The 57,863-nt window shown below is 37.1% G+C and overlaps 2 protein-coding genes and 1 pseudogene across 2 annotated transcripts; all 3 read left to right on the top strand.

Moving 5' to 3' along the window:
* Positions 1-13,301: 13,301 nt before the first annotated feature.
* On the top strand, positions 13,302-18,675 carry LOC121266262 (annotated as a pseudogene).
* Positions 18,676-39,196: 20,521 nt separating this feature from the next.
* LOC121250495 lies at positions 39,197-39,820 on the top strand. Its single transcript, XM_041149630.1, has one exon. The coding sequence runs from the start codon at positions 39,197-39,199 to the stop codon at positions 39,755-39,757; it is 561 nt and encodes a 186-aa protein (XP_041005564.1). The 3' UTR covers positions 39,758-39,820.
* A 2,102-nt stretch (positions 39,821-41,922) lies between these two features.
* On the top strand, positions 41,923-57,013 carry LOC121266177 (protein ACCELERATED CELL DEATH 6-like). Its single transcript, XM_041169961.1, has 5 exons — positions 41,923-42,704; positions 42,826-43,117; positions 44,855-44,861; positions 55,239-55,475; positions 56,378-57,013. Exons 1-5 carry the CDS (start codon positions 41,981-41,983, stop codon positions 57,011-57,013), a joined length of 1,896 nt encoding a protein of 631 aa, XP_041025895.1. The 5' UTR covers positions 41,923-41,980.
* Positions 57,014-57,863: the final 850 nt, after the last annotated feature.

Raw genomic sequence — 57,863 nt, 5'->3', positions numbered from 1 at the left:
CAGGGATTTGATCAAGTAAGCATTGGAGATGGCAGTTCGCTCCCGATTCAGCATCATGGTTCCGCTATTCTCAACTCCAACTCTAGCAAATTTCTCTTACATAATTTACTTCATGTTCCTTTAATTTGCGCAATTTACTTTTAGTTCGTCAATTCTGTGAAGATAATGATGTTTTCTTTGAATTTCACTACCATTATTTTTTTGTAAAGGATTCTCGTTCCAGGGTAGTGCTACTTCAGGGAACCGTTGAGAATAGCCTCTATGTCCTTCACCCAGCCAACAATCCATCATCGTCTTCCTCACCTCCTCAAGCTTGTGTTGGTACTCAGACTACACCTTCTCTTTGGCATCTTCGATTGGGTCATCCCTCCTCTCGCACCACTGTATTCACTCTGCACCATTTTCGTCTTCCTACATTGGGTACTAGTTTCTTTGCGTGTTCAGCGTGTCCTCTGGCTAAGGCCCATGTGCTTCCACATCCCAACTCTATGACCCAGTCCAATAAGCCTTTTAGTTTACTTTTTCATGATGTATGGGGTCCGGCCCCTTTACTTTCCACCAATGGATGTCGTTACTATCTCTCTATTATATATGATTTTTTCAAGTATATTTGGCTTTTTCCCATGCAAACTAAATCTAATGTTTCGGCCTTAGTTCTTGCATTCTTATGCTTTGTTCAAAATTTCTTTTCCACCACAATAAAATCAATCCAATCTGATTGGGGTGGAGAATTTCGCCCCTTACGTTCAATTTTTCAAACTCATGGTATCCAACATCGTATCACTTGTCCATATTCTCATCCCCAAAATGGAAGTGTTGAGCGCCGTCATCAACATATTGTCGAGACGGGCCTTCCTCTTCTAGTCATGCATCCATGCCTCATCACTATTGGGCTGAGGCTTTTCAAACGGCTGTCTACCTTATTAATCGCATGCCTACACCTCTACTCAAAAATAAATCTCCTTATGAAATTCTCATGGGTCATGTTCCAGATTATGGATTTCTTAAAGTCTTTGGGTGCACCTGCTGGCCTAATCTCCGGCCTTATAACAAAAATAAATTGGTCCTCAGATCTCCTCCCTGTGTCTTCATGGGCTACAGCCCAGACCATAAAGGATATCTCTGCCTCCACATTCCTACAGGTTGTACATACACCTCACGTGATGTCATGTTTCATGAGTCTAATTTTCCGTTCGCATCTGGGTCGGGTCCTACTCCTCCTGTTTTGCCTCCCACATCTCCAACTCACGGGTCTTTCTTTCTTCCGCATATTACGGTGTCACCTTCTGAGCCCACTACACAATCTCCACCCAACCCAAATACCCAGCCCGTCCCTTCAACTCCAACTTTTTCTAGGGCTTCATCGCATTCCCAATCTCTCCACTAGTCCTCTTCTTCCTCTCCTATACTGGACTCTGATGTGCCTTCCACCATATCTCTCCCTGATCAGCCTCCTTCCACTACTACTCATCAAATGGTCACCCGATCTAAGTCTCATCTTCACTGTCCTTTGATTCATACTGATGGTACCGTGTCCTGGCCTTGCCCGAAACCCTCGGCATCTTACTCTCATACCTCACCTTCTCCTCTACCCCGAGAAGAACTTACCATCCCAGAAGAACCCACATCGGTTTCTGAAGCTTCCAAATACCCCGCATGGCGTCTTGCCATGCAACATGAATTTCAAGCCCTTCTTACTAACCACACTTGGGATTTAGTTCCACCATCACCTCAGTTCAACATTCTTGGCTCAAAATGGGTTCTTGAAACCAAGAGACGAGTTGAAGGGTCTCTTGAGTGTCGCAAGGCCCGCCTTGTTGCCAAGGGATTTCATCAGTAACCGGGCTTGGACTACTTAGTTGCGCTTGGAGAGATTGTGTTCGCCTTATATTCGTTGGTAATTTGTGGAGGGCTATATTTATTCTTTTATTTTGTCGGGTTTGGCAGTTTGTGGTTTTTTTTTTTTTTTTTGTTTATTAGTTGTTTCGTTTTTCCACAATATTCCTTTGCTATAGGTAAGGGTTTTATTTTAATAAAGTTTGGAGGTATCGTCCTCCTTTACTAAAAAAAAAATGTTTTTGCTTGACTCGTATTCAAATTAAAATTAAATGGAAAAAGTTTAACTACAAACATCTCACTTGCCACTAGTAAATATTAAACATATTTGTAATATTAAACTTTGGTATGTTTTCATTAGAAAGTTGGGTAGGTTGGATATAAATTACAGAAATGCTTTGGGCCCCGAATTCGGGACCCAAATAGTGTCCCGAGTGAGTTTTTTTTTTTTTTTAAATACATGAAAAAAAGAAAAGAAAAATGGAAAACTCAAATACACTTTCGGTGACCCTATTCGGGACAAATTCGGTGACTGTAGCACCGCTCTATAAAATATGCAAGGACATTTAAGGACCCATGTTGTTTTAAGGGAAATGCTAAGTGCATCGAAAGGGTGCACCGATAAGGCAGGCTTATTGAGAAAGTCCTCGTTTGGAAGTGAGGTTTCTCTCTAGAATAGAGTGAGTCTTTCGGCTAGCTTGTGCTGGTCTGAGAGAGGAGGTATGGAGGAGGAGTTGTCAAAGCAGTGGGAAAGGCTATGCCTAACAGAGGAAGAGAAGGAGGAGGTGGCACTAAAACATTATCCATCAGTGAATACTAAGAAGCTGAACCACTTCTGTTTGCTGATTATGGTCGTGGCGGAAAAAACTATTAATAGGGAAGCTTTTAAGAATACCATGTCAAAAGTTTGGAAGTGTGAAAGCTGGCTACAATTCTCAGAAGTTGGAACAAATAAGTTCCTGGTTGAGTTCAATAGCCAAAAGGATATGGATAGAGTGATCAATGGTAGGCCGTGGTCTTTTGATAGATGGCTCTTATTTATTCAGACTTTCAATGGCTCCATGTCCATTAATGAAGTTCAGTTTAACAAAGAGGAGTTCTGGGTCCAAGCTTACAACTTGCCTTTTGACTGTATGAATCAAGATGTTGGTTACCAGAGTGGAAATAGCTTAGGAAGGGCCATCAAAGTTTATGTAGATGAAAGAGGCATAGGATGGGGCAAGTTTCTAAGAATAAAGGTGGAGCTTGATATAACCAAAGCTCTCTTAAGGGGTATGTTCATCACAGTGGGGGGTAAGAAAACATGGGTGTATTTCAAGTATGAGAGGCTGCCCTCCCTCTATTTCAAATGCGGAATCATCAAACACTCGTACAATTCCTGCTCAAATGGTAGGGGTGGTGATGGGCAGGCACAATATGGGGCTTGGTTAAGAGCTCCTATAGTAAGGGAGAGCGAACTGCAGTACAAAAGATATGGTGAGAGTGCTGCTCAGGCTTCTCAGCCTGATTCATGCTCATAGAGGGAGAGAGGGGAGGTCAGGGATGAGGATATTATTGGGAAAGCAGATTTCAGGGAGTTGTGTCAGATGCCTACTGAGGTAACTGATATTCTCGAGGAAAAAGGTGCTAGCAGGGGAAAAGGGCAGGTACTAGGGGATATGCTAAAGTCAAAACCAAAGCTAGAAGAGGGAAGTATGAGAAAACTGAAAAAGACAGCTAATGTACCTTTAGACCAAGTTGAGGAGACATGTGACATGCTAGGAGTGGTGGATCCAGGTCTTAGTACTGGTAATACTGTTGCAAAAGAAACTAGATTTGACCTCAGATTTGACAAAAAACCACAAAAGGGTTCTGAAACCTTGAATGATCTAGTGAACCAGATTTAGGAATTTGACCAGTTTTTTTCCAACCAAGTAAAGGTGCTTGAACAGGCCAAGAAAACTGCCAGCTGGAAGAGGAGGGCTCGAGACATATGCCTAGAGAGGTGCTCCTTGGGTGTGGGGGCAAGCTCAGGCTCACATACAGGTAACAAGAGAGATAGAAAAGCACTTGTTGACTAATGAGAGTCAGATCTCAACAAAGAAAATCAAAGTTGAGGAAGATGACAACTTTGTTTCCTCTCATTTTGTTTTCCTAATGGAAACAAAGTGTAAGAGAGCTAAAATTGAAAGCCTTAAAAAACGTTTGAAATTATTAGAGAATAGTTTTGTCATTGATTGTAAAGGACGGAGTGGTGGGCTTGCCATCCTTTGGAAAGAAGACATGGAAGCTGTAGTGCACACATACACTCAATACCACATTTCTCTTATGGTGAAGGGCACTAAGGAGGGTAAGGAGTGGCTGATAACTGGGTTCTATGGAAATCCAATTACCACAAAAAGGAAGGAAAGTTGGCAACTCCTTCAAGCTATTAAACCTGGAAGTACCAAAGGGTGGGTGTGTGTTGGTGACTTTAATGAGATACTCAACTATGAAGAGAAATGGGGAGGGGCCTTGAGACCAAGTATTCAGATTGAGGCCTTTAGAGATGCCGTTGAGGCTTGTGAACTTTGTGACATGGGCTCTATAGGCAACAAATTTACTTGGACAAATGGAAGATATGGGGAAGCTTTTACCAAAGGAAGGTTGGACAGAGCATTTTGTAATGCTACTTAGGCTGAGGCCTTCCCTAACTCAAAAGTTTTTACCTTCCCAACCTTGAGCTCAGACCACTGCCCTTTGCTGATTACCATTGAGGGGAGTCAGGCTTATAGGAATAGGAAGGACAAGCCTTTTAGATTTGAAGCAAACTGGGCTTTAAGGGAGGATTATCAAAAATTGGTGGAGGAAGCATGGTTGAGCCATAAGGAGTCTGAGATTAAACTGCAAGCTATTAATGAAGGCCTTAACCAGTGCAAACAGAAGCTCTTGCAATGGAATAAACGAAGGTGGGGCAATTCTAAACAACAGATGTCAGAGAATATGGCTCTATTGACTAAACTTCAGAAAGAGAACCAAGGCCACCTTAATGATCAAATCAAGCAGGTCCAGAGGGCTATAAAAAGAGCTAAGCAGAGGTGGCTGAGAGAGGGTGATAGAAACACCAAGTTTTTTCACCAATGTGCTTCCCTCAGAAAGAAAAAACAACATGATCAAGAAACTGGTGGATGATGATGGGCAGGAAGTGCAGTCCAAAGAGAAGATTAGTTCTCTTTTCCAAGGTTATTATAAAGAACTTTTTTCCACCTCCTCACCAGAAAACAACTCGACATGTTTGGAATCTATGGAGCCTCAAGTTATAGAAGAAATGAATGCCACTCTCACAAGAATCTACACTCAACAAGAGATTGAAGAGGCTCTTTTTCAAATGGAGGGCCTCAGCTCTCCTGGACCAGATGGCTTCCCTGCTGCCTTTTATCAGAAACAATGGCCCTTCATTGGTAAACAGGTCTGTGAAGCTATCCTGCAGGTGCTGAATTCAAATGGTAATATCTCTGCTGTTAATAACACATTCATTTCCTTAATCCCCAAGAAAAAGAATCCCACTAAAGTTACATAATTCAGACCCATATCCCTGCGTAATGTTATGTACAAGCTCATTTCTAAAGTAGTAGCTAACAAACTTAAGTCTGTCCTGCCTCTCATCATATCTAATGCTCAGTCTGCTTTTGTGCCTAATAGACTCATTTCTGACAATGTGATAGTGGCCTTTGAAGCCTTGCATACGATGAAGTCTAAAATGACAGGCAAAGAAGGTTACATGGCACTAAAACTAGACATGAGCAAGGCATACGACAGACTAGAGTGGAACTTCATCAGAGTTGTGCTATGCAAAATGGGCTTCTCTAATCAGTGGATTGAAATGGTGATGAAATGTATTGAGACAGTATCATATGCTCTTCTACTTAATGGAATCCCTCAAGAACCCTTTCATCCAACTAGAGGCATAAGACAAAGTGATCCCTTCTCACCTTATCTGTTTATTATCTATGCTGAGGCCCTTAGCTGCCTTCTCAGTAAAGCTGAAGGAAAAGGATTAATCCATAGGGTTCCTATTGCAAAAGGCCAGATCAAAATATCCCACCTATTTTTTGTTGATAATTGCCTCCTTTTTTGTAAGGCTAATGCCATTGAAGGGGGCAGACTTTTTGGATTATTGAGAACTTATGAATTAGCATCGGGTCAAAGGCTTAATCTGGAGAAAACATCCATCATTTTTAGTAAGAATACAGCAAGGGTCACACAACAATATATCTTATCCATTGCGGGGGTAAGACATGGCATGTCATATGAGAAATATTTGGGTTTGCCCTCAGTGGTTGGAAGGTTCAAATGCAAGACTTTTAAAGGTATCTTGGAAAATATCAGATCAAAAATAGGTAATCACAGAGTTAAATTGCTGTCTCAAGCTGGGAAGGTGGTCTTCATTAAAGCTGTACTTCAAGCACTACCAACCTACACAATGTCTATTTTCAAACTTCCTAAATCCCTGCTTAAAGAAATCAATAGTGTCATCAGCAGCTTTTGGTGGGGGCAGCAAAGCAATGAACACAGAATCCATTGGATTTCATGGGATAAATTGGGAAAAGTCAAATCTGAAGGGGGGATGGGATTTAGAGATCTTGAGGCTTTCAACAAAGCTATGTTGGCCAAGCAATGTTGGAGGCTGATCCAACATCCAGATTCTCTGGCTGCTCAAGTGATGAAGGCTAAGTGTTACCCAAGTTCCACCTTTCAAGAAGCAAAACTAGGATCGAAACCATCTTATGTCTGGAGAAGTTTCCTAGCAGCTAGACCTTTGGTTGAGGCAGGTTCATATTGGAGAATAGGAAATGGGAGTCAAGTGCAGATTTGGAAGGATAAATGGATTATCCATCCAAATCCTAGTAGGGTCCAAAGTAATGTTAGTGTGCTGGAGAATAATGCAACAGTGTCCAATTTAATTGACTCTTTTACCAAGCAATGGGATAGTGCCCTGGTGCAGCAGATTTTTAATCCCAGAGAAGTTGATATCATATTCGAAACTCCCATAAGCTCACTCAACAGTAGAGACAGACTAATTTGGCAAGGCATAAAAGAAGGTGATTTTTCAGTAGGAAGTGCCTACCACAAGGAACTAGAGAGAAGTCTACATGCCTCAAGTCAAGCTTCAAGCAGTTCTTCCTTCAAAGCATTTTGGTAGCAGTTATGGCAGTTAAAAGGGCAGCCTGGAGATAAAGTGTTCCTTTGGAGATCTTGCCTAAAGGCCCTTCCAACACAATCAAATCTCTTTAAGAAGAGAATAGTCAAAGATCCCCTCTGTCCTATCTGCAACCAGGAGGAAGAAGACTCAGTTCATGCTATATGGAGGTGTGAATCAGCTAAAGATGTTTGGAGTCAGTATTCAAAAAGATTACAGAAATGCCACCTCCCATACATATCCATGCTCCAACTACTTGAAGCCTTATTTCAGACCATGGATTGCCAACTCATTCAAGAGTTTGTTGTGGTTGCGAGGAAGATATGGTGGAGAATGAACATCTTTATTTTTAAAGGTTCTTTTGCTCATCCGAATGTTGTTGTGAAGGAAGCAAGAGGTCTCTTGGAGATCCTAAATGAGGAGAGTTCTAGCCAGGACAGTGTGCAGACTTGCATCTCAGCTGAGGATTGGTAGGCTCCTCCATCAAACTGGCTCAAGATGAATTGGGATAGTGCAACAGACAAGGCCAAATGAGTAATTGGAGTGGGAGTAGCAGTTAGGGACAATTCTGGTCAAATCATTGCTACCATGAGGACCAAAAAACATCTCTTCCCTGATCCATTACTAGCAGAGGCATTTGGAGCTCTTAAGACAGTACAGTTTGGTATGGAGCTTGGTCTATCTCAAGTGATTATTGAAGGGGATTCTCTGCAAGTCATCAATGCTCTTAAAAGGGAGAAAGAGGATTGTAATAGGGAGAAAGAGGGAGACAAGGCCAAGTGGGAGGTTTCTCATGTTAGGAGAAATGTCAATACTATGGCTCACTTGTTAGCAAAAGATGCTCTTTCCATATATGATCATATTGTAATGTTAGGGGATCTCCCTCCTTGTATCCCTTTGGTTTTATAGAATGGAATTGGTTTTTCAAAAAAAAAAAAAAAAAAAAGGAAAGGGTGCACCGATAATGTGGAATATTATGCATTTTATTTGTGTGTTTTTTCTAAATATTAAAAATAAATAACAAAATGCGTGCACATTATCGATGCACCCTTTTAATTCCCTCAGAGGCACCTTGTATTAAAAGACCACCAGGATGGAAGGGAAAAAAAAGTACAAAAAGAGAGATAAAAATGTCAAGAAAGAGGGAACAAATATTGCATTCATTTTAAAGAAAGGATACAACTCACACAAGATGTGACGTAAAGCAAGCCATTGGTCTTGATTTTGAACATGGAATTTAAACAATAGAGAGCAATGATGAAGGGATTTCAAATTTGAGAGAAATAACGCTTATTTGAATATAAAAATTTTTTCATTTCATCTTATTTTATCATTACAATTTTCTTAAATGTTTAAGCAAAATATAAAAGAGCTTTTCGTCCTTCCAACCTTTGCAAGAATGATGGTAGCCAGGGCAAAGCTAGGACAGGCGAAGCATAATTTTATAAAACCAAGGCGCACCTTAGCATTTGCCTTTTAAGAGTATACTTTGTCCCGTTGTGTTTGGTTTTAGACAAATTTAAGAATCGAAATTATATATACTGATTTTAAAAAATTAAGAATAGATATAGATCGATTCATCATTAAAATCAAAACTTTTAGTTTTGCTGATTTTGATCCGATCTGATTTTTGATTTGTCGTTTACACATGTTGTACTATTTAAGTTAAGTATTATGATTTTTTCAATACTAAACCTAATTGTTCGAATTTAGTATTTTTTGTTAACTGTTATTAATTCATTAGTGTTCAATTATACAAGTATAACATAAGTAATGCCTAACCTATTAGTGAGATTAATAAGCTTGAATAATAAAATTAAAACAGCGTTTGATTATACTAGTATAAGTAGTGCCTAACTTACATCAAATGTTATATTAACATTATGTTCTAAGATTAATAGACTTGATTAATAATATTAGAATTTCATGTAATATCAATTAACAATTTAGTATATAATATATATATAAAAAAAATTAATATATATATATATATACCGGTGTTGTTCGGTTTAAATCAGTTTTCAAAATATGAAAATGGGTACCTCACCGGTTTAAAACCGGCTTCAATTCTTAAGAACTAGTATTACACCGGATCGATTACAAACCAGATTGAACCCATCGGTTCTATCCGGTCCAATCTGGTTCAACCATTTGTTGATTTTTTTTTTACATCCCTAGTTCTTCTGAAATACAAATATTTTAATTTTAATCTTAGTCAAAATACCCTTGTTGTGTATTTAAATTCTACATTAGAAAAAACCAAACTTTAGTACTTCAAATTAGTGAAAAAATAATTTCTCTAGTAAAATACACGTGACAATCTTATGGAGTGTTGTAAATGTCAGTCACGAGTTTCAATTAATGTCCATGAAAAAAATTGAAAAAATTCTATTAATCATCTTTATATCACATACCACGCATAATGTTTTATCTTTTTCTCTTAACAAGTATGTAGTGTAGGAATAATGAGTAGAATAACTCAATTAGTTTAACAAGAATAAAACTTGGAGGGACCTTTATCTCCCCAGTGAGCCCAAGCCCAAGGAGGAGGCCCAAAGAATATTAGATTAAGATCATAGAGGATTGTTTGCAATATGGAGTAACCCAATAACCTTCGACCCGACAAGATAGGATAACTAACCCAGGAAAACAACAGGCAGCTTGCCATATCTTTGTATAATTCCCTATTGGTATTAATGTTAATCACTTAAACCGATAAGGGAAACAGGAGATTGAATTGATATCTTGTACTTATCGCTAACGTTCACGCCTATAGATCATATAGGAGATGATAATCTTAGGTAACTCTATCATCTAATACTTTCGTGTCAACCCAGTTTACGGATTACTAACTTAGGCATTAGAGGTGTAGTGGGCAAATAGTGCCGCCCTCAATTGTTGTTGCAGATTGAACGTCTTGGTAAACGGTGGGTGGAACACGTCCCTAACAGTGGTGTTGTCTGTGGGATCTCTGGAGTTTCTGGATCCCTGAAAATCAATGTGATTTCCACATGCCAACCACCACGCGTTCTCAAACAATCAGAGACCAAGAAACAATTCCCATAGACATGGAAGCATGACTTGCAGAAACAGAATAAAAGTTTAAGAGAATACAGCGGCAATAGCGGACTTCAAATCGGAGAATGACTACTTGAAGCGCTACAATGCCGACCCTAGCGAAATCGTGGTGCCAAGCAAGAGTGAGCAACCTGAAGGGGAGGCACAAAGTGCCTGAGGAATGAACGGAGAGGAACAAGAGAAAAAGAGATTACACGGCGAGTTGTGCGGCCTCGTTGATAAGTATAAAGAGATGGCCAAGAAGATGGGGGGTCATCCTCTGTCGAGCAGCTGCTCAACCACCTGACCTGCCCTATAGAGCGGAGGTAATGGCCGTTTCACTCCCCTTAAAATTCAAAGTGTCATAGGTAGAGATGTACGACGAATCCTGGGACCCAGTTGACCACATGGAAAATAAAGCACACATGATCCTCCATAGCTTCCCTAAAGAAATAATCTATCGGGCCTTCCCATTGACGTTGAAGAGTATGACATGAGGCTGGTTTGGAGCACTATGACCAGGGTGAATTGACAGCTTTCATGAATTAGCCAAGCAATTCATGGCCAGTAAAAGGCGGAGACGACCAATAGCGTACCTGTTGACCATCAAGTAGAAAGAGAAGGAAATTTTAAAGGCATACCTTACCTGATTCAACAAAGAAAGGTTAACTACTGACGACCAGGAAGAAAAGATAACGTTGGCCACCCTTCTGGGAGGCGTTTGGCCCAGGAGCCCATTCATGGCAAAGTTGGCGCGGAAGACTCCATCAAATCTAAGGGAATTCATGGATAGAGTCAACGATTTTTTTAATGCAGAGGATACCTTGTAGGTCCTAATAGAACCAAGAAAATGCGAGATGAAGATAGAGAACAAAAGTTCCATTAGAATGGGAGAGCGGAGACCAGCTCCCAATTCCCGAGAAAGAAGGCAGGAAAGACAAGCATTACCGCACAAACGTAGCTCCAGATTAATCCACAACAACCTCAATGTACAGTCAAAGCAAGAGTTTGCAGGAAAGGAGGATTTAGGGCAGGCAAGAAGAGGTCAGCGATGTTGCAAATATCACTAGTTAGACACCCACTGGACAGAAGATTGCTACATAATGAAGAACAGGGTGTATAAGCTAACAGGGAGCGGCGAGTTAGTTCGAATGCTAGCCGAACGTGTAAAACAAAGGCGGGGGAGGAGCAAGAACGTAATACACAGCAAAGCAGCAGTCCAAAACTGTGATAGCCAACAAGAGAATATGGTCGTAATGCTACTCTTCAAAACCCTAACCTCAAAGAAGTGCCCTTAGGAGAGATCTATATGATAGTTGGGGGATTTGTAGGAGGCGACATGTCCACCTCTAGTAGGAAATCACATGCTCGCAGGGCAAGGTATGAAGAAGTTTACATGGCAAATAGGCCTTCCAAAGACCCACAATGTAGAGTTATGGCGACCTTTTCCTTTGGCAAAGAGGATTGCGAGGTGGTCTTGTATCCATACCACCATGCAGTAGTAGTGACACTCTTGGTCACCAACTACATTGACAGATGAATTTTGGTCAACAATGGAAGCTCAGCAGACATCCTATTCTGGGAGGCCTTTATCAAGATGGGTTTCAACCCCATTAGACTATGAACTGCACCCACCCCCCTGAGGGGATTCTCTAGTGACGCAATACAACATGTGGTTGCCATAACTTTACCTGTTACCGCAGCAAAATGAACCTCAATAGCCACCACAATGATCGACTTTTTTGTGGTCAAAGCCCCCTGTCCTATAATGCTTTATTGGGATGGCCGACCCTGAACAATGAGGGCTGTCACATCTACCTATCACTTCAAGATGATATTCCCCACAGAAGCCGGAATGAGGGAATTACAAGGCGAGGAAGCTTTGACTACAGAATGCTACGTCCAATAACTCAAGGTTGGCAGGCCTGATGTTTGCATAGCTGAAGAGTGTGCCCAGAAGGAGTGGCCACCTCCACCACCTATTTTAGTTGATTGCAACGTCGAGACAAGATAGGAAGAGAATTTACGTCAGGCTGAGGCTAATGAACCATTAGAGCTAGTGAACTTACATGTAGGGTGGCCAGATGCCACAACTCGAGCCTGCACAAGACTCCCCTCCGAAATCAGGAGGCCTTAAAACAACTCTTAATTCAACATAAGGATGTGTTTGCATGGAACCATGAAGAAATGCCCATTATCAACATCATAGTCATTGAACATAGGCTTTGTGTCGACCCAACTTAAGACGATTCGCCAGAAGAGATGGTCATTCAGCACGGAGAAATAAGAAGCCATAGCCGAGGAAGTGGACCATCTCGTCACCGCTAGATTCATTAGAGAGGCCCAATACCCCGAGTGGCTTTCCAATGCTGTCTTAGTCAAAAAAACCAATGGCAAGTGGAGAATGTGCATAGATTTCACCTCCCTAAACAAAGCGTACCAAAAGACAGTTTCCCATTACCGCGAATCAATGTCATCGTCGACTCAACTGCGGGTCACCGAATGTTAAGCTTTATGGATGCCTACTAGGGCTATAATCAGATCCGCATGAATCAAGCACATGAACAAAAGACGTCATACATCACGAATTAGGGGCAATACTGCTATCAAGTCATGCCCGTTGGCTTGAAGAACGCTGGAGCAACCTATCAAAGGCTCGTAAATCGAATTTTCAAGAAACAAATAGGGCAGACCATGGAAGTCTATGTTGATGACTTATAGGTGGAAAGCAAGGAGCATACCCAACATCTGACATACTTCAGAGAATCTTTTGCAATTCTACTCCAATACAAGATGAAGTTAAATCCAACAAAATGTGCTTTTGGAATAGACTCAGGAAACCTTTTAGGCTTCCTAGTCTCGAAAAGAGGAATTGAGGCCAACACGGACAAGATTAACGTAATCATGAATTGGAACCCTCCACGGAACATAAGCAAGACCCAGCAGTTGGTTAAATGGGTGGCAGCCTTAAATAGGCTCATCTCCAGATCCACGGACAAGTGCCTGCCATTCTTTAGGGTCTTGCATAAAGTGCACCCTTGGAACAACGAATGTGATCGAGTGTTCCAAGAGTTGAAGCAATGATTGTCCAGTGCGCCTCTACTAAAGTAGCCAAAGTAGGGAGACACCCTCTATGTATATTTGGTGGTGTCACCCCACTCTGTGTTAGCGGTCCTAGTTAAAGAAGAGGAAGTTGCCCAAATGCTAGTATATTACACAAGCCACACCCTGCAAGTTGAGGTACCCCTGCATGAAGATGCTGGCATTCGCCCTATTAACGACTGTCAAGCAACTACAACCATACTTTCAAGCTCATCTTATTAGAGTAGTGACTGAGAATCCTCTAAAAAAGATGCTGCAGAAACCAAATACCTCTGGATGGCTAGAGGGTTGGGCAATCGAGCTCAGTGAATTCAACATAGACTACCTATTAAGAGGCCTAGTAAAGGGGCAAGCCCTAGTAGATTTCATCGTTGAGTTTATTGGCTTCCCCCATGAAATAACAACCGTCCTAGTCGGAAAAACTTGGCAGATTTTTGTCAACGGCTCCTCTTGCCATACCAGCAAGGGAGTAAGAATATCAATCTTCCTTTATGTTTGGTCCGAATCAATGGTATCATAGCACAGTAATTTTAATGAGATCAGTTGGGTTCCCATTGAAGGTCATGTAGCGCTGTACATTTACGTTGGGTACACATTATTGAATTATATAAATTTTTTTTATCTCCTTCTATTTTATACCATTTATTTATATTAAACAAGTCATAGAGATTGACTACCAAATACTACTGTGTAAAGAAAAGGGTTCATCAAACCATACAATAGCCATTATATTAGAAATAGATCTCATCTCAAAATTTTCATCTCGTCTCATCTTATCCTATTTCCTTTCCAAATGTAATTGAAATAGAAATATTTTCAAAATAATTATTACAACTTTTTCAAACTAATTATTACAACTTTCTCAAACTTTCAAACAAAAAATAAAAATAAAAATCAATTTTTTCAAATTCCATATAAAAATAATATTATAAAACTATATTCTAATAATATTTTTTATTCAATTTTTTCTCTCTCATTTCTCAAAATTCAAAAATTACTCAATCCAAATCATCTCACTATAATTTACAAATTATTTTATTATTATTCACAAAATTATAATCTCATCTCCCTCCCAGACGAGTGTATGTTTGGATAGTGAGATAAAAATTTTTAATTTTAGATGAAAGTTTAAAATATTATTTTTTAATATTATTATTATTTTAAAAATTAAAAATTTTGAATTAAGATTTGAAAAAATTAAATTGTTTATTATATTTAATATGAAGATTTAAAAAAATTATAATAATAAGATGACATGACATGACATGATATGATATGAAAATTTTATATCTCATTGCCAAACCTATCTGACATGTACGGTTACTTTTATGGCACAAATTACCTACTTCAATAATTTGGCACTGGTCTCGCAAGGGACAATCAGTTCGAACCCCACTCCTTGTAAATCCTGAGGCACCCAAGATGCTGGACCGCATCCTCAGGATGCTAACTAGCCATTCTGTGCTGAGTTGCTTTGCTGGTGTTGATGATGTTGGGTCTTTTCAGAGGCTCTACGCCCTTTCACCTGTGTCTAAACACTTCGTTCCTGACCAAGACGGGGTCTCCTTCCGCCCTGTGATGGCCCTCCTTCAAGACAAGGTCTTCTTATCTAGCTGGTCTGTACCTATTTTCCCTTCCTATATTTATTTATTTCTTCTACTTCTATTTATATATGCATAGTTTAGTTAGCTTTGTCTTGATCCATAATGTATACTTAAAAATAAGTGAAATGGTTTGGTTACAAAAAAATGTCGTAAAATATAATTTGTAAACTAACTGTAAAATTATTTTTATTATAAAATAAATCTAACCTTATAATAATCTAGATATTTATTTTTATAAAATTCTTTACAGTAATAACACTTTCTCTGAAATACAAGAATATCAAAGAAGATAAAATCGCCCCTTCTGAATTGAAGTGGGCCACGTGCTCCCAAATCTAGAATCACCCTTATCCAAGACGGGCCCATTGCAGAAGGTATGGAGTGCTTTCAAGTTTGGGCTGTCTTCAATTTTTCAATTTGTTGTTTTTTAATCAACCATCCATTTAATTAAAAGTATATCCAAATACACGAGAAGGGGTGAAATTTTTCAATAAACACTTCATTACAACAAATATACTCTACAAGTGAAATACATATCGAATTTTGGGTCCAAAAATTTGATCTTCACTCATTCTCTGCTAAGATGCTTCTGTTTTAAATGTCAATTTTTTAATGGACCGCACAATTGTGCAAACTATGTTGCCACCATTGAAGGTGGTGGTTGTTGGTGATGCACTGTAGCCAGTTTGTTGGCCTGAGATATTCGCAAAAAAGGCTGACATCCTCAACTTCAAGATCTTTATTAGAGAATGCGGAAACATAATAGGTTACTGGCATCGATTGGCCCAGACTGCAACTAGCCGAGTTTCTTCCCACCCACTAGTGATGGCTTGTGGAGTCCACATACCGGTGATAGTGAGATGTTGTGGGTTAGATCTAATAGATCTTAGGGTAAATAAGCTATTGGTACGGTACGTGTAGCCGTCGGATGGTGTCCATGCCTAGGACGGATTAAGTGTTGAGATTTTCACCACGATTCCGCACTGTACAAGTAGATTAGCGGTTGGAGAGTTTCGTGATGGGTGTGTGTAGACAATCGGTTGCCGAAATGCGATAAATCGGGTATAGGCTAAAATGGCGGAAACGAAAAGTTAAAAAAATTAGGAGAAAAGCATAAACAGGGTGGTGCCGGAAATGGAATGGAGAGGACGTGAGACTTCTACCGGACTTTCTCTTTCTAGAGAGAGAGAGAGAGCATCGCCCTTCAACTATTCTGGAAAATAATGGCTGGGATGCTTTAACGTTAGTAGTTAACTTAATTAAATGAACCCCATTAAAAAAATTATAAACAATAGGGAAGGAAATGAAAGTAAATTTTTTTTTTTTTCATAGGTAGGATATGAAAGTAAATTGAAAGAGAACATTTCTCGCGTCATGATTTTCTTTCTTTATTTGTAATAGAAACTATATTAAAAGTAGATTGTAGATTTACATAATTTCAAGATCAAGACGATCTTTTTCGAAATCATCTTTTACGGTTTTATATTCGTTTCTTTAGGGATATGCCAAAACCTAGTTTATTATTATACTCTCTCATAACATCCAAATTTCTTTTCGCCATGTATCTGGCCTTCTTTGACCTTCTATTTACTTTGATTTTTCAAACTTACAACAATAGTAGTAAAAATAAATAAAAAGCACAAGTATTTAGTAAAAGGCACGTGCCCAGTTCCCATGCATTGGATCGCATCAATTCGAATTAAAAATAAAAGATAAAAATCTAGCCTAAAATGTAATGTCGTTTAATTAAGTGACTAATACAAATTATCGACTTTCTTTCACTTTATTTTTTAATTTTACATTGTTTGAGCCAAACATAACATTAACATAAAGTCATGAAGCATTCTTTGTGGGGGGCCTACTAGGTAGGACACTAGCTATGTCCCCCCCCCCCTCTTCCAAGAATTAGGTCCCGTTTGGATATTGAGATTGTCTCAATCCATCTCCTCTGATCTTAACATTTAAATACCATTTAAATACAAACAGTTTTTAATTTTCACTTTTCAATATTTCCATCTAATAATTACTTAATCATTACATGTTTTCTAAACTTTCCAATAAAACCAAAAAATCATTCAAGTTTCATATTTTTTTTATTCAATTTTTTTCTTCTTTTTCAAAATTTCATAAAATATCTCAATTCAAACAATTTCACTAGTATTTACAAACTATTTCATTATTATTCATAAATATTTTATTTCATATCATCTCATTAATATCCAAATGACACCTTATTCTCGCCATCTGCCACTTGCTACTAAGATTGTGCATCCTTTGTTTTTTTTTTTTTTCGCGCGTCCCTGATATAAAATTAATATGGTTACAAGATGGATCATGGTATATTTTAACCCTGATCTATTCATAGGTTCCAGCTAAAAGATGCAAATCTTGAGGGAGGAATTCCATTCGATAGGGTTCATGGCACGAGTGCCTTCAAGTATCTTGGCATGGACCCTATGCAGGTTTAATAAGGTTTTTAACACAGCTATGCTCAATCACACTACAATGCTTTTTAAGAAGACCCTTGAGTCTTACAAGGGCTTCAAGCCACTCAAGCATTAGGTCGATGTTGGTGGTGGTCTAGGTGGCGCGCTTAACTTAATTATTTCTAAGTATCCCCACATCAAGGGCATTAATTTCGACTTGCCTCATGTCGTACAACAAGCCCCATCTTATCCAGGTATGATTTCAATTCATAAATCTCCACCTAGTTTCCAATGTTGTTTACCTATCTTCTTAAACAGCTATGCAGTTAAATGAATTGCAAGTTTGAGGGTTGGGGTGCAATTAATTAACTTTTTTATTAATCACGTCTAATTGAGTCAACCCGCCGTTTGACCCGAACCTGGCAACACTGGATCGTACTTCTCGGATTCACACAGGTCGTATCAAATATCGCTAGCATTAGATATAACTCTGTACCGATTGTAGAATAATAATTCTGGATCTTAAGTTCAAATGCTAGATAACATTATGGTTTGGAAAAATAAGAGCCATGTAGATAAAAGCTTATTAACAAGCTCAAGTTGCAGGTGTCGAACATGTAGGAGGAGATGTGTTCAAAAGCATTCCTAAAGGAGATGCAATCTTCATGAAGGTGAGTGAAATATTTAACTTGCAGGGATTCTATCTTGTATGACCCATACGTATTGACTTGGCCATCCAAATACAATGCAAATTTATTGCCAATGGCACAATCCATCAGTACAAAACACTCATCATGTTGCTACGACTATATATAGCATTATTTTAAAAATTAAGAGCACTGTTGACATCTCTTTCAAATTTTTGGAGATCGTATTGTCGTTTAGCATAAAACTTTCACAAAAATGCATGACGGAGTTCAAGGTGAGAAATCCTATTCTTCAACATATAGATTTTATCATCCATCTTCACTTGAAGTGGTTGGCTTATGAAACAACTTGAAAGACTGTCAAATCAGTGAGTATAACTGAAATTTATAAATACATGATGAACATAACATTCCAGCTTTGTTCAAGAAGATATCTGTGATCCCATCTATGGATAATTTTATAGGGGATACTTCATGATTGGGGTGATGAACAGTGCTTGAAGCTTCTGAAAAGCTACTATACAGCTATTCCAAATGATGGGAAGGGAATCGTTGTGGAGGCATTTCTTCCAATGATGCCCAAGGTTAGCACTTGTATGAAGCCCAACTGTCAACTTGATGTGCTTATGATGGCTCAACACCTAGGAGGGAAGGAAAGGACGCGGCACGAATTTAAGGCCTTGGCAACCAAAGCTGGATTTAAAGGCATTAGATACGAATGCCTTGTTTATAGTTTCCAGGTCATGGAGTTTTTTAAATAGATTGCTTGCTTGTAAAATTTATAATTGTATCTATTGTGGACATGTTTTGTACTCCTGCAATGGTCTCTGATGACCTGTATCAAGTAAATAAGAGCGACTTGGTATGGTATAGGACACCGCAAATGCCTATAAGTTAGAATAAAACATATTAAGTATTTAAATTCTCAAATTGTTTAGAAGTTACATCTGGCGTGTGCTTTGACCCCTATTTATATGGATCAAGTGTTTAATTGGTACGACTTGCGTAATTGTTTGATCATCTCCAATCATGGTTAGACTACGGGTTGTTAGTACTTTTATTCGCTATCGTGCCAGGCGGGATTGATATCTTGTGAGTATTTCGGGTGATTATCAAGCTTGAGATCGTTCATACTATTCCTTATCGATACATCATTAAATTGCTATTAATTATGGCTAGACGTGTATCAGTGCATTTGGGAGTCACGACCTTGGTTTTTTGCTAGGCGGGCCTTTGATTCTGGATTCATGAGCCTTTTATAAGAAAAACTGCACTTAATGTGAATAATGTTCTTCTTCGATTCTCTTCAAAAAAATACAGTCTGTAGTGCTTTACAGATATATACATGTGTTGACTTATAAACAAGGAAAGTAATTTACAAGGAAAGAAATAAAAATAAGGAAACAGAGGATGGCAAACTGGAGGCACGGATATGAGGATGCTGGAATCATGCAGAGGATGTGGACGTGAATGTGCAAAACTTATGCAGATCATGATACGCTCCTGTGCTGGAATTGTGTAGATTGTGATACACTCCTCTCAGCTATGAAGGTGGCTTGATTGGTGGGATCTCTCTTACACACCCCCGCAAGATCAACTCACCATCGGTGATGCCGATCTTGGATTGCAAGAAACCAAAATGAGAACGAGGATGAGCTTTGGTCATCCAGTCAGCAAGCTGATCATGCAAGGATACGTGACTGACATGCAACAACCCCTATGCAACGTAATCTCGAATAAAATATAAATCTATTGCAATGTGCTTCATGCGTGAATGATGGACAAGATTTAAAATTAACTGAGTGGCCCCAACATTGTCACAAAGTATTCTGGGCGATTGAGGAAGGGACAAATGGAGTTCACAAAACAGAGAAGATAACCATCCAAGCTCCGAAGTAGTGGCTGCCAGTGCACAATACTCTGCTTCGGTGGAGGAACGAGCAACAGCCCGCTGTTTGCGGGTACTCCAAGAGATGTGATTAGTGCCCAAGAACACAAAATAAGCAGTGGTGGAGGTCCGATCATCCACATTATCGGACCAATCCACATCTGAGTAAGTAGTAACCACCAAAGATGCAAGTTGTGGTATAGAGTTCCTTTAAGGTACAGGAGGAGTCATTTTACTGCGGTCCAATGAGTTTTAGTGGGCTTGTGCATGAATTGAGCCAAGCGATTCACAGGAAAAGAGATGTCCAATCTGGTGAGAGACAAATATTGCAGGGCACGATGACACTACAGTAGAGGGTGGAATCCATAGCAGCAAAACCATCATGAAGTTGAATAAGTTTGGTGGTAGAGAGGGGAGTCTAAATTGGTTTTTCACCCTCGATTTTATAGCACGATAATATATCACGTATGTAGCAATGTTGACTTAAGAAAAGGCCAGTCTTGGTAAAGACAACATCAACTCCCAGAAAGTAGTGTAATTGACCCAAGTCCTTGAGGCTAAATTGTTGTCCCAGGGACCGAACAATGCAATCCAGTAGCAAGGAGTTGTTACCTGTGACAATTAATCATCATCCACATACGCCAAACAGTAAGCAATGTGAGCATCTTGATGATAAAGAAAAAGTGAGGGATTCGCTTGAGACTGAGTGAAACCCAAAGAAAGGAGGTTGCGGCTCAGGGCCTGGTACCAGGCACCTGGGGCCTATTTGAGACCATATAACGATTGTCTCAATTTGCAAAGATAAGTGGGCCGATCAGCATCAATAAAACCTGCTAGTTGTTGCATGTAAACATCTTCACTAAGTGTGCCATGTAAAAAGACATTATTAACATCAAGTTGGCGAAGAGGCCAATTATAAGAAATAGCCAGTGGCAAGATAGTCTGAATAGTAGTGGGTTTAATGACAGGAGAAAATGTCTCGATATAATCAAGACCAGGCTGTTGATAAAACCCCTTAGCCACAAGCTGGGCTTTCTATTTATCAATAGTGCCATTAGCCTGCCTTTTAATTCGGAAGACCCATTTGCATCCCACAGGTTGAATATGTGCAGTGGGAAGCACCAATTCCTAGGTGCCATGTTTTACCAAGGCATCAAACTCATTGCTCATAGCTTTCCTCCAATTAGCACTTTTATGGGCCTCACGAACCCTGTTATGCTCAAGAGAAACTGGCATAGTATGTCTAGTAACATAAAACAATTTTTTTGGTTCAAAAATTTTGTTCATACCTCGAGTCATCATAGGATGTGTGTGCTCAACAACTGAAGCAGGAGCCGTGAAGCCCGATGAAGAAGGGCCAATGGAAGAGACCGGCTTATGGGCGTCATCCTGCAAGGAAGAGGGAGGAATAGATGAATCCATAGGGGACTGGGTCGTGGGTGATGGGTTGGCAATAGAGTGGGCCACATCAGGGCTAGACGAGCTATTTGGATGGGGGGAGGTCCTAGCAGGACAAGGAGGGGAGGCAACAAGGCTGGGATGGAGGAGTAGCCAAGCACTTTGGGAGGTGGAGTAGCCAACAAATATGCAAGGTTAGGATTTTGGGTCAAATTTATGTTAATTAAAAGGTTTGAGCCACGAAAAGCAAAGGCACCCAAAAACCCATAATTTTTTATAATTTGGAGTTTGACCAAAGAGACATGCGAAAGGGGATTTATTTTGGAGGATGGGAGTAGGAAGTCGATTAATAAGGTACACAACTGTTTGAAAAGCAAGGCGCCAAAATTTTGGAGGGAGATTAGATTAGGAGGGTCATACCGGTTTTCACAATTTGATGGTGACAACGTGTGATACTCCATATGATATGGATAAGGGCAGGTGGTGTATGGGATCCCACATTGCTTGAGAAGGAAAAGTTCTTGCTCTTTATAAGGTTCCAATGGGGCTCCAACTGTATCATTGACTAGTCATTTTGGAGTATAGGCCATGTGGTTTGGGCCTTCCATTGGGGTGTTACAAATGGTATCAGAGCCTCTTCCAACTAGAAATGTGGGACTTGAGCCGTGCCACCTATAACGGACAGGCCCGACGAGGACGTCGGGAATTTAAGGGGGGTAGATTGTGATACCCCATATGATATGGATAATGGTAGGTGGTGTATGAGATCCCACATTGCTTGGGAAGGAGAAATTCTTGCTCTTTATATGGTTCCAATGGGGCTCCAACTGTATCATTGATTAGTCCTTTTGGAGTATAGGTCATGTGGTTTGGGCCTTCCGTTGGGGCGTTACACGACGTTCAGACAAGCCATTGTGTTGGGGGGTGTGAGGAGATGTGGTGAGGTGACTTATGCCATTTTTGCTCAGATAGGATTTGAGTTTAACATATTCACCACCATTGTTAGTGTATAGATTTTTAATAGGAAAACCAAATTTTTTTTCAAGAAGTGCATGGAGTTGAGGAAAAATGATACTGACATTAGATTTTGAGTGCATCGGAAAGAACCAACAATAGTGAGTGTAATGATCAATAAAAATCAAATAATACCGAAAACCTTTGTAAGAATGAGGTGGACCCCACACATCAGAATAAATATACTCAAGTGGTTTGGTACTGACTATGCTATTTGTGTCAAAAGGAAGTTGTTGGCTCTTATTAATGTGACAGGAATTACAAACATGATTAAGAGATGAAGACGAAACTGACAACTTATTGAATTTAACAACTTGGGAAACAATTCTTTTGGAGGGGTGGCCCAAACAGCGATGCCACAAAGTACCGGTGGTGCGTTCGCCATTATAGGCTGCAATTTGGCGTGGAGTGGTAAGGGTAGAAAGCGGCTACATGCCATTCTCAAAGCTTCCTTGCAGCATAGTCGCCTCCGTGATCCGATCTTTCACAAGAAAATAATCAGGGTGAAATTCAATGAGCACATTATTAGTCTTAGTAAAATGATGCACAAAAATAAGATTCTTGTAAATAGCTGGTACATAAAGAGTATCACGTACTTGAAAATTTTGACCAGCAGGCTGTAAAACAAGATGTAAGAAATGGGCACCCATAGTGGGCACCCCTTCACCTTCTCTTGGGGGTTATGAAGTGACTTAAGAGCCACTTCATGAGACTTGATGGCTAGCCCTTAATGGCCAGCCAAGGGGTTACACTAGAAGGGCACATAGCCCCTCCCCTCTTTGGATGATACACTTGGATCAACAAGCTCTCTCTCTCACAATTTGTTCTCTCTAGTCCCGGCATCTAGGCTGTGGAATATGTGGATGTTGCTCTGGAATATTACCACGTAACACACTCCACCATCAATACAAGAGATTTCGGATGAACAACGACGACGACGGAGAATCCGTAGAACAACCACACTAGATCTACTATTTATCGACGAGATAACATCGCTTCCACTGTATACTTTGATCTAGTATTTCTAACATTAGTATCATAGCATAAATTGGTTGTTTCCGATTTGTGTTTGACGGCCATGTTGTAATTAGTGATTTTTGTTGCACGATGAGATTTTTTTTTTTCTCTCGGTAACCATGGCTGGTTGAGAGGTGATGGTGCACATCGGTGTTAAGCCACACAAGACAGCATCACTGCCATGACAGAGGAGCTTCACTGCTCCAGAGTGTCGTATGAAGCAGTGCAAGGTGGCTTGCACTGCTGCGGCAGCTGGTGTCATAGCTGAACTTGGTTGCGTGCTCCGATCGTGTGCAGCATAGCCCACGGTGTTTCGTTGCCCAAGGTGCTGCGGCGGTTAAAAACCGTTGGTAAAGCGCACCTGGACGGTGCAGCATGCACCTGCACCGTGGTGCGACGAAAGAGTGATCTCGCACCCATGAGAGTGCAGCGTGCAGTGCAACTTGGGCTCACCAGCTGGGTGCTACGACGCCCATGCACATCTACGCGCAGAGCAATGCGCACCATGGTGGTGCTGCAGGCGCTGCCGTGCACAGAGCATGAAACCTCTATTGTTTTCTATGTGGTGCCACAAGCAACGCCGGATGGATGTTGCGTGCAGGTGTGCGGTGCAGTGCAACAGTGCAGGTGCAACGGTGCACCATTGGTTGCGCACACCAGGTGGGTAGTAGCCCATGGTGCTGCACAGACGACAGAAGTATCAGTGCTGCACATTGCACCGAGTGAGGCTGCGCTACTGTGATCTTATGTTGCCACTAGTGGTAGCGGTTACAAGCAGCTGAAAATTTATTTTTTCTTCCGTTACATTGAACAACAACTGTAACGTGAGGAAAAAGATGAATAGTTTCTCTGGTTTATGATGGAGTTTGGGCTGGATTTAAAGGGAGTTGGGCCTATTTCTTTTAAATCAAGTTTTTGGTCTGGCCCATGTTTTTTGTTTTAGCAAAACCCATCTATTTTAATTAAAGGAAAACAATTTGGTTTAAATTATTTATGGGTTGTGGGCTGCAAATCTATTGGTTTTATTTCGGTTGAAACACTTCGGCAATTTTTTTAAAAAAAGCCAATATTTGTTCTTGTTTTGTTGAAAAAGAAAAGCCCAACTATTTGTTTTTTTATTTTTTATTTTTACAAAATGCAGCCTAGCTCATTTTTTTTTTTAGAAAAGGTCATTGGGAGATTTGGGCAGTGAGCCCAGCAGGCCTGTGCCTGCTTTATAGTTGGGCGCCCAAGAAGGTGCGGCCCATTGGCTGTCTAAGAACAGTGACATAAATTGTCTTTTGACAAAATGCTTGACATGGGGTTCAAGACCTCACACACAAGGGTTATAAGCTCAAACATTGGGCTAGAGCTAATTGTTAGTGTGCATGCTGATTTTATTTAGTAATTCAGCATGTAATTGTGGCATAAAATATTTACTTTTTCTGAAATATTTTTGCATATGGTTATTGAATATATGCATGCCATGAGATTGTGAAATTTTTTATCGCATTTGTTAGGCATTTTATCGCCTAGATTATTATTTTTTTGGTGAATAATAATTATTTAGATCAAATATGATGAATTTTTTGTACATGTATTATGTTTACATGTCATATTGTGAGCTTATTTTATCACTTGTATTTCTTAGGCTAATTTTAGAAATTAGTCTATATATTTTTCTTTTAGAGTGTGATAAAATGAAGGATTAAGTGGCCCGAGTTTTGATTAGTCCATGTTTATGATTGGTTCATATTGATTTCCTCGATCTAGGAAGAAATTATTTTTACATGTGATTGACTAGGTAGATACTTATCCTAGTGGGAGTATGGGTGAGATTGATTTGGAATTAATCTCCAATACGATATAAATTTGCACGAAAATTAAGTTAGAAATTAATAATTAGGCACTGAGGGGCAAGAGATGATTAGGAAGCTTAGCGAATTTTTGATCTTGCGATGTGTATTAATTATTTTTATTCTGACTTAGATTAACGCAACAAATTTCTTAGATGTGTGTGCAATTAGATGTACATAGTTTAGTAACTTTGAGATAACCATGAAGAAAACCTAGAGATTATTTATACGACTTAATCGTTGCATTAATCTCCTCTATGAGCAGTAGTTGGAAACAAATAAAGATTATTGTGAGTGTCAGATAGTCTTAAACCATCATTATTGTGAAACCTCGAAAAGGTCTAGAGTAAAATTGTAAGTACGCTTGGGACGCATGCACTATAATTTTTATAGAAGTTGATGGGATCAAATGTCATATAGAACTAAACAACTATTTTGCTTTTGAATCTTGTGGGTAATAACAGAAGTTGCATGTTATTTTGTAACGTAAAGATTAATTGCTCCTATATTTGAGGTTGAGCATTATAATCTTGAAGCAACTTAGATTAACTCACGTGGGAGTAATTCAACAACTAGTGGAAGTATACTTTTGACTTAAGGTGTACCATTAGTAATAGTGACTCCCAAAAGTTGTAGAATATAAGGATCCTCATAAATAGCGTGGTAGCTTTATATCAGTATTCTCTCGTCATTTAGAGACTAGAAGAGAATATTTGTAATATGGCTCCGCTAAATGTATTGAATTTATATAGTAGGAATCCCAATATAGAATCTTAGATTCACTTCACTTATATGATCCAACCTGGGGTTGTTGATCTAATTGATAGAGGAAAAATGGAGTTGATAGAAGTATAGATCCATCTCTTGGCACTAATTGAGTTGCATTTAGATAGCTGTTGATCGCATATTTATTGAAACTTTTCTTGACGGTGTTAAATAGCTGATTCTCATAAGAAAATTAGATGGTTAGTTTTTGTAATGTTTAGGCATGAAGTACTTTGAGTGCATGATTGTTGATAGTACTATTTTGGTATAAAAAGCAAATGAATGATGCTGGTGCTGTTTACATACGGCCTAAACAAACCATCTATTTAAAGACACCCAATGTACCTAGTCATTTTGTTTTGTTAAACGACCTATTGAATAAAATGGGATTCTTTGAACGTTGTTAACAATCTTAGAAAAATGTCATCCTAAGAGATATTGCGAACTGGTTGTCTTAAATAATTACTTGTCGCCTAATAAGAGGTGTTCCATGCTATGAGATGATGGACATGGATTTGTGAAAAGTAGCTCAGGCCTCATGTCTTGTGAGACTGTTTACAAGAAAAATAGTTTCTAGGAGCTCTTGTTCAAAATCCATAGACAATTAATGAGATGAACAATACCAAAGAATCTAGTTTTGCCTATACTATTTGGTATTTCCATTATAGTTTGCTCATGTGAGTTAGAGGTCAAGATTTTGTTAGAGGGTAAATATGGCTTACTTGATTAAGTGAGTTTGTGGTGCGATTGTCGTTAAAAGTAATGACTAGATTATTATGACTGTTTTTGGGGGGCAAAGGCCCTAATCGCTTTACCCTTAATGAAAAATAAATTATAGTTATCTCACAAGCTTTTGTTGAGTACAAAAGATTTATATGAAACCTTGAAGTCGCAAATTAAATTTGTTGAATGACATTTGTGGTCACTTTATAGATTCTTAAAAATCGCAGTTGGACTTGTTGACTAGAATCTAAGATTTATATTGTGAGTTTGACCTAAATGAGATTCACGATAAGTCATCGTTGACTTCATGGTTATGCAAAGGACTTTTATATGTAAATGCAGAGTCTCTTGATAGGAGCATGTTTTGGAAAGTTACTACACATTAGAATGCGCATGGAGAGAAATGGTCAATAAACACCACTTGAGAGTTGTGGTTTAATAACTTGTTGTTGACCATGTGATTTTTTTGTACCTCATGGTATTCTCTATACCTCATGGTTTAAGAGTTATGGTGAAAAATGTATATTGACAGACTTAGATCGGCTCACTCACACGAGAGATCGCCTTTGGCGCTACAAAGAGGTAGGGAGCAAAGATGAGACAATGTGTCACTCGGTATTTATCTAGAGAGGGATAAGTTGGAAGACACAAAAGATATGTCGCCTTAGTGGGAGCTAAGATGAGGTCTAAGGACCGTGCATGGTTACCCACAATCCATGTAGCCTGTGGTTTAGCTAGATGCGAGACCTTCTTTAGCGCTTTAGATAGCGAGCAAATGGAGGAACTCGAGTTAGGCGCTGAGATAGCGACTAGACTAAGATTTGTACGATGTATTGAGATTAGATATACGCTCTTTCTTCGAAAAGAGAACTCCACCGTAACATGTATTTCATACTACATGTGCTTTTGCGACCAACAATAGAGGTGAGTGAATGGATCCCTACTTTTTCACTGTGTGAGTCCTATAGGTCATAATTGATAACCTTAATTTATTTATGCCCTTAGGAGACTTTTAACTATGTCACGAGATTGATGTTTTAGTGTCTGCTACTTTGGCATGTTATCTATGACCATCAATGATGCCGTCTAAAGAGACATTAATGGGAAAAGCGACTGAACTAAAACTAAATGACATGAGGGCAAAGGGAAGACTATTTGGTAACACATTGATATTGGTTTGTGCTCACTGCCGGCAAGTTATGTTGCTTCTTAGATGTTGCGATATAGCTATGAGTACATCATGTTTTATGGAGATTGAGCATTGCTCTGAGTCATTTTGGACTCGAGAGGGATTAGGGATGCTTAGTTTGATGTGACCAAATGAGTCGGAGCATAACGAGACATTTTTAGGAATGTTGCTATGATGGTCTTTTCTCGGAGAGATTTAGTATAGTGCTGCCATTTTTCTTTTACAGCTGTGCTCGATGGTCGCACGGCCTATTTGTCATTATGAACAAGATTGAGAACATATTGAGAGATGCAAACCTGGGGTCTTGCCTACTATGTGTGAGTGGGAGATGTAAGAAATGGGCACCCACAATGGGCACCCCTTCATCTTCTCTTTGTTTAATGGATTGTTTTGGTCTGATGACAACTTGACGAGTTTCTTGACTCTTGAGATGGTCTATTCATTTTGTGTTAGTTTTCCACTGAAACTCGGCTAGCTTACCGTCGCTTTCTATCCCACGGAGATTTCACTCTTACGACCTTTGAAGAATATATAAGCTAAACAAAATGTCGTTCTGTAATTTTATTTCTGTAAAAAATTATTTTGATAAAAAAAATAAAACGGTCTTTTTTTTTTTTGGTTTCCTTCAATCTTTGTAGAAAGAAAATAAATAGTACTTTGTCATTTGTAATAAATATTAATCAAATTATAAAATATATACTATAAAATATATTATAGAATTTGCTTTGAAGCTTTTTGAAACATATGCATGCACTTTGTTATGTTGCAATATCATATTTAGTCGTATAATTGCATAATTAACCGATTTCGTGTAAACTTCTTGTCTCATGCTGTGACACAGCTTAATATGGTGCACAAATAATTAATATTTAGAGGAGACCCCTATACAAGCTAGCTAGGACTCAATGAAAACTAGAAATTATCGTTCTTTTGTTCTGAAAAGGAAAGAAGTGTATTATCAGAAGGGAATTAATATAAACAGGAGGACTACACTGAACAAAGTGGCTATAATAATTGGCATTCATTTTTCCATGCTCTGTTTAAGGAGACGATTGAAACGTTTAGTACTACTACTTTACTCCTATATATGTCGTGTATATATATATATATATATATAGATATATATGCATCCCATGTACGTACTTAAAACTATAGCGGTAAAGATGCAAGATTTGCAATTCCAGTGCTATATATATATATATACATATATATATATATATATTCAAATAGCTTGAAAACTTCTTTTGAAAAATTCCATGGAAATATAGAATTGACTGGCCTTAAGGTATCCACCAGTACCGCCATCTTTTTATTCTTTGGCTAGGGGAAGCTAGCTAGCTAGGGAATGTTGGCGAGAAATGATCTGCTTATGATTTACAGGCCCACTAACTGATTATCTGCATGCTCAAGATTTAATCATACTGATAAATAAGACCCAACTTAAAGAAGAAATTGATCACCCTAGAGTATTTTACATGTTTATAGAGTTGAACTAATTGGTGACAGCTAGTTAGCCAAATTGGAAACTTCAATCCTGTATACGCAACTTTTCTTTCCTAGCTAGGGCAAAGATGGAATCCTAGATTCATTCGAGTGAAATTCTGGCCGAGTCCTGAGGGCTTATTAATAGATCTAGATAGGTCCTATATTTTCAAGAGAGATTGCGAAAATTGTACACTAAATATGCTAGCTAGGCTCTCTAAGTGCATAATTAATAGGCACCAAAATATCTTAATTTGTTCATTAAACAGAATTCATGTCCTGATTGATCTGATGGTGATATGAGATTACAAATTGTTGTTTAGATTTGTAATGAACTTTCTATAGTATTCTAAGTACGTAATAGATAAGGTGATAACTTATGTCTTAAGTTGTTGTTCCAAGGTATACTTTGTGAACTGATTGAGTCGTGAGGCTATTCCGATCTGCTGGCTAGCTAGGTGCTCGTAACTGCATGCCCATATTCAACCATGCATGCATGTTGATCATTATCTATAATTATCTGGTAGAACAGTACTACTGTACATAAGTACTTGAACTGCAACCCTCAACAAAAATAATATCTTAACACCTATCTCTGCACTGATGTCTTAGGAACAATATTCTAATAATCTCAGAAATATATTATACGCGATGACTTGAAACTTGATCTTCAGGATTTCTCTCCTAGCTAGAATGTCCTCTCTGATCCCCACCTCCCTTTCCAGTTTTCTTGTTATTTTTATTTATAAGTAAACCAGCTTTATTGATCAAAGAATGGGGATAGCCCAGTATAATTTTCAAAAGAAAACAAAAAAACAACCCTAACTAAGAGGGCGTTATAGAGACAAGAAAATCATGTAGGTCCAGTTTTCTTGTTATTTTTCCTCTCCTTTTTATCATTTTCGTTAAATTTTCAGGTGAATAAAACATGTTTTCAGTCTATAATTACATGTCCTGTTGAAAGCCATGAAAGAAGAAAAACACCGAATACATACATACATACATATATATCTATATATATGTATATGTACACACACAACCATACACTAACAGCCTACATGCTCTTCTTTTTAATTATTCTCACCCTACGTGTTGATGAAAAGATCAAATGCTTGCAGATTTGTTTTGTTGTTGCATGTTGTCATGTGTGTGTATCTCCTTAAATCATGTTTCTTTCCTTTTTCTTTTTAAAATTATTTAGCTTGCCAGTTTTATATAATTGTCCAATTAATGATACATAACCTCATGACTCAACTATGATCTGTTCACTGTTTTTAAAAAAAAAAAAAAAAACAGAGATCTGTTAATTACTCATGAATGTTGTAAGTATACAGTAGTACTGTACTTGAAATAAACTTATAACAATAAGATTTTATAACTTTTCCAATATCACTATATATGATCATCAATGAGAGAAAGACTGCAAATATATATATCTACATATATGCCTAGTAATAGTACAACTCACAACCTGGAAATGAATCTATTGTACGTCAATCCCTACCATAATTTCAGTAAAAGGTTAAATAATCATTTGATCCCTGGATTTCAAACGACAAAAATGTAGCATAAACTGTATATATATTCCTTATTAGAATTTATTTATTTTAATGATAACCTGTTACATCATATAAAACCTCATGCATTTAGTATTATTCATTTGTTGAGGTGAAAGTTGGAACACTTGCTCTAATATTCACATCGAATCTTAATTTTATTCATGAGATTGTTTATTTATGTATTGATGAACAAATAAACATATACTATGTGCATGGTTACATTTGTCTAATGGGAATTATTGACCTGCATGGGGTGCTGGTTTTTTGGGCTTTTGACATGTCATGGGGTGGGTGTCGATGCCTTGAACTTCATGTTTTGCCTTCCTAGGACGCAATTGTGTTAATTTGTTAATAGGGACCGGGGAACTCAAGGTTCAACAAAATGAAGCAGTACTATTGGTAAGAGAAGCATGCAAGTATCTACATTTAATATTTAATGCACTCATTACAAAGCCTATTGGCATGCACACTAACTTTACGTGTTGTTATACATGTTAGGCAAATGGAGATGAAAGGAGGATCTAGCAGCTTTATAGAGATTCATGTATTTACTTTGGCCTGGTCGTCTTGAAAATGGGTAACTGGTGTTTTATTTCAAAGTTTGAATTAAATTTGAGTACAATAATTCCCAAAGAGGGATGAATAGTTGTCTATATCATGTTTTCCCATGGCAATATTCTCGTATAGGTTCTTTTAGCATAAATATTGATGTAGGAAAATGGAGTAAGGAGTGTTTCCAACATAGACTGTTGTATTGAACTTGTTATGACAGTTTTGTTGAACTCCATTTCACATGGATTCCAATGCATGTATTGGAATGGCATGAATATTATGAGATCTATTTCAAAGAGAAGACAGTATATTTTGTCATCTACCTGGCATTCATGCACCCCAAATGCCTGGGTACCTACGAGTGGTACACACGTTTATTTCATATAATCAACTTTATTTACTTTATATAACATCTTAGTAGCCAGACCAAGCTGTAAAAATTGTTTAGGAAAATGGAGTAAGAATGGCGTTATCATCATTGAACTATCTGTTGTTTTGAATCCGTATCTCAAATGTTGAGAGGGGAATTAGGAATTAAATGCTTAGTGTGTTGTACTACTAAGATGTTTCTATTACGTTTCTATTTCACTTGTATTTTTTTTTTAATTTTTGTAGTAGATTATTTATGGCGACTTTAAGTTGCCCAAAAGGACCCTTTCTCGTCAAAAATAATTTTTTGCAACAATTAATATATGTTGCAAATAGGCTTTTAGTGTTAGAATGTAAATTCGTCGAGAAAATTTTATTTGCGACGATGATTGCGGTGAATAATGTTGGTCACAAAAAGTCCTTATGGATCCCATAACCTTTTAGCAATGAAACAAAATATCGTTGGAAATATTTATTTGCGGCAATTTTTATAGTATTTGCGATGAACAGTTACCGCCGCAAAAAAGTTTTCCCAGCGATTTAATCAGACCGTTGTAATAGCTCTTCATTCGCGGCAATTTCTCAAATATTTGCGACGTAAATATGTTTTCCTAACGATTTAACAGGCAAACCGAATGGGAATTTGCGGCGTTTTATTTTGTATTTGCAGTGAAAAAAAAATGCCGGGAAAAGTAACTATTTGTGACGATTTTTGGTAATCAATGGGTTAAAACAAAAGTGAGCATACTAATGCAACGGATGTGCAGCGATATATAAATTGCTGGCAATGGATGAGTATTAGAAGTCGGGTATGATAAAATTCTGAAGAAGAAGAAGAAGCTGTTGGAGGAGTTGGAGAAGGTGAGTGACAATAGAAAGGAGAAGAAGATCAATGGAGGAGAAGGATAAAGCGGCTCAAGTCCATTTAGTAGTTGTACTTGTTACAACTGTGACCTTTGCAGCGGGCGTTACTATGCCAACGGCTTCGCTGGTGGAGGTGATCATCCACATTCAGGCTCAGTAGTTTTGAGGAAAAGTGTTGCTTTCAAAGTATTCATTATTACAAATGCCCCAACCGATTTTTGTAACCAATATATTCATTAGTTTTCCATTAGAGTACTGCTACAGGTAGGCATAATGCCGTGCCTGCCTGCGGACACCCTTGGCGTGGCATTTTGCCACGTCATCAATTATGTATTAAAAAAACAAAAACTTGATTAAAATCAGAAGCTTGAAGAAAGAGAGAGAGCACAAATCAAAATCTACACTCCGCCATTTTTGTGAGACCCATTGTTTCACTTTTACATGCCTTTTGTTTAGTTTACCACACTACCATTTTGTGTCCCACACACAAGAGGCATTTCGTCACACTCACTCACTCTCTAGTGCTCTCTTGCTCAGTTTCACTCTACTTATTCCGGCATTGAGGCTTAATCTAGGGTTTTAGTTTAAAACCCCTAATTTGAAGGACTGTGGGAGTGGAATCTGTAGTGAGTATTTGTGTTCTGCCTTACATTTTATCTTTTTAGTGTTTGGTCACTAAGAAAGTGAGGAGACTTAGATGAAAACGAGGGAAAACCGGGGCATTATGTTTTGGGTTGGTTGTAATTAGTAAACGAAGAAATAAAAGCATAAAAATGAAGTTTTTTTTCCTCTCCTTTGTTTGTTTTGGCTTGTTTTCTTTTGGCAATTGGAAGAATTTGAAATTGCAGGGGCAAAGAGAGCAGAGAGTTCTTGGGAGGGAGACAGATCGAAGTAACAATGCAAAACGGTACATTTTGTTTTCAGAAGGCAGACATATTAGTGGACTCAAATCGCACCGTTTTATTTACTCTAAAACGGTGCGTTTTGTTTCTATGTAAGGAGTCGTCTGCGGGGAGGCCCGAATCATGCTTAGGTTTAGAATTTTCCTTTCCATTATATATATATATATATATATATGAACGGTCTTTTTTTATATTTTTATTTTCATGGCACTTTTAGCCTTGAGATCAGTTTTACTATCGTTATTTTGAAGGGACAGTACAACTTTTTGTCTCGGGTTTTTCCATGTTTAAATTAAAGATATTTTCTTGTGGTGTTTCAACATTTTCATGGCACTTTTAGCCTTGAGATAAGTTTTACTATCGTTATTTTGAAGCGACAGTACAACTTTTTGTCTCGAGTTTTTCCATGTTTAAATTAAAGATATTTTCTTCTGGTGTTTCAACATTTTGCCTATGGGCTTACTTTTTCTTCAATTGTTTTTTCAAATGTTTGGAACTTTTGTTTCGGCCTTTTATTATTAAAAGATCTTTTAATTAGTATGTTGTCAACATTTTTTCTCTGCAGATTTTTTATACATCACACTATTATTCTATTTTTTATCTCATTATGTAAGATGTGATATATTTATTACCATTAGATTATCTTTATCATGTGAGATGTGTCATTATGGATTAAGTATTTTAGATTTTGCTTTAGGTGCATCAAATTTCGATGATGAAATTTTTTTACGAGGGAGAGGATGTAACATCCAGGCCCAGCACGAAACTCGCGTTTGAATTTTTCGGATGTAAAGCCCACTTGAGTTTTAACTAATATTTTTTTAGATTAAGGTAGGGTGAAAGATTTATATTGATGGAATATGAATTTTTATTGAGTTTGATAATTGGGTTAAATTCAATTATTATCTTATGAATGATATGAGATTTTTTTTATTTGATTCTTGGCCCAACAAAGTACTGAACGAGTTAGATTAGTTTGGAATGTGAGTAAGGTCATTAGTATTGTTTTAAATTCTTGATCCATGAAAAAAAAATTTTGGACTGGCGGAAAAGATTTTTAACTGCTTTACTGGCCCAATCTGTACGCTACAATATCGAATTTGTGGGCCAAATATTTTCAGTTGGGCCCAAAAAGCCCAAGCCACCAGGGATCAGTTCTGCACGCAGTACTCCACACCATGCACGTCTCTCATGTAGTTTCTCCCTCTGATCCTCCCTAGGGTTTTCCCATCTCTATATATATACATAAGTAAACTTTATCAACCAAGCAATAGAGTTGCCGCAAATCTCCACTGGAGCTTTCCCACGCCGCTGCACTGTGGACAACCAAGACCAGCAGTGCTTCACAGACACCGGCCACCACCTCTCCAGCATCGCATGCTTTGTTCCTCTCATCCTAGCGTCAACCACAGGACCGCCGTGGAGCAGCCATGCAACCCCTAGCCACAGCTCGAAACGAAACCCAGTGTCACGTTCCATGGCTCTGCTGAACTAGACCAGCCAGTTGCACCGTAGCCCCTCTCTCCACTGTAAACGAGCAACACCAAAGCCCAAGCCCCACCGTGCACCACCATCCTTTTCACGAACTCAGCCCGTTATCCCCTGTTTTCCCACTCCCGAAACAGAGCAAAACCGAGAAGGCCACAAACTTGGTTCATAACCACCGTGCGACGGAAAAATAATTAGGTTAGCCATAGAATTTGCCGGTCGTCACCTTCCCATCAACCTCAAGCTGCCTTAGATCCGCCTTGCCCCTCACGGTTGTCCTCTCTCTCTCTCTCGCTCAGCTCTCTCTCTCAACTCTCTCTCTCTCTCTCTCTCTCTCTCCCTCTCCCTCTCCATTCTCTCACTCATCACTCTCTCTCTCTCTCTCTTTCTCTCAGTGTGCCTCCGTTGCGCACCTCCTTCTCTGTTGAACACATGGTTTGGTCTGGACGTGTTTTAGTTTTAGAAGTCTTTTATACAAATTTTTCTGAAAGAAACCAGGCATACTTAGATCTATTCCCAAAATAACCTTTAGCTAGTTTCAGTAGGCTTGATTTTACTATCCATGGACCTGGGTCTCTACTCTGTCATTTTTAAGTGTACTCCAACTCATTTTGTTTTAAATTAGTCTAAAAAGTGGTTTAATAGAAAATAATTAGGGTTTATAATTATATGATTTAGTATTAATTTATATAGTTAGATTCAGATAATAAATAAGATAACATTTAAATAGTCAGAAATTTAAATAGTGAATATTAAAATATTTGAGAATTTATGATATTTTAGAGTTTCGAAAAATTTTAAAATTTTTTAGGAAAAGAGGTTACATAGTGTTTTAGGTTTAAGTATTGAAAAAATGTGTAAATTTTGGATATTTATGGAAATTATATGGCAATTTTATAGGTAACGAGTAATTTTTATTCAACATTATTGTGAAGAAATTTAGAAAGTTAAAAAGTCTAGGTAAGCGGGGTTGTTATGCTAGACTTTACTTAAAAATAAAATGGAATGAGGTAAATTTTGAAAAAATATGCAAGTTTTGTTATGAAAGAAATTTGGAACAACCTCAGTTATTTGTTTTGCATTGCTCATGAAATTTTGTATAAAAATAAAGTATTTTTTAGCATGACAGATGTAGATATAAACTATTTTGACATTTTTGTTTTTGAACTGTGCAAAAAAGAGTGAATATGAAATTTTGTGCATAAATTATGTTTTTGTAATCTGATTATGTTCTGTTCTGAAGATGTTCTGTACTCTGATATAATATGATGTAATTTTTGAAAACTTTTGGCATGACATTCTGTTTCTGTTTCTGGTCCATTCTGACCTTACCACAGGTGTAAAACTGTGGCTTCTGTTCAGGTTGGTACCAACTTTTTTGTTTTCGATGCACCAACTTTGGAAACCAAAGTGGTTTTCTTCGTGGTCTTTCCTGTATGTACACTCGGGACTCCGAGAATAATAAGGGGAAGATTCACATTCTGTTTCTGCTCGGTTGGCTGCCAAAGTTTGCATAACCCTACTATGGGGGTTAAACATGGTCTCTGTTCTGATATGATAAGATAAAATGAAAATGTTCAGTTATGCTATGTCAAATGAATTTTAAATAAGAATATTTTTTTAATTTTCGCTCTGATATTTTTGATAGCATGTTCTGACTCTGTATTATGAAAATAAAGTGTTTTGTTCTACATTATGAACTCTGTAAATGTTCATGTTTACACACTAGTATATGTTCTCTGTTTACTGAATTGTTGATAACTCACCATTTATCTCCAAATATTTTTTAGATGATCTTGATGGTTCTGCTGAGGAGCAAGAGTAGACAGCGTTAGAGATGTTTGATGTTCGTAGAGGAATAAGTTTTCGAGAGTACAAGTACTTATTTGAGAGTCATAGTTAGTAAATTAATTATTTTCGATTATTTTGATATGTTAAGTTAAGGATATTTTCGAGTCTTTATAAAGTTTTTAATTTATGTTAATGAGAATTTCTTTGTTATCCCTACGAATGAATATAGATATTTGAGTTGAGTAAATGAATTAATATTTTATAAATTTTTTTAGATTTTATAGTTATAATAGTGAAATTGATATTAAATAATAAGAACTAACTCTTAAGCCCAATTTGTATTCGTAAGTCATCTCAACTCATTTCAACTCATCTCACTATTATTTATTATTATTCATCAATTTTAACTCATAAATCTTATTATTATTTACAACTCATTTTATTATTATTCACAACTCATTTCAACTCATCTCAACTCATTTTCGAATCCAAATAATACTTAAATCTTCTACGTTCCTAAAGAAATTTCTCTTTCCTCTATTCTGAGAATCCCAAAATTATTTTCTCCTCACTTCGCATTTAATGGCCGCGCTAAATAAAAATCACATCATGTCCGGCAAAGGAGATCCAATGTTCAGAAGAGTCTCAGCACCAGGTGGGAGTCTGACCCAGGTGGTATTGATTTCCATTGCCTCTGCCCTTCTTCTCCTCATCCAAGTTTCGGTCCTATGTTAAATAGGAACACTCATATTCACATCTTCACCTACACTTTCTCGAGAAACAAACACATAATTTCCAAGCTCTTCATTTCCTTCCCCATGTGTTACCCTTCAATTTATCGGGACTCTCTACAAGGCCGTAGCTGGAGCATTTTCCTGGTAAGAGGAAACGCCTCTAAAGAAATTCCCATCTCTAATTTCACTCCCTCTGCCCAACTGAAGCTCGGTGGTAGTGGCTCCACCTTGCTTGTTCCAATCTATGAGAGCCCAGGAAGTAAGAACCTCAGACTTGCTGATGACGAAGATCATTTGAAGATGAATCTCGATATTTCACTGGGAGGCGAAGTGCTCGTTGTTATGGAGCTAGGCGCTGGCGGTGAATTGTTTGACAGAATTGTTGCGAAGGGCCATTATACGGAAAGGGCTACTATTTTGATTTGTAGGGCAATTGTTAATGTCGTGCATATCTGTCACGTTAAGGGTGTGATGCATAGGGACCTTAGTCATCACTGGCTCGTCTTCCGCATCCAACATGCGTTCATGGTCCCCTCAATCTCCGACGTTTTCTCAGAGCTCCTCTTGTGCAGAGCACGGTTCTTCTTATAGGTAAAATCCCAAAGGCATTGGGTAATTTAAAAAACGGTGTAAGCAAGGATTTGTCTGAAAATGGATTTGAAGGAGAAATCCTAAAATCTTTATCAAGTGGAAGCCACTAAGATTTCTACGGCTAAGCAACAACAAGCTAACGGCATCAATTCTAAGGGAGCTCACCAACCTCTCTAACCTCAAGGTTCTCAAAGTTTAAGGTAACCCTCTTTTAGTAGATCTTGCTTCTAATGGGTATTTGGAATATGCAGAAAAGGTGTTCGATAAAATGGGTGTTAAAGATGGTTTTCTTAGCACTCGTGGGTTTGATGTGTTTATATGGAGGTTTAGTAGAAATTTCAAGATTGATATTGAGGTTTATGCTTATACTCCTTTGATTACTGCTTGTGCTAGTAATGGGAGGTATGGAGGTTCTATAAAGTTTCTTAAGAAGATGGGAATTGAACCTATTATTGCCAGTTACAATACCCTTCTAATGGTTTATGGTAAGGCTGAAAGTTTTAGGGAAGCAATACATCTTTTTTCAGTTGATGCAAAAGAAGCATGAGAATTTAATTGTAATTCGTACATCTTTTGCTTCCCAGTGGCTTGATGTCTTGGCCCTTAAAATTGTTTTTAGGCCTTTTGATAGAGGAAGGGAAAGAATTGCAGTTGTTACAATCAATTTATCAATTAAAATGAGTTGGTCTCAAAATCTGTGGTACTGTGAGGGGGATGTTCTTCAATGTAGTCATTATGTGCCTATCGTTAGTCCTGAAGGAAAGCCTCTGCCCTGTGTGATTTACTGCCATGGGAACAGTGAGTGCGGGGCTGATGTGAGTGAAGCTGCAATAATTTTGCTGCCTTCAAACATTACTGTTTTCACTCTTGATTTCTCTGGATCTGGACTCTCTGGAGGAGAGCATGTCACCCTTGGGTGGAATGAAAAGGATGATCTTAGGGCTGTGGTTGAATATCTACGGGAAGATGGAATTGTCTCTTTGATAGGCTTTTGGGGCCACTCGATGGGTGCTGGTATTGGCCTAATGTATGGAGCTGAGGATCCTTCAATTGCTGGAAGGGTCCTTGATAGTCCCTTCGCTGATTTGGTTGACTTGATGATGGAATTGGTAGATACCTACAAGATCTGTTTACTGAAGTTCACTATGAATTTTGCGATCCAACACACGTGAAAAGTCTTTCAGAAAAGGGCGAAGTTTGAAATAATGGACCTGAACACCATTAAGGTGGCAAATTCTTGCTTCGTTCTAGTTTTACTAGGGCATGCCATTGAAGGTGATTTCATAAGCCCCCACCACTCGAATCGTATATTTGAGGCTTATATGGGAGACAAAAACATTATCAAATTTGAAGCTACCCTCCAGTGGCACCGAGGCCTGAAACTTAAGGTTTTTTTTGTTACCATTTATTCAAAAGAAGAGATGTCAAGTACTGCATACACACACTGGTGCTACCAATGCTGGGTGCGATTCAGGCTGGAAGTGGGAGAAGTTGTTTGCCCTTTCTGTGACAGAGGCTTTATTCAAGAACTCAGTGAGATGCAAGACTTGGCACCAGAAGATGTCTCTGTACCTATTTCAGGATATCATTATCATCAAGCACCTGATATAATGGACTTTCTGTATGCTCTAATGACACGTAGAAGTCCCAACCCAAGACTTGATTTAATGGATTATGTTGATGCTTTCATGAGGCAGAGAATGGCTGGAAGAAATCCTAACTTTGATGTTAGAGTGAGGTCTGGTTTGGTTCCTGAACAGAGTTGACGTTTTTCAATGGGCTTGATCCTGATTTGATATTCAATCGTACTCCTGGTTCAGCCTTCGCTAATGGTGGTACAGGAAGTGGACCTAGAGATGCTGATATTAGTGACTACTTTATTGGCCATGGGGATTTGAAGCCTCAAAATATTTTGGTTGATCCTCTCACTCACCAGGTTATGCCTTGCGATTATGGAAGTGTAAGAATGCTAGTGAAAGGCGAAGCTAACATGTCAAACATGTGTTCACAATTCTACCGAGCTTCCAAACTTATAATTGGTGCCACAGAATATACAACCTCACTTGATATAAGTTGTTTGTTTAGTGAAAATGAACCTTGAGGACAATGTTTTTTCTTTGGAAGAGGGGTTGTTGTTGGGGATCTCGAAAATTATTGCAGAAACAGTTTGTATTTTCTTTGGAAGGAATTATGACCTCGAATATTCCAAGACGTAGTTATTTTCATCTTCTTTCTTTCTGTTACTCTCCTTCTCATTTCATCAAACTTCTTGTGTGTATTCTGTTACTCATCACAGCAACCATTCTTCCATTTCCATACCATTTTCTTATTACAGCACAGTGAAGAATAGTAAGGTTCATACACTGTACATATGCACAACCCGGGTAAACATAGCCTCTATTTTTGTTTATGAATTCGAAAATTTGCATATAAAGCCCTATCTCCCAAGATTTCCATCATATGTCTGGGTTTTATTCTTTCTCAAAAAATGTTGGTTCGTCTTTTTTTTCTTTCCCTTTCCATCCAGTACAAACTGACAATTTGAAATTTAAAAGATTAATGCTAGTACGTCCTATTATTTTGCCTCTTCATTTTGACCTTTCAAATATTTTAAAAAATGTTAAAAAATATGAAAAAAAAGAAAAATTTTAGTTTTGCCGGCGTGCAGGCAGCCAAAAATAAAAATTAAAACATAATAGTTTTGCCGGCACGCCGGCAGCCAAAAAAAAAAAAAAATAATAGTTTTGCCAGCAAGCCGGCTGCCAAAATTAGTTTTGCCGGCACGCTGGCAGCCTACCATTACTCAGTTTAACCTTCATGACGCCTAATGACCAAGACCTGTACAAAAATATCTCACCTTCATCCCTCCAGTTTCAAGGATAAGATCTTCAGGCTTGTATATAAATATCTCACCTCCATCACTCCAGTTTCAAGGATAAGGTCTTCTTCCTTCGAATGGTATGCCATCTCCAAGCTTGTAGCTCCACTACCTACCCTTTAACACTGCCTCTTTTCTTTTCCCCTTCGAAGACGACAAACCCAAGACCCTCCTTTTCTTTTCTTTCTCAATATTATTGTAAAGTTTGCTGATTAAATTGTGCTTCATTGGGATTCAGGTCATGAGGTCGATCGAGAAGTAAGCTTATTTCAGGGAAATTAAAGGAGCATTACTCACTAACTTGGAATTAGTAAGCTGGTCCGTTTTCATTTGTGCTCTCTAAAACTAGTTCATGAATGGTGAAATGTCTCGTTCGTAGTTGTGCTACGTACTGATGAATTTGTACGTCTTAATTATAAGTAATTTGCTTGTTGAGTGTTTATTTTTTAGTTTTGGATATGAGATATTGCTTTATTATAAGAGCATTAGTATTGGTATATGTATATGCATATACAAAATCACTTCTTTTGCATAACCACTTTGTTATTCAAGCAAAATTCTGACGTTGACTTATGCATATTTGAGACAAAATAATAATAAAATATTATTATTTTATTATTATTAATTTTTTGCTAAAATCAATTTTTTTTTATATATTTTGCTATTAGCATCCACAACATACATTTGACATTAATAATACAAATGCAATAATAAAAAATATAATTTTTTTAAATATTATATTAAAAATATAATAAAATGAAAATATATATAATATATTATAATAATAAAATGAATGTGCATGTGAAGGTTTGTTGTGTTGTTGAAGGAGGGAGAAAATGAAATGATTGTGGGAGAGAGTGAGAGGAGAGAGAAATAATGATTAAAATATGTTTTGTAGAGTGAATAGTAGTTATCCAAATTTAGATAAGTATTGTTTATAGCTAGTTAAATATTTAGATATGCATAAGCCAATATAGAGGATTTTAGGTTCATATTATGCAAATATGACTTTGCATATACATAAGTGTAGACTAATGTGGATGCTCTTAATTAACTATAAATGTTTTTAAAAAATAAATCATATAAAATATATTATTAATATCAACAAATCATGATGGAGTGGGATGCAACCTTGGACATTTTTGTCGTTAATAATCACGACGGTGCAGCATACAGAGGCGCCCTCATTGCAATGGATCCTAAAATCTATAAAGCGGCGGCGAAAGGCAACCTGGAGGTCTTGGAACGTGAAAGTCGCGATCCACTTGATGGGTTTTTAACATTTAATCAAAATACAATCCTACATATTTGCATTTCAAGTATCCTCGTTGAAGAAGAGTTTCGTGCCGCTGGAGGAACTGATCCAGCCTCAGCGGCAAAATTTGTGAAAGATGTACTGGGCAAGTGTCCGTCACTTTTATTGAAAGCCAACGCGGAAGACGATACTCCGTTACATGTGGCGGCAAGGTATGGGCATGCTTCCATAGTCAAAGTGCTAATTGAACAAAAAAAATCCCAACATCCAGATCTCGAAAGTGGCCGAGTCGTTGAAGCTATTAAGGAGATGATTGGGAAGCTGAACAAAGAGAGAGACACGGCCTTACATGAGGCTGTACGTCACAATCACATTGACGTGGTAAAACAGTTACTAATTGAGGTAGATCCAGAATTTTCGTTTGGTGCTAATGAAGCTGGTGAGACCCCACTTTACTTGGCTGCCGAGAGAGGCTTTCCAGATTTGGTGTCAGAAATTTTAGACAAATTCAAGTCACCAGCTTATGATGGCCCCTTGGGTAGAACGGCTTTGCATGCTGCAACATTTTCGAATGATGAAGGTATTGTTATTTTATCTTTTCCGCATTGTAGAATATGATTTGGTTAAAAAAATATTTATGTGGTGATATCAAATATGACAGGACATTATTACATTAATTTAGCACGTTTAACTTCTTTTAGGAATGACCAAAAACATTTTGGAAAAATACGGAGGCGATCTATGTAAACAAGCAGACCAAAAAGGTTGGACTCCGCTTCACATGGCTGCATACATGGGTCACATTGAGACAACAAAACTATTGCTGCAATATGGTAGAGAGGTAGCATATATGAAAGACGCAGAGGGTAGGACAGCTCTTCACATTGCGGCTCATCTTAACCAAGAACAAGTAACAGAAGAGATTATATCAATGTGTCCGGATTGTTGCGAAGTGGTTGACAATAAAGGCCGCAATGCACTCCATCTCGCCGTGCATCTCGCCGTGTACAACTCGTGGCCAGGTACAGCGCTATTCATCCAAGAAAATTCGTCTCTCCGGAATCTTTTGAATCAGAAGGACAACGACGGGAATACACCTCTCCATCACTATTGCAATTATTCTAATTTGTACCACGAGGCTCTCCTGACTTCTCCAAGAGTTGACAAAATGGTCTTCAACAAAGAGAACGAGAATGCTCATCAAATCTATTCAAGAAAAAGCTTCAAACTTTATGAGGTAACGTACTCTATTATCTTTTCAATAAGATATGCTAAGGAATACCGAAACCAATTAATCAGTTTATTAATCAAATCGGAATGTTTTTTCTTTTTGTTTTAAATTTTAAACTGATTTAAAATTGAATTGATTTTATGTATCACATAAATATTATTTAAATATAATCAAATCATTTCTAAAAGGAAGGGAATAATAACAAATCTAATGAAAAAAATATTTGAATTTTTTTTTAATAGATTGTTTTGGTCTTTTGACTCTTGAGATGGTATATATATTCATTTTGTGTTAATTTGCCACTGAAACTCGGCTTTCCAACCCAGGGCTTAGATTTCACTCTTACAACCTTAGAAGAATATATAAACTTAACAAAATGCCGTTCTGTAATTTTTTTTCTGTAAAAAATTATTTTGATAAAAAAAACGAAACGTAGTCTTTTTTTTTTTTTTTTCCTTCAATGCTTTGTAGAAGGAAGATAAATACTGTCATTTGTAATAAATATTAATGAAACTTGAAAAAAAAAAAAACTACTCATTTTTTTTAAAACTATCAATTAACCGACCTTTTCCTTTTCAATTTCTCCCATATAGAAAATTCAAGAATCTTAATAGCTATTGAGTTCTTCAAAGCAAGCTTTTAGCTTCCATATCTCTTAAAGGATTTGTTATATATTTGTGACCGACCACAACTGTATTTTTTCCTTTCGTTTAGCCCAAAAAGTCTCTAAATCACTGTGAAGAAGAGGTAGACATTAAGGGTTTGTAGTATTCAATTGTACTTTCGTATAGTGTGGTACTTGTTTCGGGTGTTATATATAGGGCGTGGGTCCAATTCCAATAGAAACTGGACCCGGTCCAGTTCCATCCAAGCCGAATCCTTTTAGGTTATGACTTTAACTTGAAGATGATGTGACAAAGAAACCACAACCTTTCCTTTGATGTAAACTTTATCATTTTATCAATATTATGCGAACTAGGTACTATATGTTATGACACAAATAATAATTATAAACCTAGCTAACAAATTTCAAGAACATGTTCCTATAATTCTGGCATACATAACCTGTTTCGTTTCAAAACATATTTGATTTGATATATCTTCTTTATATTGATGCATCTTGGGAACGGTAATATTTTTCTATTCATTTTATAACTTCTAAATGTTTTTTTGTAAGATGCATTTAGATATGAAGTTAATTGTCTTTATATAATATTCTGATTTTAGTCATTATTTTATATCGAGCCACCTTGCCTTCTCAAACAAATATTCTTTGGATTTGTTTTCTTTTCTCACTTTCTTTCAATCTATAGAAAAATAAAGAATACTCATGATTCAGACCAATAAATATTTTACAGAAGGAGCAGAGCCTTTTTAAAGCAAAAAATCATAGTTATGGACGATTAGTAGAAGTCGGGTATCATGAAATTGAGAAGAGGAAGACGGAGCAGGAGGAGGATGTGGAGAGGATGAAGAAGTGGGAGAAACAGAAGGATGAGGATGATGGTAAAGCGGCTCAAGCCCATTTGGTAGTTGCTGTACTCATTACAACCGTGACTTTTGCTGCTGGTATTACCATGCCCGGGGGCTTCGTTGGTGGAGATGATCATTCACTTTCAGGCATGGCAGTTTTGAGGAAAAGTGTTGCGTTCAAAGCATTCATCATTACAGATACCCTATCATTGATGCTATCTAGTTCTGCTATCTTTATCCACCTATTTATTCCGCTTATCCCACCTTCTAAAGACATGTTCAGTATGCGCACACGTTTTATTAAAATGGCCTTATGGTTCCTTCTTTCCTCCATGGTACCAATGGTTTTAGCATTTGTTACAGGTACATATGCTGTGTTGGAGCATTCAAATATTGCCATTTCCACTTGTATTATTTGCTTATCCTTCTTTCCTATCCTTGTTTATATATTTAAAAAATTGGGGTGGCACCTGCGTAATCAATAAAAATATTACGAGTACGGAACTTTTTTTTTAAGATAAATATCATTGTATATTGGGTTTAATTGCAAATTTAGTAACTTAGTTTTCGTCGATTTCCAAAATGACACCTGAGTTACTCAACTCGTAAAATTTATACGTGCAATTGCAAGCTATTACAACTCGCAACTTCCATTGAACTCCCTTTACGATTTTTTTGCCGCATGGCATGACCAACTGGTGACCACATGTTGCGCTAATGATCCAAGATAATTCGTCTCTCCGGAATCTTTTGAATCAGAAGGACAACGACGGGAATACACCTCTCTATTACTACTGCAATTCTTTTCGGTACCACGAGCGTGTCCTGAATTCTCCAAGAGTTGAGAAAATGGTCTTCAACAAAAAGAACCAGTATGCTTGTCAGGTCTTACGTCAAAGCTATCAAACTGTTCATGATCAATTTAAGGTAACGTAATCTTTTATCTGTTCATGAAATTTTCTTGGAAAAAACTATTCATAATTTTTTTAAAACTATCGATGGATCGACTTTTTCTTTTTCAATTTCTCCCATATAGAAATATATACTATTTTTCTCTCTTTTATCAAATAGCTATTGAATTCTTCAAAGCAAGCTTTTAGCTTCCACAACTGTATTTTATCACTCCGAACAATATTTACCATTATTTCCTTTCGTTTGGCCCACAAAGTCTCTAAATTAGTGTGAAGAAGAGTTTGAAAGAAAATGTCACGTTAATTGCAATCGAGTATTCAATTTGGGTTTGTAGTATTCAATTTTGCTTTCGTATTGTGTTGTACTTGTATCGGGTTATAGGGCGTAGGTCCAATTCAAATAGAAACCAGACCCGGTCCAATTCCATCCAAGCTGAATCCTTTTAGGTTATGACTTTAATTTGAAGATGATTTGACAAAGAAACCGCAACCTTTCCTTTGATGTAAACTTTATCCATTTATCAATATTATCTGAACTAGGTACTATATCGTTATGACTCAAATTATAATTATAAACCTAACTAACAACATAACTTGTTTCGTTTCAAAACATATTTGATTTGGTATATCTTCTATATAATGATGCATCTTGGGAATGACAATATTTTTCTATTCATTTTATAACTGCTAAATGTTTTTTTGTAAGATGCATTTAAATACCAAGTTAACTATCTTCATATATTCTGATTTTTGTCATTCTTTTTTACCGAGCCGCTTTGCTTTCTCAAACAAATGTTCTTTGGATTTGTTTTATGTTCTCGCTTTCTTTCAATCTATAGAAAAATACTGAATACTCACAATTCCGCCCAATAAATATTTTACAGAAGATGAATAACTTTTTTGGAGACATAGAAGATTATAATCTCTTTCACAGTGGACGAGTATTAGAAGTCGGGTTTGGTGCCATTAATATGAAGGAGCCGAACTTGGAGGATGTGAAGTTGAAGGAGAGGGAGGAAAAGATGAAAGAGGAGGAGAAAGCAGCTCAAGCCCATTTGGTAGTTGCTGTACTCATTACAACCGTGACTTTTGCTGCTGGCATTACCATGCCCGGGGGCTTCGTTGGTGGAGATGATCATGCACTTTCAGGCATGGCAGTTTTGAGGAAAAGTGTTGCGTTCAAAGCATTCATCATTACAGATACCCTATCATTGATGCTATCTAGTTCGACTGTCTTTATCCACTTATTTATTCCGCTTATCCCACCTTCTAAAGACATGTTCAGTATGCGCACACATTTTCTTCAAATGGCCTTATGGTTCCTTCTTTCCTCCATGGTACCAATGGTTTTAGCATTTGTTACAGGTACATATGCTGTGTTGGAGCATTCAAATATTGCCATTTCCACTTGTATTATTTGCTTATCCTTCTTTCCTATCCTTGTTTATATATTTAAAAAAATAAATTGGTTCGTGCTAAGATTTAACCACTATGTAAAGATGTTTTTGATCTAATCAATAAAAATATTACGAGTACGGAACTTTGTTTTTAAAATAAATATCATTGTATATTGGGTTTAATTGCAAATTTAGTAACTTAGTTTTCGTCGATTTCCGAAATGACACCCGAGTTACTCAACTCGTAAAATTTATACCTGCAATTGCAAGCTATTACAACTCGCAACTTCCATTGAACTCCCTTTACGATTTTTTTGCCGCATGGCATGCAACACTCTGTCCAACTTGGAGCATTCCTAATGGCGTATCTAAATTTTCATATGAAATAATAAACTAAAACTCATTTTTTCTATTTTAACTAACGACTTTTACAATACACTATATATCCATTTATCTAATTTTTCTATATATCATTTAAATATTCTTGATTTTTTCTTTCTTTATTCATTTTAAATATTTTATACCTACGGTTAAATTTGTAATATTTTCAAATATTTTCAATATTTTTAATATATTAACATGAACGCAATATCTCTCTGTTGATAAAATGATACCAATCGCTCAATAAAAAATTAAAAAGAAAATAAAAGGAAAAACCTCATTCATTCTATTTTTCCTGATCTTTCTATCCTTTTTATCATGTCTTGCACAAATGGTAATATGAGTATTTTTATTTTTATTAAGAGAAAATATTCTAATAATATTGAAATTTGCATGTTTTTACAAATAAAATTTTAAATGCGAGAAATATATACAAAAAAAGATTGGAAAAAGTAAAAAAATAGTAAAGAATGATACAAAGATGAATATGTTAAATGTCTTGAGACAGAGTAAGGTTTAGTGCCTTTGTCTTGTGCAAGGGTGTAAGTCTCTTATCACTGTGAGAGTTGGGTAGGGTGGCATGGTGATGGAAGAGGAAGAACTGGCTAAGGGAAGAGATTTCTATCTTCCATGTCACTCATGAGGGTGTTAAGGAGGGGAGAGTACGTGGGAAACACTGTGTTATTGGAAGAGTATTATCTGAGAAAGGTGTAAACAATGAAGCTTTCAAGATGACCATGTCCCAAGTTTGGAGGTTGGAGGGATGGTTGAGGTTTAAGAAACGGGTGATCAGAGTTTCAGAAGTTGACTGATAAAGAAAAGGTTCTTAGTGGTCATCCATGGTTTTTTTATAAGAACCTCTTAACCCTGGCTAGAAGTGGAAGAAACTGTGTCCATCAATGCGTTGCAGTTTAACTTTGAACCCTTTTGGGTTCAACTTCATAACCTGCCTTTGGCAGCCATGATAGAAGAGGTGGGGGAACAATTTGGATCCTCAATTGATCATGTCATTTGAGTTGATGTTGAGTCTGATGGTTTGGCATGGGGGAGATGTCTTCGAGTGAGGGTTGCAATTGACCTCCATAAGCCTTTATTGAGAGGAAGGTGGCTGAAGTTTCAGGAGCAGCAATATTGGATTTCTTTTAAATGTAAGAGGCTACAGAATTTTTGCTTTTAGTGTGGTACTTTATTTCATAAAGGGAGGGGCTGTTCCAGGCAGAGGTTTGAGCACCAAGCGGATGATTTGAAATCTCAGCAGTTTGGTCCTTGGATTCGAGCACAGCTATAACAGCCCGCTAGAAATTCAATGATAGAATTTCTATAGACTTTATGTAAAGCCCCGTCCCCCGAGGGTCCGGAGAGTTAACTCATATCGCTTAAAATCATTTCCAAATAATACTTTTAAAATAAACTAGAATCTCCATAACATATTAACCTATTTGTTCAACACAGATATCCATGTTCCTACATAAGGGCACATCAAAAGTGTCTCATTGATATACATAAACTTTTCCACAAAGATTAGAAATATCCATTACTCAACATACCTATGCCACATAAAATATCAACACTACCAAAAGATCCTCCAAAAATCCTTGTACCCCAAGGCACTTAGCATTCTATGATCAACAAAACTTGCAAATACTCTCTATTCCTGATTTCTAGCTATTGCATCAAAATTATCTGAAACATATTATGGATATAGGGGTGAGTTATCAACAACTCAGTAAGCAGAAAACGTATACTAGCATGCAAACATGAGCATTTACAGAGTACAGTATGCATAACAAAATATTTTCCAGAGTTGTCATGTAGAACAAAACATGTTTTCAAAAGTAACAGAGCGATGACTTTAAGTCAAGTAAAACCCAGAGTACTTTGGCATAACATAACCTAAACATCATCATCACATCAAAACAGAGCATCTTATAGAGAAGAGACCATGTTTCACCCCCGTGGTAGGGTTGTGCTATCCCCGGTGGCCAAATCGGTCAGAGACAAAGGTGAAATCTTTCCCTTATTCTCCTCGAAGCCCCGAGTGTGCACAAAGGAAAGACCACAAATAAACCACTTTGTTTCCAAAGTGGGTGCACTTAGAGACCGAGAAGTTGGTACCAACCCAAACAGAGCAGAGCAGAGACATAGTCAGATACAAAATCAGTACACCATGCCAAAGGTTTTCAGATGCCATATCAAAATAAAACAGAGTACCAAAACATAATCAGATCATTCTCACATACTGAAAATAAAAGTCGGAGCATCTTTCCAAATAAATACACAATTTTTCAGATTCTCAATATCGCTCTTTTTCAGATTTCAGAGACAAAATGACAAAATTTAGCTCATGTCCACACAATGCATGTCAGAAAATATTTTCTCTTTTTCATACAAATTTCATGAGTAATGCAAATAAGTGACCGAGGTTGGTTTTTTCCCAAATTCTCATTTCATCACAAAAATATGCAAAATTTTCAAAAAGTCAACCTCAGTCTCACTAATTGGTGTAAGGTCTAGCATAGGAACCCCGCTTACCTGAACTTCTTAGCTTTCCAAAAATTTCCTCAACAAAGCCGAATAAGAATTAATCGTCACCTATAAGATAATCACGTAATTTCTATAAATTTCCAATCAATCACGTATTTCGATGTCTAAGCCTAAGCTTCTAAAATAACATATTTTAATTCCTCAAAACCTAAAATTCTCATAACCTCAAGATACATTATCACTTTCTAAAAATCATCAATATCCACTTAATCGAAATCGTACCGAATAAGAAATTCAATCGCACACGTATTAAGATAATTACAGAACTCAATAAATGCTAATATCAAAATATCCAGAATACCAACAACATATTACAAATTAATAGAATATTTTAACTACTTTTAAAAAAAAAATCTTATAAAATACGACATGAAAAACTTCTCTTAAAAAATAGGTTTACTTCCTTTAATTTACAAAATTATTAAAATATCATCTACACAAATACAATAATTTATGAAACTTAAAAAAAAAAAAAAAAACCCATTAAAATATAAACCCAAATGCACCACTTATCCGAAAATATATATGGAAGATAAACTGAGGGTAGTCTGGTAATAGTAGTCGACTATTAGGTGATCAATTTACATATATATATATATATATATAAGTATATATATATATACATACTTATATATATATATATATATATAACTTACAAGAGCAAAACCAGAGGAGCAAACATACGGGAATAAACCAAGCATGCGGCGGCAGAGGCTTACCCAAGGGAAACCGAGGCTAGCGTGATGGAGTACGGAGCGACAGGGCTGGCTGGCGGGACCCTGGGGTGCGGTTGAAGAGCAAGAGTGCGGTAGAGCTGCCGCCGAGCTGAGCTGAGCATGCGAGAAGAAGAGAGGGCGAGGTGAGTGAGCGAGAGGCGGATAGAGCAAAGCCGAAAAGGGGAGATGCAGTGAGGGAGGTTGGTGGCTTACCGAGAGGTCGAGGTGGCGTGCAACAGACAGAGGGTGGTGCGATGCGACGATGGCTGGCAGTGTGGGAAGGTAGATTTGTGGCATACGGATGCAAGAAGACTCCTCTGTTTCTTGGAGTAAAAACAAAGGTGGGGGCCTTAACCGACAGCTGCAAAACCGGACGTGGAACTCGGAGGGACGGTGGCGCACGACTAGGGTGGTGAACTCCGAGTGACTGAGGTACCAGTGTGGGCTGCGCTTGGTGGGACAGCGGCACGTGGATCGGCTTGGTGGAGACAGTGCACTGCTTGCTAACCGAGCTACACAGTTGGTGTTTAACAGGGAGTGATGGCTGGTGCATGATACAGCTTGGCTGAGGTTCACAGTGAGAGGTGGAGACTCTCGGTTGATTTTCTGTGAAGAGGAGATGAGTGGCACAAAATCTAGGTCAAGAATGCATAACATATATATATATATATATATATATAAGCTATATGAAGTAAAGGGTAAAAACCTAGAGAGAAGAGGGATGAACGGCATGCATGAAAAAGGAAGATGGACGTGAATCTACACGACGTCAAAACTGGAAGTATTTCACGGGCCTGGGCCTGACAATGGGCTGGGTCTTACACTTTAGGAACATCGTAAAAATACCGTAAGTTTTCACGATTCGACTAATCGCGTAGGTTTTAGTTTGTGAGCATAATCAGAGCTATCACTCACTATGGTGCGAGAAGTGAGATTTTAATTATTTGAGGTAGTTAGAAGTGTCAGAATGAGTTATGGTTAGCGCCATTAAACTCAGTTGATTATTTAGAATTTTATGACGCAATAACCATTTTCATATTTTCGAACAAAATGTATGTTCGAAATTGTGTTTTTATTTTTAGGAGCACTTTGGGGTTGAATTTTGGTAAATAATTTTTACTGTAGGTTAATATGGACATTTAGGATTTTTCGATGATAATTTTATTATTCACTTTTTTTGGAATGAATAGTATTAGACACTTGGCACCAAGAGGAACGGTTGATAGATTTGAATGAATCAAGGTGTGAGATCATGGCACCTAAGCAAAAATCCTATTCCATCCGACCAATCAAATTGTGCCAAACCAGATTTTCCACCTTAGTAAAATCTTATATGGTTGGGATCTAACTAAGAATCCAAAAGTATGGTGGAAACCGAAATCCTGAACAGTTTTATCCAAACCATAAAGTTGACCTCCAAAACCTTAATGAATCAGTTTCTAGCATTCTGTTTAATTGCTTGATTAAATTACTTTCACATGCTATTAATCCTTCAAATTTGTGTTAGAACATCATTATCCAACTTTGTTAACCTTGGATATTTTATTGGGTCAAGAGAAAACAGATTTGAGCTTAATAGCAACCCAAACCCTCTTAAAATCCAAAATTGAGGCGCATTCGGTTAAGGTCCACGAATTTGGCCCACTTGGCATTGATTTTTGACTAAGCAAGTTCACCCTCTACATGCCTAACCAGATTTGTTCAAGAGAACCTAGAAGACTCTCGAAGTAAAAAACTAAAGAGCCACCTCACTCTTCTACACTCCACTTGAAGACTCTTGGTTGATATTTGTATATTTTATTGGAAGAAAATATCAACACTCAAGTTTCATTCTAGACTTATCATCTTCCATAACTTGTATAAAAAGCCCTCCAGCCCCTTTCAACGAAGATCATCTCTCCTTTACACTTTGCTTTGTTAGAACACAAAAAACACTCTCTAGCTGTTTTTCGAAATTGTTTTACATGCCTGATTCGAAGCTTTTATAAGTATTTTCTCACAAACTAATCAGTTTATAAGATATGCTAAGGAATATCGAAACCAATTAATCAATTTATTAATCAAATCGGAATGTATTTTTTTTTTATTTTAAAATTAAACTGATTTATGTATCAGTACATCAGATAATATATAAATCAGTTTGATGTGGTTTAAATTTTAAATTTTAAACTGATTTAAAATTGAATTGATTTTATGTATCACATCAATATTATTTAAATATAATCAAATCATTTCTAAAAGGAAGGGAATAATAACAAATCTAATGAAAAAAATATTCCAAATTTTTTTTTTAAATTTTTTCTCTCATTTTTTAAACTATCTCACTATTAATTATAAATTATTTTATTATTATTCATAAAATCTTCATCTCATATCATTCTCCGAATAAATCCTTATCAACAATTTTACTTATTTTTTGGTTGAAATGTATGTACGATTACTTTTATGGGCACAGTTTACCTACTTAATTCAATAATTTGGCGCCTACTCTCACACCGGACAACCTGTTCGAACCCACACTCTGCTAGGATGACAAATCGTGTTGGCGTTGGACTCGTGTTAAGTTATAAATATTAAATTAAATAGATTAATTTGAATCCAATTCGTTAAATTAAACGCGTGAAATTCTTAAATCTTAATCTAAGCTATTTGAATAACGGATTATATTGCGTCTTTCATTTTGATCTATTAATAATTAATTAAAAATATATTAATGTGATACGACTCATTTAATCCGTTTGTTTAATTTTATAAGTTGAATTAAAACGCATAACTCATTTGACTTGATTAACATAATTTCAGATAAAAGTTAAAATTTATATTTATTAAAAACTACAATATCTTAAAAAATATATATCAATATTTTTCAAATGAAAAATGATAAATACACATCATTTTTCACAACATATTACACAATCATGTTTTAAAATAAAAAAAAAATTAGTAAAATATTAGATAAAAGTAACGTCATTTTATAAAAGTATCCGTATTTTAAAATATGTGTTGTAAAATATATTATGTGTGTATCGTTACTCCCAGTGATCAAGCGCTTGTATATAAATATCTCACCTCCATCACTCCAGTTTCAAGGATAAGGTCTTCTTCCTTCGAATGGTCTGCCATCTCCAAGCTTGTAGCTCCCCTACCTACCCTTTAACACCGCCTCTTTTCTTTTCCCCTCCGAAGACGACAAACCCAAGACCCTCCTTTTCTTTTCTTTCTCAATATTATTGTAAAGTTTGCTGATTAAATTGTGCTTCATTGGGATTCAGCTCATGAGGTCGATCGAGAAGTAAGCTTATTTCAGGGAAGTTAAAGGAGCATTACTTACTAACTTAGAATTAGTAAGCTGGTCCGTTTTCATTTGTGCTCTCTAAAAATAGTTCATGAATGGTGAAATGTCTCGTTCGTAGTTATGCTACTGATGAATTTGTACGTCTTAATTATAAGTAATTTGCTTGTTGAGTGTTTATTTTTTATTTTTTAGTTTTGGATCTGAGATATTACTGATTAACTATAAATGTTTTTAAAAAATAAATCATATAAAATATATTATAATATATAATCACGACGGTGCAGCATACAGAGGCGCCATCATTGCAATGGATCCTAAAATCTATGAAGCGGCGGCGAAAGGCAACCTGGAGGTCTTGGAACGTGAAAGTCCCGATCCACTTGATGGGTTTTTAACAGTTAATCAAAATACAATCCTACATATTTGCATTTCAAGTATCCTCGTTGAAGAAGAGTTTCCCGCCGCAAGCTTTGTGAAAGATGTACTGGACAAGTGCCCGCCACTTTTATTGAAAGCCAACGCGGATAATGATACTCCGTTACATGTGGCGGCAAGGTATGGGCATGCTTCCATAGTCGAAGTCCTGATTAAACATAAAAAATTTCAGCATCCAGATCTCGAAAGTGGAGTACTCGTTGAAGCTTCTACGGAGATGATTGGAAAGCTGAACAAAGAGAGAGACACGGCCTTACATGAAACTGTACATCACAATCACATTGAAGTGGTAAAACAGTTACTAATGGAGGTAGATCCAGAATTTTCGTTTGGTGCTAATGTTGCTGGTGAGACCCCACTTTACTTGGCTGCCGAGAGACATTTTCCAGATTTGGTGTCAGAAATTTTAAACAAATTCAAGTATCCAGCTTGTGATGGCCGCTTGGGTAGAACGGCTTTGCATGCTGCAGCATTTTGGGGTGATGAAGGTATTGCCTATATATCGTTTTCAGCATTTTGGAATCATAATCGGCTTAAAACAATGTTTACGTGGTGCTATCAAATATGACAGGACATCGAATTCGTGAAATATAAAGATGTTTGATATGCACTGGGCCGGTTTTAGATTAATTTCACCTAAGTGGTCCTTTTTCTATATCCTAATGTCTTCCTTTTAGGAATGACCAAAAACATTTCGGAAAGATACGGACGCGCTCTATGTAAACAAGCAGACCAATTGGCGGCCACATGTTGCGCTAATGATCCAAGATAATTCGTCTCTCCGGAATCTTTTGAATCAGAAGGACAACGACGGGAATACACCTCTCTATTACTACTGCAATTCTTTTCGGTACCACGAGCGTGTCCTGAATTCTCCAAGAGTTGAGAAAATGGTCTTCAACAAAGAGAACCAGTATGCTTGTCAAGTCTTACGTCAAAGCTATCAAACTGTTCATGATCAATTTAAGGTAACGTAATCTTTTATCTGTTCATGAAATTTTCTTGGAAAAAACTATTCATTTTCTTAAACTATCGATGGATCGACCAGCTTTTCTTTTTCAATTTCTCCCATATAGAAATATATACTATTTTTCTCTCTTTTATCAAATATTTTTAAGCCATACTTCAAGAATCTCAATAGCTATTGAATTCTTCAAAGCAAGCTTTTAGCTTCCATATATATCTCTTAAATGATTTGTTATATATTTTTTCACTCCGAGCGCAATATTTACCATTATTTCCTTTCGTTTGGCCCACAAAGTCTCTAAATTAGTGTGAAGAAGAGTTTGAAATAAAATGTCAAATTAATTGCAATCGAGGTAGACATGAATTGGGTTTGTAGTAATCAATTTTGCTTTCGTATTGTGTTGTACTTGTATCGGGTTATAGGGTGTGGGTCCAATTTCAATAGTAACTGGACCCGGTCCAATTCCATCCAAGCTGAATCCTTTTAGGTTATGACTTTAATTTGAAGATGATGTGACAAAGAATCCACAAACTTTCCTTTGATGTAAACTTTATCCATTTATCAATATTATGTGAACTAGGTACGTACACTATATCCTAACTAACAACATAACTTGTTTCGTTTCAAAACATATTTGATTTGATATATCTTCTATACAATGATGCATCTTGGGAATGATAATATTTTTCTATTCATTTTATAACTGCTAAATGTTTTTTTGTAAGATGCATTTAAATACGATGTAAACTATCTTCATATATTCTGATTTTTGTCATTCTTTTTTACCGAGCCGCCTTGCTTTCTCAAACAAATGTTCTTTGGATTTGTTTTCTTTTCTCGTTTTCTTTCAATCTATAGAAAAATACTGAATACTCACGATTCCGCCCAATAAATATTTTACAGAAGATGAAGAACCTTTTTGGAGACATAGAAGATTATAATCTCTTTCACAGCGGACGATTATTAGAAGTCGGGTTTGGTGCCATTAATATGAAGGAGCCGAAGCTGGAGGATGTGAAGTTGAAGGAGAGGGAGAAAAAGATGAAAGAGGAGGAGAAAGCAGCTCAAGCCCATTTGGTAGTTGCTGTACTCATTACAACCGTGACTTTTGCTGCTGGCATTACCATGCCCGGGGGCATCGCTGGTGGAGATGATCATTCACTTTCAGGCATGGCAGTTTTGAGGAAAAGTGTTGCGTTCAAAGCATTCATCATTACAGATACCCTATCATTGATGCTATCTAGTTCGGCTGTCTTTATCCACTTATTTATTCCGCTTATCCCACCTTCTGAAGACATGTTCAATGATCGCACACGTTTTCTTAAAATGGCCTTTCGGTTTCTTCTTTCCTCCATGGTACCAATGATTTTGGCATTTGTCACAGGTACATATGCTGTATTAGAGCATTCAAATATTGCCATTTCTACTTGTATTATTTGCTTATCCTTCTTTCCTATCCTTGTTTATATATTTATGAAATTATGCTGCTCAGCCTTTGAATTAAGTTTTAAGCAATATGCAAAGATGTTTCTGATCTAATCAATAAAAATATTATGAGTATTTAACATTTTTATTTTAAGATAAATATCATTGTATATGGGGTTTAGTTCCAAAATGCCACCTCGGTTACTCAACTAGTAACATTTATACCTGCAATTTCAAACTTTTACAACTGGCAACTTCCATTGATCTCCATTGGCGATCTTTTTGAGGCATGGCATGTAACGCTCTGTCCTCCTTTGAGCATTAATTACCAATGGCTTATCTAAATTTTCATATGAAATATCTAACTAAAACTCATTTTTTCTATTTTAATTAACGATTTTTACAGTGCAGCATACATGTCAATTTAACCATTCTTTCTATGAATCATTTAAATCTTTTTGACGTTTTCTTTCTTTGTTCATTTGAAATAATTTTTATACCTACCATTAAATTCGTAATATTTTCAAATATTTTTCATATATTAATATGAACGTAATATCTCTTAGTTGACAAAATGATATCAATCGCTCAATAAAAAATTAAAAATAAAATAAATGAGAAAAACTCGTTCATTCTATTTTTTGTGATGTTTTTATCCTTTTATCATATCTTGCACAATTGTTAATATGAGTATTTTTCTTTTTATTAAGATAAAATATTCCAATAATATTTTGACATTTGCATGTTTTTATTAATAAAAGTGTAAATTTGAGAAATAAATATAAAAAAGGATTAGGAAAATAATAATAATAAAGATGATACGTAGATGAGTTCGTTAAACGTATGGAAGCATCCCCTTGATTTTTGAAGGCCTCCTCAATCATACAATTCAGTTGTGCAATCACATTCAGTAACATCAATCTCATTTAGGCTATAATGGGCTTTCCACTTTTAACCTCTTGGT

Source organism: Juglans microcarpa x Juglans regia, chromosome 1D, assembly GCF_004785595.1.
Source record: "Juglans microcarpa x Juglans regia isolate MS1-56 chromosome 1D, Jm3101_v1.0, whole genome shotgun sequence".
In the NCBI taxonomy this organism is placed as follows: Eukaryota; Viridiplantae; Streptophyta; class Magnoliopsida; order Fagales; family Juglandaceae; genus Juglans; species Juglans microcarpa x Juglans regia.
This window is presented reverse-complemented; position numbering and strand designations above follow the sequence as displayed.

Bases quoted from the DNA above. Each gene is read 5' to 3' on its own strand.
- LOC121250495 (XM_041149630.1), top strand. From the start codon at position 39,197: ATGGACCTGAACACCATTAAGGTGGCAAATTCTTGCTTCGTTCTAGTT.
- LOC121266177 (XM_041169961.1), top strand. From the start codon at position 41,981: ATGATGGAGTGGGATGCAACCTTGGACATTTTTGTCGTTAATAATCAC. The intron at 42,705-42,825 runs GTATTGTTATTT...AACTTCTTTTAG, and splicing joins AACATTTTCGAATGATGAAG to GAATGACCAAAAACATTTTG. The intron at 55,476-56,377 runs GTAACGTAATCT...AATATTTTACAG, and splicing joins CTGTTCATGATCAATTTAAG to AAGATGAAGAACCTTTTTGG.